The sequence below is a fragment of the Drosophila willistoni genome, chromosome 3R (genome assembly GCF_018902025.1).
Source record: "Drosophila willistoni isolate 14030-0811.24 chromosome 3R, UCI_dwil_1.1, whole genome shotgun sequence".
NCBI classification, from domain to species: Eukaryota; Metazoa; Arthropoda; class Insecta; order Diptera; family Drosophilidae; genus Drosophila; species Drosophila willistoni.
In genome coordinates this window covers 3,209,215-3,279,039 of record NC_061086.1, presented here as the reverse complement: position 1 = coordinate 3,279,039, position 69,825 = coordinate 3,209,215, and the positions used below count along the sequence as shown (strand labels likewise).

Below are 69,825 nucleotides of genomic sequence, written 5' to 3'. Positions count from 1 at the left end.
TTTTGCCACGCCCTTTTCCGCCCCCGTAATTTGAAAAACTTGATTATCTCCCGTATTTTTTTACCTTATGCAAATTTGGCACACTTAAATTTAATATCTAATATCTAGCAAAATACCAAATTTGATCAAAATCGGACAAAAAACAGTCGAGTTATGCATATAAACGTTTTTCCATAAGGCCGGAGTTGGCCGTTGGCTGGTGGGGGCGCTATTGTGCTCGTATGACTGAGTGAGCGAGATACTAAGATATGCTAGTAAAAAGCATGTGAAAATGCATTTGTTTAATAAAGTTGAAATATTTGCTTTACTGGTGTATGGTATACCTAAGTCGGCGAGACGACTTACTTACTTCATTTTTTTTTTGGTTTCGTTTGGTTTTGTTTGGTTTCTTTTCATTTGTTTTTGTCACTATGTCCGAGTTGCATCCTCCAGCGGCGAGCTGCAACTGCGGCACGCATAACATAAATTCTGCAATGCGTATTTCAAAAATTGCCAGCGCCCGACGACAAGAAGACAGCGGCTTCTCCTTCTTCTTCTTATTTCAATTGCAGTTGCAGTTGCAGTTGTTCGTCTGTTCGGCGGCGTGTCGCGCAATCTTATAAGGAACTAAAGAGATGCCGTGGCCATTCAGTTGTCCGCTGGGCAAATGTTTATGTCAAACGCGCAGCAAATAAAGTGCTCGGCTTGACAATGTCCGCAGCAATGTCAACGCTGCATCTAAGCGGCTGCCGTTTGACGACACTGCATCTGAGCGGCTGCCCTTGGGGACCAATCTGGGTGGCTATTTTTTCATAATTTCTATGAATTGTTCCAACATTCGATTCCGTTTACCACAACATGACAAGAAAAAGTGGCAGCCCGAAAAACTCAAGCCTCGATCTCATCTTCAAGGGTACACATGCGTTCGCTAATCATTGTCGAAGCATAATGGATATGAATTAAAAAATAACACCATTCGGTTAAGGCACGCACGGAAAAGCAATCGCTGAAAAGCGGCTAACCATTCAAAAGAGATGGGAAATCTAAAACTGATTGGAGCCATGATCATCAACACAATGTGATCGATACGAAGGCAATAGTTCGACGTCTGATCAGTTGGTCGGTCGGTCGGTAGTTGGATCGTTAGTGGCTTTGCGGTTCTTTTTCTTCTGCGGCATGGAAAATGCATTATGTGTAATATGCGTTAAATCACAGAGAACTCATTCTCTCCCTCTCTAGCGCTGTCTCTATTTCTAGAGCTTTCCCCATGTGCATCAGATTGATTTCCGCACTAATCGAATTGGAATTGGACAGTTGGGTCCCTGCTCGGGTGCCAATTTGGTCAGCTGAGTATGCGCTCATATTCAACGATTATGCAATTGCCCGCCAGCAAATCGATTTCTATGCATTGCCATAGCCATGGTCAATGACATGGCCTCATCGCATCAGTTGGAGCCAGAGATGCATGCAACCGGGAATGAAAAGCGTGCCTCAGCTAGCTAGCTGGTAATACCGTTTTTTGTTTCTTTTTTTTCGCTTATGCAAATATGCCGCTGTGGGGCGCGAAAAGTCAGTCCTAATTACTCCAATGTTCGAATGTTCTTTAAGTCCGCTAACTGGTAGACACTTATAAAGAAATTGGACAAGATTTTCGACTTCAAAAATGTTTGCTCCACTCAAATTACAATTTAATGTTGTGGGTCAGTTGCTTTAGTGGACCAATAAACTAACTCCCCATCGAAATAGCTAAAACAGAAATATCCAAGTTGTAGCCGCACAGCCACATACATACATAAATTGGCGGGAGCAGAGAAAATGTTCAATGTTCATTTGATTTTCAATTGCTGCGGCGGAAGCATTTGGGGGCCAACATTTTCAATAGAAAATTCGAATTCAAATTCAAGTTCGATGGCAATGGCAATGCCAATGGATGTGGAGATGGAGAAGGCGATTTATTTAGGCAAATAAACAAATGGCATGTGCAGAGTGTTAATTTATCAAGTCGTCGGCTGGGCCATTGAAATTAAGTGCGAGAAAATCACTTTGAAACGGCGCATTTTGTGGTTGTCTGCTGGAATATTTATGGGCTGGCTGCTCTTTTTGTCAGCCCCAAAGAGTTCGCCATATATCAGGCACACATATCTCATTACTTTGTATGATGTTGCCCATGTATTTTGTGTCTGACCCTGTAGACACCTACAACCTATAGGAGAGTCCAATAATCCCAAATCCTTTACAGATATTTCTGATATATATATGAACTATGAATGATCCTCCAATGTCAGCCTATTTAGACCTACATAGTTTCCTGAAAGCCATAAACTTAAAGAATAATTCACTCCAACACCTTTTAAACAATGAAGTATATGTGTGAGTATTGCACTTTTTATTGCTGCTTCTAAAAAAGAAAGGAAAGGTGAAAAATAAATATTAAGGCAATGTAGATGGCTCAAGTCGATCTTTTGTGAAAATGCCAAAGAGGAGGATCTATGTAAATTTCAATGGCAACCATAGGGCGCGAGAAAATGGCAATGAATATGGCCTTTGTTTGTTTTTGCGAAGGCGAATGCCACGAGCCGCCTTATGGCACATCAATTGTTCAATCTTTATTGGTTGTTTCTTGAATTTGAAGGCATTTTTATGAGCAACCGCCGACTGCAGCAGAGGCATCTTAGCGAAAGTTTTCCCCCTGTTACAGCCGCCTGCTGGGTGGCATAAATTACAAAATCAGTTAGACAAATTGTGATAATGCTGGCGACAACGACTATGACTATGGCTACGACAACAACTAAGACAATGATGATGGCATTTTTGTTGGCGACAACGACAACAGAGTCTTGTTGATAATCTGCACAACTTGGAGTTAATTGTTTGCAATTGTTTCATAACCGTTGCCTGACCCAGCCAAGACAAGCCAAGTGACCCAAATCTCTGACCAGCTAAGCTAAATGCTTGGGCATCCCAATTTCAACTTCCATCTCCAATGCTGAATCTCGGACCATGTCTATGACACCATAGATGTAGTCGTCGCCATTGTCATTCCCTGCAATGTGAGTTTGAGTTTTGTTTGAAGATGAAAAATATTTCGTCATTCTGTCAGCTGCAGTGCTCTGCGTGTGCGGCCTAGGCAAAAGTTAATTGCCTTAGAATTTTGCGCATTTGGGAAATGTGTCTGCGAGATGACAAAAGTTTTCCGGGAGTGAGAACTTTTTAGCTGGCTATCAAGAGTTTTGTCGCACGAATTGGCCAACGGTTCATGAGCCATGGCCGTTGTCGAACTGAAAGATGACATGCGCATTGTCTGTCCGCACTTGGTGGAGACATTCACCCATCGCCATTCCAGTCCAAAATGGAAGATGAGGCTAAGACTACATCGGCTTTCTCTAGATCTGAGGCGGTCACAGAGCTACAGAGCGAGAGCGCAGGAGAGTGGTAGAGCGATAGAGATGGACATGAGGATCCAGGCGGCATTGACTAAGCTGCTGATCTTCCACGAATCTTGTCAGATCCTACTCATCTGCTAGTTGGGGCACGTATGCTTCATGTCAGTCTAATTTGTTGACATGATTATGATTTTGTGGCCAAACCAGCACAGCGGAGATCCGATCAACAACCGAGTGAATGGCCATTCCTATTCCAGGGGAAGTTCCATTAGTTGACTGACTATTTGGACCTAGGACTTACAAACGATGAAAGTTTTCAATCTCCCCTCGGGGGTGCTAGTTGTGCTAGCCTGGTCTTCTGTGGCCTCCTGCTGTTTTGTTTGTATGACATTGCGCGGATTGATGTCGGCCCATGTTGCCACTGCTGCTGTTGTCTGAAAACATTTGAACCATTTTCGGGATGAAAATTGTATTTGCAACGAGTCAAGCGGAAGTCACTGACACTGAGCCGCTGTCTTGGGCATGACATAGTTGCATTTATTAATGCAAATATTCCGTTTAGTTTCGCATTCTTCGGATATGAAAATGTGTAACCGTTCTTGGCCGAAGTCATTGTCGTTAAAAAACAGAAAGAGAAACCGTAGAGAACGGAAACAACATCATTAGACTCTTAACTTACTACTGACTCTGCAGACTCTCTCTCTACAAAGCTTGGATTCTCTTAGCCAACCTTCTTGAGTGGCAGAAGCTTTTCTTGCCACATTATTTAGTGGCAATCACGGTGGTTCGAAGCTTTGGGTTCTGTGTTCTCTTGTTCTTCTACAACTTCTGCCCGCCTGTCGGAAGTAATAAAATGCAATTACTCATACGAGAGTCGAGGCAAATGATATTCTAATGCGCTTGCCCGGCAAATTGCCAAATTGCCGACCACCAGGTGCATTGATTCAACCAAAGAGAGATCATCAAAAGAGGCCCAACTAAGACTCTTCTCCCTGATCTTTCAGTTCGTTTTAGAAAGAACTATGCAGCTTTCTAATGACCAAAGTGGGAAAAGAGAAACAGGTACAACTACAATTCAAGTACTTCTAACCGTACGAGCAGAGCATTACCTCAACGCACGCCTAATTAAATCCGAGATAACAATCGAAGAAGCCTCCAAATAGGGTCACTGATTATGGAATTGAGGGGTCGGGGACGGAGAATACCGAAATATAGTAACTCACACCATTTATGCAACTCCCTTACGTCACATGATAAAATTATTATTACAGAGGTCATCAAATTTGTTCGTCTCACAATACAATTACCCATGAGTACAGGTATTGGCGCGCAATCATCGAAAGCGCATCGAACTGCACTCGTCTCACTTTTCCCATTCACAAGCATTTTCATGCATTTCAGTCGCACTTGCATCTTTTCACCTGCACTCATCAATTTCGACACCAAATCCGAATCGAATCCCCATTCCGATTCTCCGGCGATAAATCGACAAGGAGGCTTTTGTCGCTTTGTGTTCATAATTGACGCCTCGGTGCGTTCAATCAACGACTCTGACTGACTCTGAGTGGATTATACAATTTTTCCAACAATGAGCAATGGCAATGGGTAGTGAATCTGATAAAAAAAATTATATAAATTTTTTGATCTTGGAAAAGCTTCAAATTAAGGCTGGACAGTAGGAAGTCTGCAATCGCCATCCGCTTTGGCGTGTGAATGAGAAGTCTTTCAATTCATTTACGGTCCCGATGGCCAGCAATTGATTAAGCCATAGAATCCCAGTCAGCCCCTTAGCCCCTCAGCACACTTGCCCCTACCCACATTACTCGCAATGCTTATTGAGTAATTGGAGCTGGCAAGAATTTTGCTCTAATTGTAATCACTTGTTTTGATCACTGCCAAAAAATAGTTGGACAACAACTCCAATTCCCAGAAATTATTTCATTCTCTGGGCAAATGCTTGCCAAAAGTTGTTGAACAAAGTTTACAGTTCACTTGGGGTTAAGTGGGGAGTTTGTTGCTCTCGCTTATCAGTATCGGAGAACATGGCGGATGGCGATATCTCAAGTACCTCGCCGTTAGGAGGAAGTTAGTGAGCGGTTTTAATAGGCCATCGTTCGGCATGTGTGTCATTTCAATATTCAAATATTTGTTTGCATTCTAAAACCTCGCAAACTGTGTCAAGCCAACAGCGACTAATGCAGAGACAACTGCGGAGGTCTCTGGGTTCGTTTGCAGAGCAAACGAGCGAAGCACAGTCTCCAATTTGTATTTGTGTCGCTCTGTTCTTGGTGATTTTTTGTCAATTGAGTGACATGCAAATTTCCTTTCGATTTTTCACACATTCTCTGTCGTTCTCTTTGGCATTTGCTGCTGATTGCCGTGTGGTCTGTTGGCTGTTGGCTGTGGGTCGAGGTCGCGCAGAGTCGGTGCATCGGTGGATAGGTGGATCGGAGTCGATTGCTTCGGGAATGAGGAATAGGAGAGTGATCGCTATTTATGTTTCCGGCAATCAATCGACTGAAATTCACTTTTGCACTTTTTCTCTTTATTTATATTCGCCTCGTTTCTAATGCGGTTCATTCTTGTTGGTTGGTCATTAGAAATGGAGCTTTGCCCCTCCCACTCCCACCACTCTCACCTAGGCACCACACCTTCTGCTCTGGTTAAATTGCAGTGAAATTTTACTTTCTCGCGAATGCATCTTAAATTCTGAAGGTTCGGGGAAAGGAATTGATGGCACGCAAAGATATAAATGTGCGTCATCAATCTACTGCAACATTCGAATCGGGGCAAGAAGAAGAAGTCCCGAAATATCTCCAGTTGCACATTCATCTGCAATTAGGAACTGAAATCGAATTTAAGGAGAATTTTCTTAGCACCTTTACAGACCTAATTGCTGATTAGCATCGAATGAAAGTGGCGATCATGCCACCAGGTGGCTATCCCTCATGAAAGCGGCGGCCAGTATTGACCCAAATCTGAATGAAACGAAAGACTGAAGCAACGAACTTTATGAGTGGCTAAAGAGCGGTAAGGGCCTTTGGTCAAAGCCATCGTCAGTTGATTTATTTCGTTTTTATTTACGCCATCTAGACCACTCTTTCTTATTCTTTTTTCCCTAACCTTTTATAATTGCAGTTGTAATACCCTTTCTATACAGCTTTCCATGCAAAAACTTTAAAAAATGTCCATTCTTGAGGAATTTTCACTCTTAATAAGTTTCTTGTTTGGTTTGTGCCACTGACTGACTGTCGACGCCTTCAACATTAACTACAGCGTGGTCTGGTCTCTGGCATAAAACTGTCAACGAGCGTTTAACCCAGTTAACGCCCTTAAGCAGCGTCGGACTTCCACTTGCTCTATGACAACAACTCCCAGCTCTAACACCAACCCAACTTTCGATCCATTCGACACGCGGCCCAGGCAAAAACGAGCAAGGTGTAAGAAAAACAAAGACTTGTGCAAGAGAGGTGAAGGGAGTACGAGTTGAGAGTTAAGAAAAGCCACCAACTGAAATGCCAGTAAGGCATCCGAGGTTGAGGTTGAGTGATGCCTCCACCTCGGAACGAGATCTCAATGCAGATCGGGGGCGGTGTGGAGGTGTTGATTGTGGCCAGCGGATATGACGTTTCTAGAGGGTGGAAGAATCCAAAGAGAAGAAGAAGGAGAATGGCAGATTGGATGGTGTCTACGGCTGCTCATGGACACAAAGGAATTCTGAGCGCGGTGAAAGTAGTTGTATCCATCTACAGCTTTGGCTTCAGCTCCATCAAAAGACGTCGAGTCTTTGGCTGCATCAGAAACTTGTTGAAATTCTGGTCCCAATAATGACACTTAAGCGATGCACTTTTTTCGTAATATGAATTTTCCTGTTTGTTGCCGATGGTGGTTGGCCATTGGTCTCTAGTCGTCTCATCATCAATTATGGCCTCGCAATGCGTGGTGGAAGGAAAAGGGGAGCTGAGTACACCTGAGCTGCAACTCAATCGGCGACCAACATACAACAGCCATCGGCAACTTATGCTTCTAATTGCAGCACTTTTTTCATTTTTTGCTCCTGCTTTCCTTGGCTCTGTCAGTGTTGAGTTTATCACCTTGTTCGGATGGGACCAGTACCGCTAGTAGTAGCAAGAACCTTTTGAGACACCACTAAAATATGGATGCAAGTAAGAGGTACGCTTTGAAGCCATTGAAAAGCAATTCTCTTTGTTTGTATCGATATTCGACTATCGAGTAAAAACTTCCTTCCATTCTTAACAGTAAGCTAGGGAAATTGTCACTTTCGTAGTCGCATCGATAATTGCACCCTTCCTCGATGCTGGACGCATTCGCATATTAATCGCTTCTCAATATCTAGAGCAGCGATGATGCAATCTTCTAGCCATTGAATTTTTCATTCTTAATTTATTTTGTATAGTCCGCCGCGTTGCTACGATTTATGCTACTACATGCACAGAGACTGAGGAATATTCTCCAAGAGGCTAAGTTGACCAATATTTGCTCTGGGCGGGGGCTCAACAAATCGCCAACTTGATACTTCCTTTCCCAGAGTCCACATAGCAGTTATCTTCATTGGTTATTCGCTCCTCACGGGTACTGTAAATGAAGGGGTGTGTCTGGAACTTTTCCAGCTTCATTCGGGAAGCTGGCACGAGACGTGCGACATGCAACACAAACCAATCAAGGCGACTGTCAATGGTGGTAACACCTTTTTCTATGCCGCATCTTTACCTAGCCTCTGCGGGTGTGACCTTGGATCGGCATATTGAAGCTGCACTGAAGCTGTACTTAGCGAGTTGATAAACTAGCTTACAATTAGTGAGATTTAAATCTTGCGGGTGTGTGAACCGGTTAATCTGAACAATTTTCAGCAATTTGTCGAACATTGCACATGACAAAGCAAACTGAATTTTTTGACCTCTTTTTAAATGGTAAGATAAACAACAAACGATAAGTTTAATGGCTAGTAGGCCGCCATCATAATAATACTTTCAGTGGAATATCGTTCTTTGCTTTAGAATATAAAAACACCATCAATTATTTTCGTTTTTAATCTTAAGATAAATTTAAATTGCTAAAACCCGCAACCAGATATCAAATAAGTATGGCGTATGGAACTGATCTTAGAAACGTAACAGTGTATAGCGACTTGGATCGAGTTTGGATCGATTAGTTGGGTCCGTTGTTTGATCAATTTGCACCAATTTCTACAGCCCAGAAGTGCCTCTCCCATCTCTCATTTGCAGTAACATGAAATGGGCATCGCTGTTTAAATTTATGACTGCCTCGACTGGTGCATGCAACAGAGCACTGAGTGCAGTGGGCATGATATGGCGAAACTGTTACACTTGGCTAATTGATTTATGGGAATGAGTTTTTGAAAACTTTGAAAAACAAACGCGGTCGAAATAAAATTCTAATAACCGAAACCAGTATAAGGGAGAGGTGGGTGCAGCCATCGCTACGAGTAGTCATAAAATAGTCAAAGAACATGACGGGGAACATGTCGGTGACAAAGACAAAAACAGAGTTCAAGAACGAAAAGAAAGAAGTAGCTTTAACTTGGTATGAAACAAGTTCTCGACTGTTTCCCACAGGAAGTGTTCTCTGCCGAACGCATGCCAAAAATGGTCCCCCGAGGACAAGACAACCTTGGACAGGCGACCAAAGCCAGTTTAGCCCGAAAACGATCACGATTATGATGATCATTGCGGCGATTATGGTACTAAAACAGAGGAGCGGCATAAGAGGAACCTACCATGCAGAAGAAGGCGACCAGGCGACGATTGTCCCCACTCTGGCCACTCGAAACTGTGCATTCGTAGTCGCTATGTATTGTTTTTTGCAATGTAAGTGTCACCTTGTGACAGTTGCCCGTGCTGGAAAAAAATAATAGAAATTATATTAAATGGGCATTTTGGGAGTGCACTCTCCGTCTTCCGGGTTGACTGTATGTGGACAATGGGCCATTTATGATGCAATGGTAAAATGGTGGGAGTGATACGAGAAGGCATGCTTGGATCTACTCTTGCTTGGCTACGGCAAACCTAATTTGGGTAGTTATTACAACGTGTGGCAAAATTCTTGGCACATTAACACCTCCCTTCTTTACAGACGACTCCTTTCAGGATGAAAGGGAGCTGTCACTGGCAATGATGGACACGTGCCAGTCAAATTCCTCAATGGTAAACATCTTTTATGCATGGGCTATGATGGATCACCAAAGATGACACGACACTTGGCATTGTTGCTGTTTGCTGTTGTAGCTATTGCTCTGACTCTGCCATCCGTTCGTGCCCAGCAATTTAAGAGTTGAGTATTTAATGCTTTTACGTCTTGTGGCAACTTGAGGCCAGCGACTGATTTATGACAGTGCGAAAGAGTCAGGTGAAGAAGGGAGATGGTAACATGAGAGAGGTGGTGATAAACGCCCCATGCATTCGAGGGCAATTTGGAGGCGGGCGTGGCGCCCAGTCCGATATGGAAGCTGTGGCCTCAGCCTTGTTTGAGGCCTATTACGTGATGATGTAATAATTCTTCAAGTCGTTGGCATTTTTATTGCGGAAAATGTTGCATAAATCAAGGCAATAAAACGGATTCCTGTGGATAGCCACAATCACTGATCGAAGATCGAAACAGGATGCCGGGAATCGTCTACAACGGCTGTAATTTGCACCCAGCAAACAGTAAACACTTTGATTTTGACTTTGGCACTCGATGGCTTTTCTAAGGGTTTTCAATTTGGCATCTTTTCTATCGTATTTTGGCGTCGTCATTCGGGACAATTGGAATAGCGGAACTACGTCTCGTAATTTAGAGTAATTATCTATACAGATGAAGTGATTTCCGCAGGTTTTTAATCATTCCAAGCCCGGGTACGGACGGGGCCTAGGCCTAGGCCTGGTGTGATAATCAGCAACTGCCACTTGTTGCTGCAACTTTGTTGCTACTGCAACTCGCAGCTGGCAGCCCACGCGATCTTCTAGTTTTGGTTAGCAGATTGGCAACAAAAGCTTTAACTAGATGCCAGCTCTCAGCGGCAGATCTCTTGATGACGGTATAAAAGATGATTCGGTAGGAGAGACGTGTTTGTCGTGGCAATTAGAAGTAGCAAACCCACGTAAAGGAACGCAGATCAAAGGAAGACGTCTTCTAAGAATATAAACAATGCAGGAAGTCATTTGCATACACACGCTGTAGATCAATTGTTAATGGTTAGTCCTCAGATTGATTAAATGCCATATCGATGTTCCCCGATCTTCTATTGGTGTATTTGTATGAAAAATGGACATTGCTTAGCGACAGAACGTAGAACGGTCTTCTGTCAGTCGTCTAGTTCTAATGTCATAGTCATGCTTCAGGAAAAACTACATTTTCTCCCCCTCCACCCTCTCGCACCAACTTCTGAGGTGTAAGTAGGCCGACTGTGGCTGACGTGTTTAAAATGTCAAATTGGCCCTGAGAGCAGTGTGTTACAGTGGATAACTTACTTTGTTTATAATTCCCAATATAATTAATTTAATTTCAGCTCACATTGTAGCGAGGGCGTGGCACTCTCCCACTCCAATAGCGTTTCAAAGCGTGAGGCTTAGAAGATCTTTTAGAACATTTGCCCATTGCCATTTGCATTTGGACTTCCTCTATAACAGACATTGCGTGATTTGGCAACGGATTCTTAGCGTTTCGAACACCTTTTTGGGTGTATAGCGGAAGGGGGACCCGAATCAATGCAGGGAATAAGGAGGAAAAGGGTCATGGTCTAGTACAAACCGAAGTACAAACAAAGCCACACAGAGTCAGAGAGCAAATTATTAGGCAGACAGGCCAGGCGGAGCAGATGGGGGAAACTGCTTTTTGATGTTCGGTAATTGGCGGTTTGGCAGCACGCGAAGCGAAGCAGTCGGCGACCACTGGGCTGGAGTTGAGAATGGAAGTGGGAATGCCACTAAGACTAAGACTGCGAAGCTGCTCTTCCAACTGCAAGCGCTCTAAAACCAATCCCAGTCCCAGACTCCAAATGGTAACGAGCCATCGGATTTCAGCGTGACGCGCTTTTCGTTTTCGGTTCCAGTGGATTTTCCCCTTCTCACTCGCCTCATCCACATCTGTGAGTATCCCCCAAACTCTCAGTAGCTAACTAGAGTCTAGTTCCAGCTGTATTTTAAATGTCTCCATGGTCTTTGTTCTTTCTTTCGCAGTTGTGTTGCTGTCTGGCCATTTCATAATAATTGGCAGTTTACAAATGTTCTTTCGGTTTTGATTTTGTTTCCATTTATATTTTTATTTCTATGATTCCGAGACGATTCGCGGTTTTCCGGAATGGGGAGCGAAACACATTGGGCTAGCGGTAGTCTGTTCCGTTGAACTTACGATCCCCGTTTCCGACATTCTTGTGGCAAATCTCGTGGTGAATCTGGGGCAGACCTACCTATCCGCAAATAAAGTGTGCAGTTTATAGGCGTGAAAGCTAATTAGACAGCCAGAGTCAGTTGGAGTTGGAATTGGACAGGAGGCGACGAGTTCTTTAGATTGCGCCATAAATTAAAGACTGGCAAAGAGAAGAAGGTTTGGTAAATGCATTTTTATGTTCTTTTTTGGAACGACTAATGAGCGAATGCAAATCCCGGGCCTAGCCGCAAGTGTGACTTTGCTGTAAGCCCTCGACCTTTATATTTTCAATTCCACCTTTCTGTCCCTACTTACCCCGCGTATATAGCTTCGTACTTATTGTTGTGTTGGTGTGGGGGCGCGGCTGTTTGCGCATGCGCCGTAGCATTGTCCGCCAACCGCCAACAGATGCCAGATTAGCATTTAAATTGTAGTTACATTTTCCCCAAACGCAGAAGTAAAAACCAAACTCTAACTCTAAATTATTTTTCTTTCTTGTTTCCCACTGCACCCCTCTGTTAGCAATTCTGGGCAAACGTTTACCAAATGGAATTGTTGTCTTTTGTTTCTACTTTTTGTTGTTGTGGGATCGTGAAACTTTGGCCCCCTCTCCACCCCATGCCTTCCCACACCCAGTCCAACTGATGTTATCAAACCATGGCCTCAGGCAAAAGTTGGAAGTTTTCCACTGTGTTCGGTGTGTTTGGTGTGCCAAGGTAGCAATTTCAATATTAAAATTATTCTGGCCTTTGGTCTGCAACAAAGACTTCTCGCAAAAACCACAGAAACGGACTTATCAACAGTTGCCATAACACCAGCCCCAGCCAAAGCGACTCAAGTGAGTCTAGTGTCCGACCAACGGTACACCATTAACGCAACTCCTTTTTGAGGCTATCAGTTTGATACCAAGTCCGAGCCTGTGCGCCTCCCTTTCCGTTTCTCTGACATATGTCAGTGATCCGTTTTACGCGTTTCCAACATTTTAATTCAAATTACATAATTAAAATTTCGCAGCCCGCTGGCTACTCGATCAGACTGACCTGGTTCTTTGCCAAGCCATTGACATTTTTCTACCTGCTGTTCCAATTTGACGAGCAGAAATATCGCCCAAATCCAACGCGATGATAAATTGTCAAACATTTACGAAAGACTTCAGAAGTGTGGCAGCCCCAAGGCGGGACTTCCAATTGGCCCATTCCCAAAAGCTTCTCCTCTCCATCTGGTCATTATTCCGAAACGCTGCACAGAGCGATTAATTTGCAGCCAAAGAAGTACCGTAAGCGTAGGTGGCTTGATGAGCTCCGCTGCCAACGGCTCAGCTGCTGTTTTCGCAGTGACTTGGCCTCGCTTCAGCAGCCCTAAGAGCCCCTTGGCCATAGCCGCTAATTAATTGTGTACTCTGACATGCTCGAAGTCCACCGTGGAGGCGGCTCGTTGTCGTGATCACAGACGTCGCACTGATTGACAGGAAATTATTATGACAGCGTCCGATCGACTTGTAACTGTTTGCTCTGTGCTATTGCTATTTTTAGCTATTTAGATATTTCGCTTGCGAATTAGGTTGGGTTGCTGGAATGGGTTCATTGGCATCCTGCGGTCAGTTTCCCGTTTAGTATGCTGTTGACCCGAAACTTTGTCCGAACTAACTACAGTGCAATCGAAAGTTTCCCTGTCTCGATCTAGATGGAAGGCTGAGTCACTCCACCAGGTTTTCCCGTCCACGCCAATCTTTTCTGCTCATTCATCTGACACTCGAGACTCGCGCAGCTCCAGACATTCGAGAGTGCGAACTGAATGGAAAAGCAAATCAACATAAAAGAAGAGTTGGGCTGCAGATGCCAGCGATAGCTCTGGTGCCCATTTCGACTAATTGCGGTTATGATATTAAAGTCGACATAACGCCTCAACAATCCAGCTCCTTCCTTCTGACCGCTCCTCTCCAGTGGAGGCCGTTAGCCACCTCAGCACGAAATAAAAATATGAGCAACACGCAAGCGGACCATGGTCAAGTGCCTCTTGTGAGGTGTCGGATCGAAACTGCAGTCACAGACGGATATATCCATAGATTGAGATGGCGATGGAGATGGAGCCGGGTGTCAGGATAATTTGTTGGACGGGGCTGTGGCCTAGGCCGCCGACGCCACGCAAATGAAAATGATCTGCGGACATAATGAACTTTCTCTCTTTTGGGGAGAATTTGCAGTGGTTAGTGGAATATGTTTGGGAAAAGAGCAAACTGGAGGAGATGAAGATTGAGATGGAAAAGGAGAAGCGTAACAATTACGCAGAATTTGGGTCACCTCTCGATCTTGGCGGGGGCAATTCGCGCGCTGATGAGATTTCTTACAAAGACGAAGAAGAACTCAACAAATAATTGCGGATTAAATTTTCATTCTGTTTTTAAAAGAAAATCCAAATTCGGTTTCTGTGTCGACTTCTACTGCTGGGAAATTGGCATAAAATCACTTCATTTTAACGGCATTTAAGCAAACTAACCACTAAGATTAAGAAGGGGGTAAGGAGAATAGCAGCTCCCAAACTGAACTCGAAAGCAAACTGGGTAACAAGTGATGAACGTGCGCCTCATCACGATCGATGGACTTCGATAGGCTGGAGTGCTTGGTCCTCAATCCTAGCGACCAATATGGTACCTGCATGATCATCACGAACAAGCATCACAGACAGCCGATCACGACGCATGTCGCCTTGTCCTTGTCCCTCTACACCAACTATTAAATCTGGCCAACTAATTACCCACCCTTGTGATTATGAAGTTCGGCAACCTTGTGATTTCATGTTTTGCGCAACGGTTCTATTAAGAGAGCGGACTAGACTACCAGTGGTTCATGTTGACCGACGAATCAGGTTCCGTTTTGATCTTCCATCTCATCTCTAATGACACAAATTCCCATGGATCAGATTTATTGCGCCAAAAGGGACGTTAGACGTTAAGACGGCGACCATTAGACGAACATGTGACAAATGGTCCACCATTCAGCTACCCAGGAGAGCTGATCAAGCCAGCGGATTCAGTCCAGAGGTTCATCAGTTTCGACTCACTTAATTGCACGCACGTCTGAGTGAAATGATGAAGTCGGTTGGTCCTTATGTGTTGGTTGTCTTAAGCATCAATTCAGGGAGTGACTGGTTCGTGTTGAAGACGCATTTACTCAGATGTTGGTGTTGGACCACCTAGGGAGATTACGAGAGAGATTCCACATTCCACAAGTTGCCATAAATTTGCTTAAACCAAATGGCAAACAAATCGGACCACATTGTCATGCCTTATATGTAAAGAATCGTAGGCTGGCACCGTTTCAATCCCTTCTCTTCCCTTGTGGCGTGAACCGTGATCGAAAGCCTCCCACTCTCTTCCTAGTCTCGTTTCACTAGGTTTGTTTGTTTTAGTTTCTGTTGGCTGCCAATGCGTTGCTCATGTCCGATTGTCTCCCATTGATACGGACAGCGTCCTCCACTTCGTTAGCGACTCACCTACTTGTGTCATAGTATGTAGCTATTTCCTACTTCGCCTGCCCCTGTGCGTAGCTGGGGTGTCCAATTTCCCGACACTGTCATCGCCTACATTCTCGATGTCTTTCGGTTGTGGCTGCCGATCTGCAGATATCTAACCAACGCCCATTAGAGTCGAAAAGAAAGGTAGCAACCCACCTCTGCTCCCCTTGATATTGTCAATAATGCGTTTCAATTACAACTGGCAACGCGTTCCAAATTTCATTGGTTTGATCTTTACTAGATTGGATGTTGGAAGTGTAAACGCGTTTCTATGTCTATGTCTGAGTGCCAGAGCTCTAGGGAAACTGTTGCTAATAGAGGGCAAGTAAGTACAGTGGCAGTCCCTACACTTCTCGAAGCCTCGTGCCGATCCTTCTCTGGCTGGCCTACATTTTAACGGCTACATAGGAGATTCTCAATTTAAAGACCATGGACAACCACAAAACTTGCTTGCCATGTTTCACTTGACTTTAATTGGATTCTGTTGTTTTCTTTATGCACATTTTAACGGTGAGGAAAAGGGAAGGAGACGTGTTTTGCAACACGACACACGATGACAAATGTTGATATTCAAATGGTTCCTTCGGACAATAGCAGGATTCCTTGGAAGAAACTTGGTGCACTCACCAGTTACAGCTTGTGTTCTGTATAGTGAAATTCAATGTTGCGTTTATGTAATTTGTTCAATTGCTTAGACCATTTACGTGTATAGTGGAATTAAGAAACAAATTAAGATTTTGATTTTGATTTTAACTTGTTTACAGTTGGTATCTAAATTTTCCTCCCTCCATGCCATATCAGTTTTTACAATTCTATTAGTATTTGAATTCTTTTTAAATTTAGGAAGCTTCTGACTTGTAAGTTCATTTTATTGAAGCACAAAATATTTTTCATTCATACACCAGTAAAAAATCAGAATTTTTGAGAAATTTTTGGCACCAAATCTATAATTATAATAATTAATATGAATCCGTAGTCACAATCAATTTAGTGAGCGTTCGGCGTCGTTCGGAGTAATATTATAGGGTAACACAGCAGCGACTTTAATATCTTTTCAAAGCTAAACCAGTTGTTCGATTTCAAGCGAAGAGGTAGATCCTTAAGTGACATTCCTATCGCTATGTGGACATGGGATAAGTAAGAAAAGCTAAAAGTTTCTGAGCCTTTTTTGCTTTATAGAACTAGTATGCAAATGTTTAAAATGTTTTCGCGACTTTGTCAACGCTTCTTGTCTATGTCTTTCCGTAACCTGCCCAATTGAATGCTTTGTGAAATGTCTGCAGCACCTGTCAGCAGATGTTTTTGTGGTCCAGTACCAACACTTGCAGAGACATCCCGAATTGTTTCTGGATTGGCAACACCAATTAAAGAAAATCCCAGTGGGTGAAAAATCTTATAGAAATTGGCTTACATTTTCCCCTTGGATAAAATTACCCATGTTTAGCATGCATGTCGTCCAATGGGAGGTGGTGGCCATAGAAAGTGCATATCGAAATCCCAAATTTGTTTTGCTTCGTAGTCAACTCACGACTTAGCCGAATTCCAGATTCCAGCTCAAGGCTGAGGCAGACGCAGAAGCAAAATGTGTCAATAATTAATTGTATTCAATTAAAACACCGCCCGGTCCTAGCCTAGGCTGAGGATCAACCACTGAGAAGTCGGGCATCGATTCTGATCTTAATTCTGGCTAGCTCCGTCAACGTGTCATGTAATATTCATGGCCAAATCTGGTTACTTGGATGCCACATCGCATCTCCATTGTTGTTATTGCTGTTGTACATGCTTTTGGGTAAAAGTGCAGCTAAACATCAATTAGCCCAATTCCCAGGCCGCTGCCGCTGCCGCTTTGCCTGGCTTCTTTTTTCACCACTTCTGCTCTTTCTACTTCCATTTCAATTTCTATTTCTGTTTCTATTTCTCCTGCTGCGGCTTTTATGTTGCATGTTGCTCACGTTGCATTTTGGCAACGCTTCTAGCTGCTAGTTGCCAGTTACCAGCTGCCTATGGAAACCCACGCTGCCCTTGCCTGTGATTACATGCCGCTCTTCTTCACACAAGAGTGAAATTTATTGCAATTTTCATTTCATTTCATTTATTTGCGTTGTTTTCACCAAGTACTGGACCCGCTGGCCCAGAGCCTTTCCCATATTATTTCATTGTTAAGCAACGAATTGTTTCACATTCACGTTCACATCACTACATCCAACATCCCAGTGATTCTCTCATGGTCAGTAATCAGTAGTCAGTGGGCAGTTCTACATGCACTTTGCTTGTCTCACGTGCCATCGAAAGTGCGTTTTGACCAGGTTTCACTCTACAGCAAACTGGAAAGTGATTCTAATCTCAGATGAATTTAATGAAATAATAGCAAAGAGGAGAATGCAAAATCTTCCAGTGAGATTCGCGAACTAACATTTCACTCGCACCAAATGTCAAATGGACAAGGCTTTCAGTTAAATCAAAACTCCTTGATCGACGATCCACTGGCGACGATATGATGATGAATTCAGGCCTGACATCCTTTGAATCTTTCCAGTTTTGTCACGATTTTGACCATAGAGTGCATCTGGCAATGGGAGATGAGCGATGAGTCTCGTCAGCTTGGGCCATGCATCACTTAAGTTCGGATGATATTGGTCGAATGTTGGTGACATTCGCTTTCGTATTCGCATTCCAAATGAGCATGTTAAATAAGAATTGCAAATGTTCAACATAGGAAATGAAAGTTCATTAAATCGTCGAAGAATTTGACCAAGTCAAAGAGATTTGCAACTGTAGAGTTTGGCAGAAAGTGAAACTCTAACAGCACATAATTGTCTGGCTATTAGACTTGAATGAAGACAAAAATTGATAAGCGAAAACTCATTAGTTCCCGAAGAATCTCGTTTATTATCGTCCTCAGCAGGTTTTACATTAAATTTTGACTCACGCACAAAGTTGACGCTCTTCACCTGGTGCGACCTGCCTGTCCAGATCTATGCAAATAATCATAAATCTGAGCCAATGACAACGACGACTGGAGAATTGCTTTGACCCACAATCGGGTGATGGCGATGTGAGGAGAACTTTTGCTTTTCTTTTCACGCAAATGATTTATGATTGCAGATCGGATAGAAGGGTCAAGACAAGCATGTGGCACAGATATAAATTCGCACTAATCGTTCACCTTTTCACTAATAATTAAGCAAACGAAAGGTAAACTGGAAGATTAATGGATGTGTGTGCGTTCCAAGAATATGCTCAATCTGCTAACACGAGTTGTTTTCTAATCGGGAATCTTCTGCAAATAAAAGAAGATTCATACAAGCATCATACAAGTCTTGTAGCAAAATACAGGAGAATGAGGAGGAGAACACGACGAGATAGTCACGGGATGGGGAAAATGTCATGAACTTTGAGCCTACAATGGCAACGCAATCCCAATGCCAACAAGCGGTGCCTATCAGCGCTGACATCGTCCAAAGAAAGCAACATGTAACCAACAATGGCGACAAGGTTTGATCCTGCTGCTCCTGTTAAATGTGGTCATGGTTACACTACTGGCACAATTTCCAGCTGTCTTCCCGTTGTTTTTTATTTTGTTTCTGTTGCTGTTGTTGTCTTCATTGCTAAGCATTTTGTCAGCGGCATGTAAAGATTTAAATAGACATGCAACCCATGCCACGAGAAGCAGCATCAGCAGCGGCCGTGGATGAAGACTCCCATTTCCTCTTCAATTCCTGCCGAACTAACCATTTGCAGCGGGACCAAGATGCACACTTTCGATAAAATTTGTCGAAAACTGAGTCGTTTTTTTCACTGGGATGGTGAGGGGAGTTCGTTAGGGCAACATCATTCAAAGCGCAGACAAATGTTAATCCCATTTGCAAAGGGTTTCATGGGATGATTTAGCACATTTCTCGATACAACAACATTTATGCGACTTGCTCTCTTCCCCTTTTGTATATAATTTTGCTAAGCGGCTTTCTGTAATTGCCAAGTTCTGGACAGATCTGAGGCGGGGCTGTTCGCGGAATGGCGGTGCGGCCTGTTCCGGCAGCAACAGCGGCAGTGGTAGACCACCCGAGTTGTCTAATGACAAAATAAATGCTTGGGCTGGGCCAAAAGGGTCATCTATTAACAGTAAGCCTCACAACATAACGGAGCTCTTAACAAAATGCAAATGGTCCGAACCAGGTTCTGCAATTTATTTCTTGCTGTTGGCTATCTGCCAACTATCGGGTCGAACAATTAAAGCCGCCGACGCGACGGCTCTTGTTCTGGTCCGCGGAATTGGTCCAAATTTTTATGTCGTTGTCGTTGCCATTGCCGCTTCTCTGACCCAGACAGACAGCTACCGAAATGTCCAATTTGTGGGGCTTATCAATAGCCAGTTGCTGCACCGAGTTTAATTGAATTTCCACTCATTGTCTTTGCTTAAGTGGCACTTTGGAAGTAAAAGGCAAACAACCCATTTTGGGAAAATGCTCGCGATACGAGCTGCATTTACTTAACTTCCACTATAAAGAGCAGTCTTAGTTAATTGATTTTATTGTGTCATTTGCAGCATATTCAAATTGAACATTGGCACTCAATTAATCTGAAGGCGAAAGGTTTTCATTTTATTGGCCTCAAGTAAAACGCGACACCAGAAAATTTCACCAAAACCATATCTTGGACATCAAACAATCCACTTTAAAACCATTTTTCTTTCAGTTTTAGGTGTCAGAAAATGTCTTTACGTTCGAAATCGTATTAAATAAGTAAGGTCAAATTTGCTCACCCTAAACTTGAGTTTCGCATAGCTCATAATCGGCTTAAGTGCCAAAAAAAAGAAAAAAGCTTATGAACAAACATCTGTGAACAAAAAGTTCTAAAACAAGCCGCCCGTCATTGATTTCAATGCGGGTTTCGGAATTAACTCTGGGGTGGTCGCCAATCTTCAAATTAGCAGCACACGAAAACCCAAGCAATTGTAATTGTATTTGCCATGGATACAAGATATTAGACAAAAATGTGCGAACACCGTCGAAGAGTTGGAGAACTACAGAGTGGAATGAGTGATAGTTTCAATCCACGATATTGGCCAACCTGATGTAACCAAGTATCCAAGAACAAAAGCAGGGGCTTATTACAAAGAAGTATTCTAGCCAATTAAAAGACAGGCAGATGTGTGGTATAGTTATTTGAACTGACATTTGTATAGACATAGGACATAGACACAACTAGTTATTATTTAATATTATTATTATTAATATTAAAGTATAGGATATAGTTATAAACTATCAACCTAACTATATTTTACAAGCACTGGCAACTAAGGCCTTCGGCTTAGACGAAAACTACATCCATACACTAGCCTGGGATTCGAACCCGGATCCTCGTTGTTCAGTTGACTAAATGACTGGGCCACTTAGACAACTCATCTACCGAGGACTGCTATTATTTAATAATTTAAATATACATAATATAAATACATCTTAATATACATCTGCGAGAAAAGGAGGGAAGGGGTTCAAAGGAGTCAGTCAGACTGTGAAGTGTGGCAGTGAATATAACAGTGAACATACAAAAATATATACATATGTACAATATGTATGTACTGTTTTTATACCCTTGCAAAAAGGGTATATTCATTTTGGTCAAAAGTGTGCAACGCATAGAAGGAAGCATTTTTTATCAGCACGACGAGACGAGTTCAAATAGCCATGTCCGTCTGGATCAAAGCCAACTTCTCCTAGACGGTAAGAGCTACAGAGCTTTGCATGTAGGCTTGTATATACTGCACAGGTTGTATATCTCGGATTCAGCCGGTTCGGACCACTATATCATATAGCTCCCATACAAACGGCAAGTCACGAACAGTGACTTTTCTCAATAACTTCGTTATTTTCTTAGCTATTGTCGTGAAATTTAATATTGGTGAGTTTATTACACCAATAAACGACTAGCTCACGTAGGACCGATCGGTCGAAAATAGTGACTTTTGTCAATAACTTGGTTACTTTTAACGCGATTGATTCCAAATTAAACAAATTAAAAATTTGATAAATATCGGGTAACTATATCATTTAGCTCCCATAGGAACGATCGGTGGAAAACAGTGACTTTGATCAATATCTTCGTTATTTCCTATACTAAGGTTGTAGGCCGTTCTTTCGCAAACATTAGCCTTTTTGGAGATTTTTCCACTTTGATAGCTATAGGTAAGGAAAGAGTTACCAAAAAAGTTGCCTCTGGTTTTTTAGTAAATTAGACATTTTCATAACTGAATACAAAAATACAATGACAAGTTTTAGGAACAATTGGAATAACTAAGTTGCAACTAATTGGAATATTTTATTTGGAAATATCTAACCTCTCAGTACTTCCATGTGTTATCTAGACCCATGTCAGAAGCAAGATGTCAACACAAGCACAGCTCACATACTCTTAATATGGCCTTTGAGAAGGAATCGTACGATACCAATAAACGACAATGGTATGATCTTTACTGACAATAATGGCCATGAAGATGCCGTTGCCGCCAATACAAACGATCTGGAGACCTGTAACTGAGATATGTATTTGATGAGGTTGACAATCCATCAATGGATCTTTAGACTGAAGAACATAAAAAAAGTCAGCTTGCACGTGGCCAAGCCATCAATTCGGAAGGTGATCGTTGTCCGATGAGTATCAATAACAATTTGTTCATGGGTTTGGATGAAACAGCAACAGCAATAGAAGAGAAAGAGCGATAGAGAGAGGAGCGATGTCGGCGGGGCAAAGATTGGTAGACCGATATTTTTTTAGGGCAACGGAAGTTAAACCCATTAAATATCCAAATTAGAGACAACCCGTTATGCGATATAGAATGCAAATTTCCACTACTGGCCTAACATATGTATGTATGAGAGTTTTGGCTTTCATTTTCAAGAAAATAAATAAAATATGACATTTGCTAAGTTGGTGTTGTATTCTTAACGATGTTGTTGGCAAAAGTAAAGCAAGTATGTTCACTTTCCAACTTTCGTTTTTAACACGCACACTAGAACCTGTACGCATAAAATGAGAATATTGGAGTAGGTTGGCGACAATAGCAGGAAAACCAGAATTGGATGTCAAAGACCTTTGGTGTCTGCTGCGAGACAACACATGCAAAGGAAAAACAAAAACTGAAAGTTTTTATTTAGATTTTTTTGAAAGTTCTTTAGATTATGCAATGGCAAAGTTAGGTGAGAATCAATCTATTGTGTTCATTTTATTTGGTTATATATTGGATCGATGATGGGAAAGTTATTTACGCCAGCTGAAAGTATCGCCTGTCAAAACTCTCTAGCCAATTGCATTCATATTCAAATCGATACGCATATTTCATAGTTTGCATAGTTCGTTAGTCGGATGCCTTTGTTCCCAAATTGAAACTCTCACTTTTACATATACGTATACCTAACTATATACATACATATATATACATATACATTATTGACGTATAGAGATCGCGATCTCTATGCCTGCATTGAACTGGCATTAAACATGATTAAAGCTGCATGCGCATTGGAGAGCAACAAAATGTTAACGGCATCGAGTTATACCCACCAACACGCACACACAGACTAGATATGAATTGTTGTTAAATAGAAAATAGCCGGGACTGGGACCTGGACTGAGACCTGGGCTGAGACTGGGGCTGAAGCCCTCATAGTTTGTGTAAAAGCATGTCAATATTATACTAAACATTTCGATGATTTATGAGTCATCAATAATGGCAAAACAAATTGCCATCGTTTGCTGGCTGATGCATTCATCGAAAATTTCAACGAGTTAATTAAAGTACTCACACATGCGACAGGCAGCTGTCAATAGCAGCACTCAAATCTAGCCTTTTGTTGACTTTCGTAGTATTTGGCATTGCCTAACGACACCACGACGACATGGCGAGGACAAGGATGAAGCGAGGAGTTGGTATCCACAAATGAATTATGCATACCCTTACATTGGCAATTAGAATTCCCAGAAGAGAAGCAAAAGAAAGAAAGAAGCTTTAAAGTATCCAGCATTAGTTGGCCTAGTTAGTTGATCAGATAGTTCCACTTGTATACGCATTGTAACCTTAATTTAAATACCCCGTAGTAATATAAATAATCTACGAAAGAATGTAGTTACTTTTTATTGAATTTTATTTGTTCATCCATATATAGTCAGTAGGTCTTAAATTTCAATGTCAAGTAAAAGTTATTATACCCACAATTACTAAATGGCATAACACACAAACACATAATATGCCAAATCATGATGCTGTGCACAGCATCCGCGCCAAAGTGTGAAGATGAGTTGCACTTGGAGAGCCATTCTGGCTGGTTGGGACCTTTGCTAGCTGGCAGCTACCGTCTGTGATGCTAACGAATCGTGGGCTAAAAAGTTATGCAAATGAATTGTTTATTGAAAGAAGTGCTTGTTGCTAGCTGCATAAACATTGCACAATAATTTTGACTAATTGCATGGCAAATTGGGATAGGAAAAATACAAAGCAACAAAAAAATTGCAAGAGTTAATCTAGAAAACGACATTCAGATACTCTCCAGAGAGTAGGCGATTAACAAAAGCTATATCTACATATGTATCCGTTATTTCTTCCTGTCCAATACCGATCTGAGCCTAGTTTTCGTTTGCTAAAGGGGTACAAGGAAGACTTTTCTATTACCATTTGCAATTAAGACAATGAAATCGGGCCAGATGTTCAATTTCATAATCCCAAAAGTATAGCAACTCAAAATACAGAATAATACTTAATCCAAAATAAATTAGTTATTAAATATATTTCTGAGAGTGCAGTGTATTCAAATGTTTGCCGTTTCTAGTGTACACTGCTGGACTTGGTCCTGGTCAAGCGGACAACCCAGTTTAAAGCATTTTTCACAATGCCCCCAGCCAGTTTCGGTGGGCGTTGGTGGACTACAAAATTTGTTGGCTACTTTTTGGTTTGTTGTATTTGAATTATTAAACGTATCAAAGCCCGCGGATAGAGCTAACTGTGCGCCGAGTTTGGAGAGTCTACAAAAATATTATAATCTTTATGCATAAATTCACACACCAACTGGAAGAAATCGCAGAAATCGCAGCGAGCTCCTCAGTTGCTTGAGTCTTTTGTTTGCGTTTTCTTGACTATAAATAGCCATGGACCATTGAATTTGTGCACTAGAAACCCAATTTTGCTTACGGATAATGTATACCAACCCATGTAATTAGCCATAGACATACGATTCTGCATCATTAGCAAAGTTGAATTCAGTTGAATGCCCCCCGCCCCCAGGCCCCAACATGTGGTGAGTGTGTTTCATATCATGCTGGGAATTTGTTGTACGTTTCATTAAACGGCCACATAATTGTTGAAGACCGAAATAGCTTGCCAAAGCCGAATGCTGAGACTCTCCAATACTGCACACGCAGCTGTGACCCATAAAAGCAAATGTTAAAGAAATGCAGAAAACAGCTTTCCATGCCGTTTTTCCCCATCCATAAGAAATTAACAATTAAAATTAGGCGACACGGACCATCAGGCAAACCCAAAACACTAAATTCATCCCATCATTACATCAGTGCAAAAAAAAAAACGACAGTAAGGTGAAAGAGATGTGTTATTAAATTAAAGAAACCTGAACTCCCCATATGGAATCATATACGATATAGAAATTGATTAAAATCAAGGTCACTAATGTGAGTTCAACATCGACTTTGGCGTCTTGTTGACCCATTTGAGAAGTCAACCTGTGGGCGGGCCAAAAGCTGAATTTTAATATGACAAAAGTTTGCGAAAACGGTTTGAATCTTGAACCATATAAGTGCAATGGAAATAGTATGGAAATTTTTGAGTTTCCCCCTTTTCAAATTGAAAGACCAAAAGCAGAAGATTTCGCCAAGAAGGCTGAAGTCGACACGAATTTCAAATGCCAGGCCAAAAAGGACGGGTACTGAGTTTCAGATTGGGCAGGGACTAGGCGGGGCGGTAACTGTGCCATCTCACCCAAATACGCGACAGCTCAATCAGTTGGCCATGACTGCATTTGGCCCATGAATTTGATTTATAGCCAATGTCTTCCTTGTTGCATTTTCATGTTGGAATTCATGAATAAACATTAAAGCTGCCGAAAATCCAAGGCCCGTGTAGAACAATAGAACCAGGACTTGTGATGCTCCATTGTGTTTTATGGACCCTCGAAAGGCACACACGAACGTGAGGTTCAACCGAGAACGAAGAACGATTTTCTCACAGGGCAGGCAAATAAATGTATCTTTCTTATGGTATTCCTCAGGTTGTCACTTGCCCATCGAATTCATTTGGCCAAGTAACTACAAGTATCTCATCTTACCAGCAATTCTTTGGCTTTCATTTCGACCGCAAATGTTCTTGGCTCTTTCCTCTTTGCCCGTTTCCGAATGCGTGCAACATTTGTGAATTATTTGCTGTGACTCTTTTTTGTGAAAGCTGACAGAAACGCGAGAGACGAAGGGAAATTATTGACTATGAGAGTGCCGCGTGCCTCACTCACTGCCGCTTTGATTAGTTCAGGTGGTCGCATTGACCCAGAGAACTACATTTGTCAGAGACAGACATCTTTAGAGACTGTGAGACTTTTAATAACACTTTCAGTGTGAGAGCAGCAGCATTTCGGCAGCAATAAATGAGCAATTAAAACGAGTCCATTGAGGGAGAGGTAATGAACTCGGGAGGATAGGGAGTGAAACTTCCAGTTGCAGTCTGTCTGCCGTTAGTCAGTCACTCAGTCAGACACGAGTTCGCGAGCCCGAGTTGATAAATGGCCCTTCATCAGTATTCTCTGGAACACTTCCTCGTCTGACTTTGCGACTGCGACTAATCGCCGGGACTTGGCCTTAGCCAAAGTGAGTTGGCTAAATAGTCTCACACCTCGAAGTCAACATTGGCTGCTAATATTTTGGCCTGCCAACAACTCCGCCAACTCAATTAGGATGCTTGGAAATGATTCATTCTAATCTCAAGTCGAGTATCAGCAGTCATGAGCTAGAGTCTTTGGCTAAGACTATGGTCAGATTTACCGTTGTTCAGTCAGCGGCGGCATTCCCTGAGGGTTTCTTTTTACATTTATTGTGGCTAGAATTTTGCATGGGCCATTTCAATATTGATTCGCATCTGGCCGGGACTTTAGTGTCTTAATTTAGTTGTAGTCGATCGAGACATAAGTCTGTAGTTGGGTGTCGATGGGTCGTCTCTAGTGGTTAATGGAGCCCATGGAAAGTGAGAGTTTGCATTCATAATGCAGCCCGCACATCTTATTTCAAAGGCATCCGTCGACTTAACGGTTATTTTCTATTTGCTTTGATAGACTCGATCAGGTGAATGAGTTTAATCGATTAACAACCTGCATGCCTGCGGTGCCATCATTAGATTTAGGTTCGGACCAAGGGTTACTGCCAATGAAAGTGAAATGAAATTAAATGCACTTTAATTGCATTTACGAAATCTTTTGGAATTCGACTAATGAGGCCCACAGAGATGTATACAAATATATGGTTTTTGTTGGGTCGCTAGCCAATTTACTGATCGATTGAAGTTTTGTTTCAGCCCCTTTTGACTGATCATTGAATGTAGCTTGTGGGTGTGGCAGATGGTCTGTTAATTGAGTTTTTATTGCGAATTAGTCGAGACCATTCAGATGGCAGATGGAACCTGTTATAGATCACTGCCTGGTAATTAATTTACTCATTAGACCATTTCTGGAAACGCGGCTGACTGTCTTGATGTACATATATAGAAGGCAGTTCTTGGAATGGCATGGCCCAGAATTCGCCAGCTGCTAGATGGCCATTAGTGACATGGCAGTTGTGGCAGCCAAAACCTATTTATAATTACATAAAGCGATATCACTCAACGATGTTATAATTAGGCAAAAGGTGGATCAACTGTCAATACCAGTAGCTTGACTGGTTACAATGCTATTTATTGACATTGACTGGTCGCTCTGGTTCGAAAATGTAGTTGGACAGCGTGATAATGAAGAAGCCACTCCACTCTGAACCAGTTGGGAGTTGCAAGATGTAAGGTGGAGCATTTCGCACTACATCTCCGATTTGGTTCTGCCCCATCTTTTCCTCTCCCTCCCTCCCCCTCTTTCTGACGCTCCATCTACGCAATCGAGTGTGTGTGTGACAACATGTGTTAATTATGCTGTTAAATGTCGCACCAATGATGTCAATGATGTTGGACGTGGCAGGTGATGGTGGTTGTGTAGTGCTTTAGCAAAACTTTTGCGAACCGATTTAGAATGCAACTAATGTCACCCAAATTAAAGTGTACCATTATCAGAGTCTTCTATTCTAACCTTGAGCCGGAACATTAAATCGCTTTAGGTAGCTACTTTTTGGCACTCGAGAAAGAGAAACTCGAAACTGGCTCGACGAAACACATAGAATACGAGTAGAAAGCTTACTGAAAATTAAACACAATTTCATGGATGGGGTTTTTGCTTTAGTTCTACGCTACTTTAATTTTTGCATCGTGTAACGAAAATGTGAAAATAATTGTCTATTTATTGAGTGGCTGATTCACACGTGTTTCAGTCTCATCTGAAAAAAAGACCAAAGGTAGATACCATACCTTGTGATGGTAACTCAAAGCAAAATTGCTGACTCACCCGATTCAGATTCGGATTCGGTTTCAGTAGCGACTCAACTCAATGAAATGTTTGGATTTTGTGTTAAACAAATCATTTGCATGTCGCAGAGAGCATCTGAAGCGGCAAGTCAAGATATCAACAATCCAACATCGATCCGAAAGTAAAAGGTCCATTAATATAAACAAAAAGCCAATTTAATTGCAGACGAGCGAGATTCTAAAAGGTTTTGCCTTTTGTTTAGCTGCTTCGCTGATGGACAACCCGATAACTTTCATTCGTTCATTCACTTTCATTCACACCTTGAGTTATGGGTATTTCGAATTAGCAAAAAAAAAAAGAGAAGAAAAACATCAACACATTGTTTTCGACGTTAAAGAGGAGATTAACGGGGGCTTGCCAAGTGACAATTGGCCACGTTATTAGCATAGAAACGGGTACCACCGAGTTTTTGTATTGTTTCATCGCCATTCGCAATTTGATGCGGTCATGCTGTTGTCTGAGACCCTGGCATGACGAATGCTTTCTGACCTGGCCAAAGAAAATTTGAAATAAAAAACATTTTCATTTACTCAGCTGACACATTTGGGCCTCCCCTTCTGGTTTGTTTCTTCTTGAGGACTGTAGGTACAATTCAATTGTGTTCTCAACATTCCCCTTTCAAAACGAATTTCCGGTGCTATCTCTGTTAGCATGTGTTAAATATTTTCACTTTACTCCCTCTCATGGCCAGGTTGAAAGTTGAGAAGGTGTTCTTAACTGTTTCGGGCACAATTCCAACCATTTAAAATGAAATATTGGATAATGATGCTTCGGAATGATGCACTTGCCCGCATGTAAATGTCAGAGTGAGTATTGAAGAATAGTGTGAGGGTTCAGCTATGACAGCTGTCGGGATTGTTAGATTGTAATATAATTTACATATGTCTGTACCAAAAAGTAAATATACAAGTACCCTTTTGGCCCTTCAGTGCGTGAGACCGTTTCTCGAAACGATTTTGGCTTGCCGTTTCTAAAGAAGCATTACAAATACACTGCCACAATTAACATTCGATTTCTGAATGTTGAAAATGAATTTGTTTCATTGACATCAGAAAGTTTCTGGTATAGAGGTGTATGAATCCACATGCTGGAATTAATTATATAAATTTAAATTGTAGAGAATTTAATGTAGAAAACCTTTTTTCTGTAACAACGGAGAGGGGAAGTGGTCTAGGTGTTCATTCTGACGGACGGACGGATAGACGAACATGGCTAGATCGACGAAAAACTTAATCCTTGATATTGTCTAGTCTGGTGTACCTTACACAAAATATAGACAAGGGTATGCAAAGAGTGTGCAACAATTTCGAAACGACATTATGTCAGGAACACTCATAACCAACGAAATGAATATAAATATATTATTTTATCAAAACTGGGTTTTAGCCCAATTATAATTATATATCAGAGACATTATTATAATTATTTATCAACGACAGCACAACTTAAGGACCACCGAGTTGTATCATCAGCAGAAAAGTCTGCTAAATAATCCAGATTTTTAATGGCCATAACAACTCTTCAACGCTTAAAGTAAATAGTTGGGAATTCAAACTACATGAAGCCAAAATATCAAAGAAGCTAACTTCTATTATGCCGAAGTTTATATACCCTTGCAGTCTTTGGCAATAATTTTTTTACATTTTGAAATTTCTTTCCCTGCAACTCAATTTATCAATACACAAACAAAACATTACTTCTGTTTTTACTACAATGTTTTCTCCTTCTTCCATTATTCATGTAGCGTTGCGTCTGTGTGTGTATGCGTGAGCTCTGTTGATTTGAGCCTATTTATATTGACTGTAATTTGTGTTCTATTTATCCGATCAGATTCAATTTTTGGGATCTGAGGTTTTATATCCAATACTATAATATTGGTAAATTTCATGGGGATACTCCGATTTATGCAAATAAAAAGCCGCCCCCGATAGCTCTTAAGATGGCTGAGTAAAACGCATACGCACCGAAGGACGGACGGACGGACGGACGGACGGACAGACAGACGGACATGGCTAGATCGACTCGGTTGTTGATCCTGATCAAGAATATATATACTTTGTGGGGTCGGAGATGCTTCCTTCTGCCTGTTACATATGTACATTTTGGCGACTTTAATAATTGTTTAAAAATGAAGTAAGTAATTCGTCTCGCCGACTTAGGTATACCATACACCAGTAAAGCAAATATTTCAACTGTATTAAACAAATGCATTTTCACATGCTTCTTACAATCATATCTTAGTATCTCGCTCACTCAATCATACGAGCACCCTAGGACTTATGGAAAAATGTTTATATGCATAACTCGACTGTTTTTTGTCCGATTTTGATGAAATTTGGTATTTTGCTAGATATTAAATTTAAGTGTGCCAAATTTGATTGCATAAGGTAACAAATTCCGGGAGATAATCAAGTTTTTCATATTACGGGGGCGGAAAAGGGCGTGGCAAAATTTTTATACATACAAAATGTGTGCATTTACTAAGCGAATATACATACCAAATATGGTGTCTCTAGCTGGAATAGTTTTTGAGATAAACGCTTTTTTTTTAAATTGCGGGGGCGGAAAGGGGCGTGGCAAAATTTTGAAATAAACTTGATCACTCTACATACTACACGAGTCTACATACCAAATTTGGTGGCTCTAGCTCCTACAGTCTCCGAGTTCTAGGTGTTCATACGGACAGACGGACGGACGGACGGACGGACGGACAGACGGACGGACATGGCTAGATCGACTCGGTTGTTGATCCTGATCAAGAATATATATACTTTGTGGGGTCGGATATGCTTCCTTCTGCCTGTTACATACATTTTGGCGACTTTAATATACCATTTCACCCTATGGGTGTATGGTATAACAACATTTATTTATTATTTAATGTTTTTGCTTGATTCTGTTTATATGTAAACAACATCAACCTTTTGTAATAATCAGACATGACCTGGCGATTCTCATGCCATCTGAAGGGATCTTAATCTGAACATATTTAACAAAATTAAATTAAAATTTATTTGCTTGCAAATTAAATGTTTATGAACCAAAATAAAAGACAAACAACAATTGTTACAATTAAAGTGATAAAAACATTTTTCAAAGTTGCACAACGAAGAGAGTTTAGAGCTCTGTGCCTTATGTAACACTGGCACAGACACACACACAAACGCCTATAATAAGTATTAAAAGTAATGCCCAGCAATAATTTGCTCTTTGAACATCTTGAACTTAAGCCAAGTTTCATTTAAGCCAAATTCAACGGTGTGTCTTTAATCTTTTATGGTCACAGCGGAGAGAAAGAGAAAGATATGTAGAAGGGGTAGGGAATGGGGCAAGTCGGAAACGTACATTTTTGTTGGTTTTTTTTTTACAAAGAAAGTTTACGAATTAAGCCAAAATGTCAACCAAGTATATACCAACTACTATTACAATCTTACCTATATATGATGGACATATGTACCTACGTATGTATGTATATGATTATATACATATGTATGTACATACATATGAACGTATGTATAGTACTTGAAGTACTTACCTATGCCATCCCAGCAGAGCGTTTAGCATCGAAATGATGTCGCCGCGTGCCATGACGCGCCGACGCTTCATAAATACATTTTATTTAGTTTACTTTCTTTTGTATTTGTTATGGCTTTTTAATAATTTCACATGCCCAGCTCTCTTAGAGGCAAAGGCAAAAAGCACGTTTCGGCCAGGTCTTTTTCCTGCTGCAACGAGATAGCGTGAAATTTCTTATACAATCATCATCATCGCAGCTTCATCATTATGGCCAGAGCAGGCAATTTGGCAGGCCTGGCCAAACATCTTTCACAATTTTGATATAGTCTTGATTTGATGCCGATGAAATATATAGATTTCGGTGTGAAAGTTTTATGACAGGCCTAGAAAGAATCCCTCCATCCACACACTTTAAATATTTGCATGGACATGGCTGTGTGGGGGAAGTCCTTGGCGAATACCTGTATGTACATGCATGTATATGCCCGATTCCATGGTGAGATTATGATTATTCCGTTTGATGTCTGGCCAAGGCCGTTCTAATCAAGATGCGGCTGCAACTTCCACATCTCTTAGCTGGTTATCCATTTTTATTACCCATTACTCTTTATCTTCAAAAGTCGTATCGGATGTGTGAAAAGACATATGACCAAAATATATGGACAGTTTTAAGATAACATATTCAACAGCTATTTATTTCTTGGGTATCCTCAATTCGTTCTGCGGAAATTGTGAAACAGTTGCTTTTTAATTGAAAAATGTTAGCGGCTCTTGACCACTTTGCACATAACTGACAAAACACCGCGGGTCCGATCCGATCTGGTCTGGTCTAGTAGTCTGGGTCTCTATTCCTTATGCTGCTTCTGCTTCTTCTCCTGCTGCTGCTCTAATCTTAATCGCTGCTAATCACAAGCGATCAATTCTTTCAAGCAATGCCAAAGAAGAAGTGCTGGCAATTTGAAAACTATAGAGAATGCTGAATTGGTAGGTGCTCCACTTGGAGGTGAGAAGAATTCAATACCCGGTTGCCTCAAATGTTGTGTTGCATGTTGCAGTGTGTTGTTCTCTGGCAACGAGCTGCTAACACGTCTGGGGCGAGGCAAGGCACCTTGCAGTTGTAGTTGGAAAAGTTAGGTGCTGCGTTAAGAGTTGATTGCCAGCAGTTGATTTGATACATGCGAGGCATAAACTGACCTTGACTATAACTGGGGGCTGCTTTTGGAGGCGGGAGCAAGAATGAGGGCTTAACCATGCCCACAAGCCACACACGACATGCCAAATTCTGACATTTGCATAACACGCAGCACAAAGAACATACATATATACATATATACAGAACATGAAGACAAATGTAAAGATCTACCGCATGGGATTTGATTTATGTGCCACAAGTGTGACTGCCGTTAGGCGGGGCGTTGCACCTCGTTGCCAAATCCGATTCCAAGCCAGAGTCAAAAGATGGAGCTTCTAGACTGCACTTTGCTGGTCCCAGTTGGTGGACGATTATGCAATATTGATTGCACAATAATTGGCGAAAGGGCGCAATATCCCTACAAGGTGTCGAAACGGACCACTAACGAGCCAGTGCTCCAGTGGCTCAGGTCTTAACTCCTGCTCCTGCTGCCATAAGAACCTCATAACTATGTATGCACTTCCGCGATTGTGGTCAAGTTTGGGTATCGGTATCGGTAGTACCGCGGAAAAGAACTGCGACTGGGTACGTTGCGACGTTTGTCCATGTTGCTGCTGTATGCACTTTAATATGATAACAAATTATGGCCAGAATGCTGAAGTCGCAGTGTGCGGCACTTTACATGCAAGTCTTGGCCACATACTCCACGTATATGGCCAACAACATGAGCTGCTTTGGCTTTTATGATTATCATGATATACGAGTACCCATTGTTTTCTGTACCGGAGCAGAATCAGCGGAGAACTAAGACTCACCAAAAATGGCCAAGTCAAACTGCCAAGTCGGGTTGTGTAAAATTTAAATGAGCCGCACAGTTTTCACAAATTCAAAAAAGAAAACAGAAAAAAGATGCAACAACAAAACGAAAGAAGAAGGAATAACTAAGTTGGCAGCCAACAAACAAATTTGCTAGCTCAAGTACTTGGCTTTTCTACTGTCTTGTCTTCTCTTAACAACATTCCACTTGGCTTGGCTTATCAGAGCACATTAGGTGAGAATTGTGTCACCTAATTAGCGTAAATGAATCAAAAAGCCAGAAGGCTCACAACAATGCCAGTTAGCCAAAGTTCCGCCTAATCCAGGCCCAATCTCTTTCATTGCCAACAAAAACGTGACATAGTCACAAGAGTCACAAAATGAGCATTGAACGCCTTTTGGGCTAATTTTAAACCAAACTACATACACATACTGCTAAGAGCACCACTGAAATTTAAATAGAACTTTTTGGTAGCAATCGAAATACCATTCAAATGAAACGTGACAAAATGCTGGAAACTCAATTTTTAATTGCATCAAACGTTGAACAAGAGAGAGGGGATTGAAAGGCATTTAACCACTGCCGCAGATAACCAATAATGCCAAAAATTGTAATAAAGTTATTCACAGTGAATTCTCGTAAATTCTCCATTTCGTAAACCTATAGCCATCAAAGTGGAAAAACGTTTTTTTAATAAGGCTAAAGTTTGCGAAAGAATGGCCTACAATCTTAACATAGGAAATAACGAAGTTATTGGACAAAGTCACAGTTTTCCACCGATCGTTCCCATGAGAGCTATATGATATATTTACCCGATCTTTATCAAATTCGGCAGAGACATTAACAGATATGTATATTAAACTAACAAATGTTTAATTTGAAAGCAATCGCGTTACAAATAACGAAGTTATTTACAAAAGTCACTGTTTTCGACCGATCGTTCCTATTGGAGCTATGAGCTATTGGAGATATGATACAGTGACCCGATCTTGATCGAATTTGGCTCAGTCGTTAATAGGCGTAATAAACTCTCTAATATTTAATTTCACGACAATAGCTCAGAAAATAACGAAGTTATTGAGAAAAGTCCCTGTTCGTGACTTTGGCGTTTGTATGGAAGTGGTCTGAATCCGAGATACACAACCTGTGCAGTATATACAAGTCTACAATTTCAACTTTGTAGCTCTAACAGTCTAGGAGGAGTTTGCGTTGATCCAGGCGGAAGGACAGACGGACGGACGAACATGGCTATATGAACTTGTCTTGTCATGCTGATCAAGAATATATATACTTTATAGGGTCGTAAATGCTTCCTTCTATGCGTTGCAGACTTCTGACCAAAATAATATACCCTTTTTGGAAGGCTATAAAAAAGCCTATGGTTGATTTTCAAGTTTAAGCCAAAATCTAAGTTTAATGTTGCCAAAACGATATTTAGTTGTGATAGGTTCGATTGGGTACATTTTTTCAGTCTCCACAAAGAAGAAAGTTTTCCGGTGGCCCATTTCTAAATGCCAGAGCAAAATTTAGACTCTACTCCATTTTTTATACCCTTGTAAAAAGGGTATATTAATTATGGTCAGAAGTGTGCAACGCATAGAAGGACGCATCTCCGACCATATAAAGTATACAACTCGAGCTCAAATAGCCATGTCCGTCCGTCCGTCCGTCTGGATCGACGCGATCTCCTTCTACACCGTAAGAGCTAAAGAGCTGAAATTGCATGTAGGCTTGTATATGCTGCACAGTTTGTATATCTCGGATTCAACCGGATCGGGTGACTATATCATATATTACTCCCATGGGACCGATCGGTCAAATACAGCGAACTAAACTTTCTTGCTCACTCTACAACGGCCAATTCCGCCCTTATGGACCGCGTAGTCAAATACGTTCATATGCATATTTTGCATGTTTCTAGTCCAATTTCGATAATTTTGTAGTTTTGTAGAAATATACATATATGGTTAATTAATCAAATGCACCAAATTCTCCGTCTCTTTCTTTTTATGGGTATAGAAGGGTGGGAATAGAAGGGCAGTTTTGCATAAAATGTCTCATATTGATAGGCAAAAAAAACTATCTAATTTTTATTCGATTTTAATGAAAAATATGTCATTCGACGGGAAATTCAATTTACTTTCTTTCGTAGTTCAAAAAAAAAAGTACTTTAGTATGAATTAGTGTCGTAAAATGGACTCGCCCAAAGGACCAAAAATGTTCATACAAAATTCAGATTTTCAATTGGCCCCAAATTGAAAGTTGGGGCTAAATCCAAAATTAGTGGTATGCAGTTTATCTTAGTTTTGCTAGATCTTCAACTTCTTCGAAGATTTCAAACGTCTATCTTCAATATTTAAGATTTTGGAAAAAACGTCTTAAATAAATGCACCCCAAAAAAAGGACTTCTCTTTGTTCAAATGCACCTGTGAAAAAAACGGATTAAACTATGAAGACCATTTTTACGGTTCATAATCTGAACACAATAACCAACAAATTACAGAAAAAATTATTCGATTAAAATATTTAGGAGCCGAGAAAATTAGAACTAAAACAAAAAAAAAAAATTTTTGATATTGACTATTTAAATTTTGCCACGCCCATTTCCGCCCCCGAAAATTAAACAAAACTGATTTTCTCGAAAACTAACAAAGCTAATGTCACCAAATTTAGTATGTATATTGGCTTAGTATGCGCGCAGAATACATATATTTTAATATGTTGCCACGCCCCCTTCCGCCTCCATAATTTAGAAAAAACCGATTGGCTCTTGCAATTTTTTTACCATTGCGATTAAATTTGACAGACTAATAAATCTTATCTATTTCTATCAAACTACCAAATTTGATTCAAATCGGACTATAAACATACAAAATATACGTATGAACGTATTTTGCTACGCGATCCATAAGGGCAGAATTGGCCGTTGGCTAGTGGCGGCGCTAGAGTGCTCGTGTGTTTGTAGAGTGAGCGAGATAGCATATGAGGCATGTTAAAACAATGTAATAGACATACATTTGGTTTTCGAAATTTTAAATATTTGTTTCACCTGGTGTATGGTACACCCAAGTCGGCGAGACGACTTACTTACTTCATTAAATAAATAGATGCACTTGTTATTAAAAATTTAGTTGGCAAGACGACTTACATACATAGTTATTTTTTAAAATTTTTTATTTCAATAACTTTCCAAAAACAGGTTTTCAAACGGTTGGTTGGGAAAAGAACAAAGATATTTATATTGCTAATTACAAATTTGTATTTAGTGCTTTGATCTTTACTATATTTAACACAAAATTTTAGTTGTTTAATAATCATAAAACTGTTTTTATGATAAGCAATGAAGTCGTAGATCCAAAATAATATTTCATTCATTTGTATATAATATGTATAATCATATCATATTAAATTAAAAGATAACTATTAATATGGGTGGTAACTACTTTTTCTTACCCGATTCCATTAAGCATCGAATGTATGTAAAGAGCGGAGCGGAGCGGGTTTTCATTCTGTCAATCGAATAGCGTGTTGACGAAAGTTGTTTTCTAACCATTATTGTATTTTCTTTGTGTTTTATAATTGCCATTATGATTTCTATGCTAAGCTGATGGTAATGCAGAAGCCATTGCTCCGTGGCCATGCCCAGAACATGAGAGAACAAATGTAGAAGTTGGTTCAAAAGTTCTAGCCTATTGAGAAAACTGCTTTCACCAAGCTAAGAATTTGTTTGTGTGCAATGTGACATCTTTTATTGTCTTTGCGGAATTTGAGAAATGAGGCCCAAAAGATTCAAGCCATTTGATAGACGATCTTTAACTCATTGAAGATCTCTTCGCAAGATGCCGTGGGACAAAAATTAGGGTAAATACTTTGGATTAATGCCTCGCTTAATTAGTCAATTAAGAGACCCAACGAATTGCATCATTTATCTGTATGGAATTTGGATTCGAAAGTTTTCTGGGTTACACGGGCTTTTAGCCAAAAATCCAAGGCGCACACTTCATCATCCATTAGATTGCTGGTCAGATATGCTGCGTATTCAATTTCATTTTTGACATATATGTATGAGGGAAAATATTTGCAGCGCTACCCACGGCAGTTTGTGCAGCATTTCTTCAGAAGGGCCGTCCCCAGTGACCCAACCCCCGAGGAGTCAAACAAATTACGGTAATCAGCTTTAATTAACGCCACATTTTAACTCCCAGACCCTTAAGGGCTTATGGGATTTTGGGTTTCGGCTTTAGCCTTAGTTACACCACTGGCCCCTAAGGGGGGCGTTGAACTTATTTGGCAAAAGGCGTAGCCATTCAAATGATTAGATCTCCCAACGAAGCCAATTTATGACTGGGGCCCCAAAATAGATTTTGATCTTCAATCATAAATTCGATAGTGAGTTGTAGCGTTTATTGCGGCCCTTTTTGTATGTGCTAAACGCTTACACATTCACGACTGGGTCCACACTAATCAGCGCACAACAATCGACCCGACCCATTCAACGAGTGTGAGTGTATCTGTGGAAATTTGGAGTAAAGCAAATAATTCTTGTATGTATGGCAAAACAATTTCATGCTTTAAATATTTCTCAAATAACAATTGTTAATCAAGAAATCATAAGTCGAGCATTGTGTGCCCAAACATTGGACTTAAGCTTTGAACGAAGCCGCCGAAAGAATTCTTTTTTTTGTTAAAGTGTTTTTCATCTTCAATTTTGATTTTTTTCGGCATTGTACGAATTTTGGTTAAAACTTGCCTCTTCTCCACACAAGAAGAACAAATATTTTTGATTTCTTCTTTGTAAAATTGCAGGAAACAAACAATTTAGATATATCTTTTGTAAGCACATAATAATGAAGACATTTGAAGACATGTCAAGTTGCCCAAAAATTGCCAGACAATTTCAATCATAAAATATTTACAAATAAGAACCCACTCAATTTATAAAGTTGTAAATGTAAGCCACTGTATACAATGCTTGCTATTTGGGTTATAGAGAGACTTTTCACCAAACAGCTGCGTCTCAAATTTGTTACAGCATTTAACAAAAGCTATTAGATTTAATGCCAAATATTAACTAAATCATAAAAACAAAATAGCAGCAACAACATAAGCGAATGAACCACGCTAGTCAGGGCGCCAACATATTACACAGATGCATTTTTATTTAATGTTTTTTATAATGAATGTACATAAAGACTCATGACCTATTAGAATAGATAAGATATTTTCTAAATTGAAAACTGTTCATATTCAATTGGCATTAAGCAAATAAATATAAATACCATTGCTGGAATAGAATATAAAGTGGGTTATTTTCTATGACCCATCAAGCCCGAAATGTAGTTTCCTATGGTGTTAACATCAAGTATCTAGATCGCGAGATGCATCGATAAGCCTACTCAGCTCTTACCCTACCACAAGCAAATTAAATTTCTAACCGAACCCGTTCAATGTTTAATATACACCCCCAATTACGGTGATACACATTCAAAAAGGGGCAAGCTTAAGATAATTTTTAGTTTTTTATTTTGGCCATTTGTGTTTGAGTATCATGTTTTACGATTGCTCGTGGATATTCCATTGCCAGCTAACGAATGTTTGTATATTAATTTAAATATCCATATCTGAACAGTTTGTTTAAATACTTCAATATTGCCGGCAGTCTTGCGCCATAATCATAATCAATGTTAGGTTATAGCCAGGCGATGCAGAAATCTAGCTTTCTCAGCTAATATTTCAAGTTGGTAACCAATTCGGCTTTATGTACTCGCTGGCTTCTTCAAGGCTGGCTCTGGATCTGTTTTTGTTTTTGTTCGTTTTTTTAGGGCTGTGGTCCCTTGTTAACAAACCAACAGTTGAGCAGTTACAATGGAATAACGTTAGCTCTTGTTAATGCCCTGTTTGCTTGTGGTAGTACACTTAATAACATTGGGTTAGGTCAACTATGGTATCAGCTATGGGCCTGCCGAGATGAGACTATCATCAAGGGTAACCAAGAAACGACTTTGGTCTTTCAGTTCATCCTGCTTTCTGGCTGTGTTGCATTTTCTTTCTTTTTTGGCACATTTTCCTCGTTGTCTTGTGGGATGGAGCAGCGAGCTAGCAACTTAATCAGCAGATGGGGAAACCAAACGCTAGCGGATGCTGTTAAAATTTGCACAAAGAACCCAACTAAGCACACGATCTGGCTGAGTTGTGATGATCTGAGCTGAGCTGGCGGAGTTGGCGGTTCACATGTCTGGCGACTCGAAAGAATTATTGGTTTTGGCTGCTTAGATTTCCGTTGAATGCTAATCGCGAGACAACAGAAATAAAAACAGACACTCAGATACACACAAACACATACACACACACACAAACACAAACACCTGTAAATCAAAATGATAATACTGTAAATTAAAAGTGTTTGCTTTTTGCGGCTTTTAATAATTATTGTTTTGTTTTTGTTTTAAACAAATGACTTAACCAACAAACTTGATACTTTTGCAGCTGCTTTTTGGAATTGGTCAATTTTGCAGTTTCGCTACATCCAAAATGAAAGTGATCTCATATAAAAAACCAACAAAAAACCAAAAAAAAAAAAAACAAGATACAATTCTCACAAATAATAATAATGCACCTGTTCACCCCGATCGCCATTGTCACTGTTACTGTTGTCGTTGTTTCGATGCCAAATCATTCTTTGAAATCTCAGCTTGAGCATAAGTCGGGGCAAATCAACCTGAATCATCGGCTTTAAGCAGCTGCCCCATTGTCAACACAAAAATGAAAAAAAAACAACGACTCGAGTGCTTTGAGGGGTAAAGAAAAGAGATTGAAATTTCTTGCTGAAATGCAAATTGCCTTTCCCAAAAATCAAAACATAGCTGAGCTTACAAAATAACCAAACATTTTCGGTAATATCTCTCGCATTGAATATTTCCGGTTATTTTGTTGGTGTTGTTGTTGCTGCTACTGATTGCCAGCAGTTACAACAATTTGCACTTCCTTACGCGACATTTCATTTAGCAATTGTTGTCGCCTTGTCGCTGTGGTTGTTGCTCTGACTCTTGCTCTGATGTTTTGTAGTGTTTTTGGCTTTCTCCCGATCGTGATGGTCGTCAATTTAACTCATCTGTGTAACTCATCAGTATGCACAATCACCGAGTCGTGCTCTCTGTCGCTTCTATGCTTTGATTGAAAGCGAAAGGAAAGGTATTAAATTCGACTACAGTAACAACAACAAATCGCATTAAATTTGAATTCAAATTCATTTGATTTTTTGTGCCCTTTTTCTATTCACATTGTTGCCGAGAGAATTTATGAGCCAAACATGCAAATGTCTTAATTGAAATGTTTGAGTTTGATCTCGGAAAATCTGAATTATACGGTCGATATAGAGTAAGCGGGCCCTTAGCTTTCGTTTTCAAATTGCAAAGATGATTTATTTACCCAATTCATTGTGTTCTGTTTGCCTTTCTCCTAGAGCAACACGTTGACTTCGTTTTGGCTTCCTAATTCGTTTAAACTGTTCTTAATTTTGCTTTTCTTTTTTTTCGTTACTTGTTTTGTTTGTTTGGACAGAATTTAGTTAATTTGTGGAGCATAAAACGCACGACACAATGCGCCGACTGACCACAAGAATATCAGGGAAACAAAAAATAAAGCACAAGCAAAAGAAAAAGAGGGAAAAATTCTCAAATCATAATTTTCATGTACCAATAATTCAGATAAGTGCAATCTCATGGGCAAAATTGATTTTTCTTCTCATACTTTATTTTTATTTTTTTGCCTTTTTGTTGCGCTGATTTCAATTTAATTAATGATATTGAACGTCGTCCGCAGCCATCCGCAGTCATCGTCGTCATCGTCGTCGTCGTCGACGTTGAACTCATTGCAAGTGGATTTTGTAATCAAAGTTATGAATGAACATATCTGAAAGCCCACATGCATCTTTATGCATGCAAAGAGAGTGGCAAAGAGTAGGATTTACTGAAGAGAGAATTCTTCGAAGAGACATGGGCTACCTCCAACTGGGCCTTCTCACTCTCAGATTGCGTTTTCTTTTCTTTTTTCCTTTGCAAAGACAATGCGCCGCTTCTTTCTTCATTTTCCTCCCCGATTCATTCATCGAGGCAACTCACTCATCCACTGTGGCTCAAATTTCCAACTCGTATCTGGCACTTTGAGCTGTTTGCGTTTGCACTCATTTCTTTGGCTTTCTTTGTTTGTCTTGCTTTGTGGCTTTCTTTCGCGGTTGACTCTTCGCTGGCAGCTCACAACGATTGCCATTGTCAAGGCGATCGCACGCGAAGTCGGAGCCGTAGACAGAAACCAGCTGCTGCAGCAACAGAATAAGAAAACTCCTCAAGAAAAACTTATATAACGTCTGATTAGCCCGACATTTACTTTAGTTACTCGGTCAACACTCGACGGTCAAGTTCGCACTTCAACTCTTCTGGATCAATTAAAGAAAAAGCAACCACAAACAAAAAATAAAATCAAATAAACAAAAACTGTTCAGAAATACCTTCAAGGAAGTGTTGACAAGGAATTTAGAAACGAATTGCAAAAGCAACACCAATCAAATCCCAACTAATGTGCAATGTGTGAATCAACAAACAGTGCAAACTCACATAAATAAATAACTTATCATTTGCTCAAGTGAAAAGGCATGACTCAGCATTGACAATTCTGAGAGCAGCAACCAACTCTAGAATCACAGCCCGGAAAAAGGAAAGGATATTTTCGGCCATTCGCGTGACATTGACAAGTTACAGCAATCGCTAAAAGTTCTTGCAACATCAAGTGAGTGTTTAAATATTATAAACTTTTACAACAAATACTGAAAACAAAAAATAAACAAATGACGTATTAAACTGACAAGGCTTCAAAAAGAATGACAAGGTGTGAAAGCCAAAACAGTGATCAGCAAGAATCTGACTGCCAATTTTCAGCTGATCATGGTCATACCAGGTTCGTTGTCTTTAGAATCCTTTAATTCTCATTGAAGGAGAAGAAAACCTAAAAAGGAATTCGCAATCAATAAACAAGTCAGTTCATTAGAAAGAAGCTCTAAAAGTTACCCAGATAATAAATTAAGTCCATGTTAGTATCATTTTTATTTTTTTTACTCAATTTTATAGATTACACTTAAAATTTGAATTAGTCGAATCGAATCCAGCTGCTATGCAACCTGATCCCTTTGAATTTGATCTAGGAGAACGAATAAAAAATACGCGTTTGCGTAAATTGCTATTCACTTTCTGTCTGTGTTCCCTATAATTAAAACACAAACAACACAAACCTGAGCAATTAAAACAATTAAGCCCTAGTCCCTGGTGAAGTAAGTTGATTTTGATGTGGTGTGAAATCCACTGAGGTAACGTGTCAAAATGCGAATCCAGAGCAGGACTGATGACTGGTTTTGTGAATGTACAATCTGCAAATTGCAGTCACTGAGAACCTAAAACTAAACACTGAGAAGTGCCAAGGTGTGTGGGGAGGGAGGACTAAGGTCTCAGTGCGATTACCGACGACCACCAGCTGAAATGATGCATTGAATGTCAGCGGGAAACAGCTACTTGTCTTGGCCAGGGTTCCATGTTTTCTTTGGCTTAGGTATTTAAATTTGCTCACATAATTGCCCCGGCAATGGACTCTGGTCTGGGCGTCTGGGCAATTCAAGAGCTGCCTGAGAGTTGGCATCATCGTCATGATGACATGACAGTTACAGCACAGTCGGACTGTTCTCGTAATCTTATCTGGTTGCCTTGCCTAGCCAGGCCTAGCCTGGCCTTAGCTGGGCTCGGCTTGGTTTGCCTGCCTGGCAGCTATTAATTTACGCAACCTGCCAGTCGCCTTTGATTAGACGAAGCGTGCGCTTTAATTGCCGCCAAATGGGCAAAAAATATCTACTCGAGCAGCACGCTCGGGCTTGAGCCTCTCACCAGTTGATTCCATGGCAAGCTGGAAAAGCCTTTGGGTTTTGCAATTTGTCATGGGCATTTAATATTTCGCCCCGGAGTAGCCGGAGGGGTAAAACAATTTGCGTTTTGTTTATCCAACTTGTTTGTTGCACTTAGCGTTGATTAGTCCGTAGAAACACGGTTGAGACTGGCGCAAAGCATCTTCAAATGAGCTGCAGCTGGTCTTTGCCACGCCCTTGTTTGGGCGGCTCGTGTCAGCAAAGTAATTTCAAATGTCTGCAAAAAACGTAACCAACGAGAAAAACTAACGAAATGGACCCCCCAAACGTGTACATAAATATTTTGAATGTTCATTCTGCTGTGAAATTGAAAGATTTTATTCGAATGGCACTTGTCGCAAGCCATCGACGGGCTTTTTGTCCAACTAACTTGCTGTTCTTAATGTAATTTTGCGGCTTTCAATGACAATCATCATTACTATGATCATTTTTATGATTACCTGACAAGTTGTCATTCGGAAAGAAATCGTTATTGGATTTATCTGAACAGTTCTAATGGCGCATAAATAAAACCGCTTCCGTTTCAGTTTCATCAAAGTTGAAAATTTATCGAGTCGTTCTCCCTCTCGCTGTCCCCCTCTCCCTCAGTTTGCAGTGTGCTTCATTTCGTTTATTTGAGATTGTCAACTTATGGGTCAGTCTGTGGTGCGAGTTTTCGACTGTTTGGCTTGGCAATTAGCAAAAGATTGTCCCACAGTGGGAAGACATATAACTGTTTGGGATTGTGATTAAGACAAGTGGGTTAATGTGCCTTAAATCTGAATTTTTGGTCTTTTTTTTTTGGTGTTTATGAACCAAATTGGTTAAATACAAAAAAAAACTTTCTATCGTCTCGATTTGACTCGATTATGCATACCCCCTGTGGCAGTTGGCCAATTTTTGTTTTGTTTTAGTGGGGCGGTGGAGGTCATTGGAGTTCATTGCTGCAGCCGCCTCCATTCCATCCTCCCGTTTTGTGAGAAACCCGAGACTCATTTCAACTGTCATTCACTATGCAATGCTGCAGGAGTTTGCAGTCTGCTCGTTTACTCGTTTGCTTTGCCACTTGATTGGCTCTTGGCTGCTTCGCTTTCATTGCCAAATGTCTGGATGATGGGAACGCAAGAGGCGGGTCCAACTGTGGCCTGACAAGTAGTTTGGCTAATTCATTCAGAAGTGCCTGCCCGAAATAATTTGCGATTGTGTGAAAGTATTTTTGTTTTAGTTTTCGTGTTTCTTGCTTTGCTTTGGTAATACATTTTAATTGCCATTTAATTGAAAAATAAAAGTTTTAGCCCCCAAAACAAAATGCATCTGCAACGATGAAAAGCATCAATATGTAAGCCAAGTTCAAGTAAGTTTCACTTTTCACACACACACACACACTCACAGATTGGAGACTCAAATCAAATATCAATGAACTTTTGCCACCCCAAAACAAAAAAAAGCAACACATGGAAACCAGACAATGGCAGGAGTTGGCCATGGACATGAACGCCTCAAGGCGCTCAAGTCAAATGACACAAAATCTTTGTGGGATTCCGACAGAGCTGCCGAAAATTACCTAGAAATAATCGTTGAAGAATTTGACTTTCGCTTGTTTGTCGTCGATGCCAACGACGACGACGACGGGCCATAAATAAAAATGAATCCCCTAAAAAAAGATTTGTGATTGCCGCCGATTATAAGCGCGAAAAACAATGAAAGACCAAACGAAACGATCCGTAGCGAACCGGAAAAATTGGCCATAAAGGAGCTGAAAATGCTTTGGGTGCAACTCTCAACCGTTTGCACGATCAAGGCGTTTTGTATTTGCTTAAACTTTGACATTTGGCAGATGGTTGTAAGCATGTGCACACACTCACACTCACACTCACACTCACACACATACATATGCATCTGTATTTATGTATTTATGTATATTCAACGTATATGTCAATTGATAATGGCAAAAGAAAAAGCTGCATCTGATGTGAGTAAAAGTAAAAGCCTACCCAAGGATGCCTATCAAATTGTGCAAAACTCTAAGCATAAATTTAATGTTAGCCGAAAGGATAAATCCCCTTCAAATTTAATGAAAACTTTTGACAATGAATCAAAGAGATATCGAGGCAAGAATAATTTACTACACCATATTCAGTTATTATTATTTAATAATTAATTTTAATTGTCCAATTTTGGGAGTACAGACTCAGTTGTGGTTACCTATCCCATGGAAAAAGGCAACGAAATAATCGTTCTTTAAGGTAGAATAAATCTATTAGTCTATTGATTAACAACATAATCGAGTATAAGCCAAACTACTCGGTCTAAGTACTACTCATTGTGTACTATAATGAGGTTTCTATATTCCTTGAAGAAATTGAAAATATTCAGAATAAAAGGAAAATTTACTTCTGATCAGAGCATGGAATAAAACCCTAACAGTTTGTCGTCAGAAAGTTATCTGTGGATTTCTAGTCTGGTATAATTTGCAGTTTCAACCAAGTTACTCGGCAATTCTTGACAATATTTCGTTGCTCGTTTAGCAGTCTCTCAATGGACACTCAATTTCGCTTTCAGCAACCAAAAAAAAAACGTCGCAACGTTTCACGCCGCACAAAATTTAATGACAATAATCCAATAAACGTTAAACGTGCCTGAATCGTGACAAAAATTGGCTGAGACCGCATAAAAGAAAGCGCCATACCCACCGAACCGAGCCCCTGGACCGACCCCTGGCAGACCCCTTGGTCGAAGTCTCACTCCTGGCTCTTAACATCTTGACATTGGCTGCGTTCCATGAAAGCAACGAAAATAGTACACATTAATAGGCTCGATTTTAGTTTAGATGCTCTCAACATTTGACGTATTTTTGTTGTCGTTTTTTCTCTGTGGTCTCGGTGTATTCTTCTTTCGCCCTTTTGGTCTTTTGGCCACGTTATGCCGGCCTATCTGTGGTCTGGGCTGGGCGACGTGCCTGGCATTTTTTGGTGAGTGCCTATTGTGCACATGTGTTTAGCACTTGGCCGCATTTTACGAGCCAAAAAGCATTGTGGACTTGGGCTTTTTTTCTCCCCACACATTCTACACCCATACAATGGGAGCTCTTTACTCCTTACTCTTTTCATAGTTCTTCTTACGTTTTTCGTTGACCCCAATTGAAAGTGTTACAGTTCAATGTTTGAGCGTTTCCGTTTGCTATAGACAATGTGAAATCTTGTTTAAGAACATTTTTCATAGTCGTAGAGTTACTCGCACATAAAAGTAAAAGTGAACAATGATTAGAATGCTTCCGGTACTCCAGACTGCCCCAGCAATACTCTCCTCTTCCTATGATCACTTAAATTTGCATTGAAATGGCAAAAGAAAGTTGCAAAACACAACACAAAAAAAAAAGAAAAAAATGCCAAAAAACCTCAACGAAATGAAAAACCAAAAAAGTGCGCGGTGCGCGGCGCGTGCATTGCATAGTTAATTGTATACATTTTGTGTTGTTTAGCTCGTTAAACTCGGGACAAGAATAAACTGTGGGGAGAAAACTAACTAAGCCAAGTTAAATGAAAGAGATCTGATGATCTGGGGCTGCAAATGTGTTAAAATTGGTAGACTTTTTAAGGCAATGCAACTGCATTGCTTTTGTTGTTTAGTCGGCCGATGGTTAGTTGGCTGCTGGCCATATTTAATTTCGCTATTTATAAGCAAATTTAGCCAAGACTGAGTTATGCCCCCGACTAACAGCAGCAACATCAGGAGAGGGGGTCGACCGAAACCAAGATCGTCGACTAGGTCAACTTTCGCTAGCATGGAATGCGAAATGCAACAACAGCAACAACTGAAAACTGCAACTGCAACACAGCGACACTGTCAGCCAATAATAAAGCAAGAAGAAAGAAGTGCTCTGGCTGACTGACATTGGCTCTGACTTCGACTGCAACTCCGACTCCAACTGCAACTTTGCTAATAATACGTAAACTCAGGCTCAACTCCTCTTTCTCTCCCCCTCCCCCACCCCTCCCCGTCCACCTCTACCATCACCCCACCAATCTCTTACTGCCTTACTACAGCCGGCACGAACTTAAAAGTTGTTTTTTAGTTGTTTTTTTTCTTGTTGTTTTTAGTTTTTATACCATACACCCATAGGGTGAAATGGTATATTAAAGTCGCCAAAATGTATGTAACAGGCAGAAGGAAGCATCTCCGACCCCACAAAGTATATATATTCTTGATCAGGATCAAAAACTGAGTCGATCTAGCCATGTCCGTCTGTCCGTCCGTCCGTCCGTCCGTCCGTATGAACACCTAGATCTCGGAGACTATAAGAGCTAGAGCCACCAAATTTGGTATGCAGTCTCGTGTAGTATGTACGCTTATCGAGTTTGTTTCAAATTTTTGCCACGCCCCCTTCCGCCCACAGAATTTACATAAAACTGTTTTTCTTAAAAAGTATAGCAGATAGAAACATCAAATTTGGTTTATATACTCGTTTAGTTAGCGCGCAGAAAATAATTCTTCCAACTTTTTGCCACGCCCCCTTCCGCCCCCGGAATTTACATAACTCTGATTTTCTTAAAAACTATGAAAGCTACCGACATTAAATTTGGTATGTAATTTAGCTTAATAGACGCGCAGATATTGACTATTTAAAAATTATGCCACGCCCATTTCCGCCCCCGAAAATTAAACAAAACTGATTTTCTCGAAAACTAACAAAGCTAAAGACACCAAATTTAGCATGTATATTGGCTTAGTATGCGCGCAGAATACATATATTTTAATATATTGCCACGCCCACTTCCGCCTCCATAATTTAGAAAAAACCGATTGGCTCTTGCAATTTTTTGACCATCGCGATCAAATTTGGCAGACTAATAAATCTTATCTATTTCTATCAAACTACCAAATTTGATTAAAATCGGACTAGAAACATACAAAATATACGTACGAACGTATTTTGCTACGCGATCCATAAGGGCAGAATTGGCCGTTGGCTAGTGGCGGCGCTAGAGTGCTTGTGTGTTTGTAGAGTGAGCGAGATAGCAAATGGTATGAGGCATGTTAAAACAATTTAGTAGACATACATTTGGTTTTCGAAATTTTAAATATTTGTTTCACCTGGTGTATGGTATACCCAAGTCGGCGAGACGACTTACTTACTTCATTTGTTTTCAGTTTTTCATCTGCTATTTCTTCTTCGCTTAAATAGTTGCAAATAAATTGTGTGGGTAGCAATGAGAAAAAACTTGCCCCAGCAAGTAAATTACTTCAATGTCACCTGCTGACGATTCAAAGTCGAGATAAGCGCTCCAAAAGCAGGAGACGGATACCCATTTGGATACCCATGGCCTCTCTTCGTTTTCTGTATTTATTTAGTTTGTTTTTTTTTTTTTTTGTAAGTTTTCTCCTATAATGATATTATCGCTGCATCTTATTGTTTGCCGTTGAGATTTTTTCCTTTGGCATGGAGACAGAAAAATTATTTATTTAGTTCTTGTTTTCACGTTAAACGTTGTCACACTAAACTCAATTGCTGCTGCTGCTGCTGCAGATGCCTCATCTGATAAGAATCACTGGAATTGTGGATGTACATTGTATTTCTAGCGAAGTTCTCTCAAGTGGGTTTCTGGCTCAAATTGAAATGATCTTTCTTCCCCCCATTGTTGTTGCAACTGCTACAAGGAGGCAAATATTTATCTAATTTGCATTTCGTTTGCCTTACAGATTACAAACACACACACACACACACTCACGCTGAGCATCCATTGTCTCCACTGAGGGAAGGTGTACAAACAGTCAACAGGTAGGTGGATAATCAATTGGAATTTTTGAAACACACAAAATATATTATTCCACACAAAAGCTTGGTCAATGACTCCTCTTAAAGTTAAATAACAACATCAATGAAGATATATAAGACTTTTCCATCATATACAATATTTAGAATTAATAGAAAAGTAAGCTCCAACAATTTACTTAAATAAAATATTTAGATCAGATTTTCTACAGTTTATTTAATTATTTAATAAAAGCCCACTGACAAAAGGAAATCGAAATGGAAGCTTAATAACTCTGCAAATGTTCAATAGAATTTATGTTTATGTATTTTTGAAAGCACAAATGACTGCAATACGAAGTGTCCGAAGTGTTTGTATGTGTGTCTGTGTGTGTGTGTGTGTGAGCGCGGAAAAATGAAAGGATTTGGCAAAGTCATAAACAATATTGAATGCTTTTTGTCCGGTTCGCAGAAAACGATGGCCATAATGACCATTAAGCCTACACAACAAATGCTACTCTAACCACAAGGCCTAAGAAATTTTTTATAACTTTTTTTCTGCAGAAAGAGCCATGAAAAAACTAAATAATAAAATTGTAAACATTTTTTCACAATTAACCAACACAACTTGGAGCGAGAGCCAGAATGAAATGGATAAGCAGGAAGAGAGGGTGCAGGAAAAAATATATAAAAGAAAAAAAAGTTGTTTAATCTCCGGTTAGTTCATCTGCAGGCTCTCGATAATGTTTATTAAAATGCAAACAAAGTGAAATTCGCTTGGCAGGAAATCAGCTTAAGCCATTTCGGCTGCCGTTCGACCCAGTTTCCGATCAGCTAACTGGGCCCCAGTGTTGTTTTTGTTGTTGGCTGGCTAAATAGCAAATAATTTGGCGTGGGCCGCCATCTGCTAGTATATATAGATATCTTTCACCTGACTGACGTGCAGACACTGCATAAATTAACTAAAAAGGCAAGGCATAATTGTGCAATGAATATTATCAGCCCACAACAAAAGAAGAGAGAGAGGGAGTGGGAGACAGCAGGAGAGACTTTGTCTTGCATGCCGTTCGTTGACTGTTCCACATTTTCCATGTGATATTGTACTACATCCACCATCGAGCTATCCAGCTTCTGGTTGGTAGCTCTTTCATCGTACCTCGTATTTCGCCAAAATAAACGGCACGCAGAGCCAATGACTTTAATATTTATTGCGTTTTAAAGACGCATCCAGAAATGGGCATCAAATGCATTTGGCCATAAATCTCTGCACCCAGACATAGTTAGATTCAGATACAGACACAGACAGTTGTTACCTATTGGAATTGCATGGATTTTTGTTAGTGCAAATTATATAATGAGGCTTGTCTGTACATGGGCCAAAATGGCCAATTGGTCTACTGACTCTATTTTTGGCTGTTATTTATGTACGGCCAAGTCGCAGAATTGTTTGGCCCGTTCCAGTTATTTTTTTAAAGCGGAAAATGTTTGTTTTTCGGCTGCCGGACATTTTCCTCTTCCGTCGACAAACACCTGAGCCGGAAGTACTAAAGAAAATGCTCAACTGATACATACATATCTCTATGTATCTGTATCTGTATAAATGGACGATGGAGTAAAGATGTATTGATTTTGATTGCAGATAGCATATTGAATGTGTGTAATGATGGCTAATAAATCAAACAGAAATTGCCAAGAATCTGCGACTCTACCCAGACATCGTCGTCGGCAGCTTTTGCGCCTGCATTTCCTGCCCAGACCCCAGTCTCTCCTTCTATGTTGGCCAATGCCAACAAATTAGCGCAGCGTCGGCACAGCAAAATCATAGAGCAGACGGCATTTCAGACAGTTGTAGAATCTGAAAGCTGCATAGATTCAGTCTATCAATCAGTCAGTTTATCAAGCAAACAACAAACAATACCAATCTCAATGCCCAACTCAACGCAAACACAAAGCCAATAGCAATATGGCTATTGTATGGCCATTTTTATGGAATTTTTAAAATCTCTTGTCTTTGGCTAAGCATATTTGTTGTTGGCAGTCGCTGATCGTCTTGACTTGCCCAAAGTTATATCTAAAAGAGTAAAAAAAAAGGTAAAAGAGTTACCCAAAAAAATATAGGTTAAATTTCGATCTAAATTGCTTCATTTCGTTTTTGATGACAGATAATTCACTGATAAATCAATTCTTCGTACGTTATTTTGCTGTGGGCCAACAGATTGGGAAGCACGTTCGGAGTAATAAAACAAATTCTCTCATATCTTGAGGGCTTACAAATTCTGAGTGTCCCTTCAGCATGCCCATAAAAATGGCATATAGTTTAGTGTATAGTGTCTTGCAACTATTTGTGGCAAATGGCAATGGAAAATGGGTTTATGGCACATTCCGATGGTCTCAGTCTCGAGTCAGAACCATCTAGTTAGATCGAGAGAGATAGAAGAAGACCCGCCCGATTCCGGTCAGGCCATCATTCGGGCATACAAATTTATTAGGCAGCGGTGTAACAATGTGACCGCAAATTGGCTCGACAATTAGCTGCGCAGTTGGTGGTGCTGATGGTGTGTGGTCGGGGTGGTATGTGGGTGTGGGTGGGTGGTTGCTACCTGCTGCCTTTTGCAGTTTACAGTTAGTTTGCACCATGTTGACAGTTACGTGCACCGACAGCTTCCACCTGCCAACCAAAGACTGAGCTTGTCGTTGCATAAATTAGCCAACAAAACTGGAGCGGCATTCACATTGTTGTTACAGCCGCTGCTGTAGTTGCCACCATTCACAGCCTTTTGTACTTGCGTAATGCATTTTCACGCAATTTATAACCGTTTGCCCGAAATGGGTCACGTTGTCGCAGGCGGCATGCGGCAAAAAAAAAAAAAAATCTGTATCAAAAATGTTCCTGAAACATTTGCATTTGATTGAGTCGTAAATTTGCAATGCACACACGTACTGAGGCTGCTCACTGAAACGCAGAAGGAGGAGGAGGAGTTGAAATAGTTGAAACAGTTAGGCATAAATCTTTTTCGTATACTGTGGGAGGCGGTGGCCTAATTTTCAAAGTCCAGTTTTCCACTACTACTCTCATACCCTACCCCTTCTCCTCCTGCGGATGTTGATGATGATGCGACTTTGGCGTGCGCTTTTCAATTTGTTAGCAGCCATTTCCTTGGTTTTGGTTTTTCCATTTTTCCTTCTCGTTTTTTGTATTTCGTTTTTCGTTTTCGGGGGGGATTTATGTTTAGCTGTCAGCTTTTCGGGTTTTTCATCTTTATGAATTTTTACTTTTAGGCCAAGAATTTAAAGAGAGAGAGAGAAACCAGACACGTGCCGCAACAATTTCCAACAATTAAGTGTGTGCCTGAACACAAACACACACACACACACAGACAATCTTTTGCACAACAACAACAATAAGCAAAACAGTTTCCATTTAATTTGCTTGCTTTCTACCACAAAAACGCTTCGATTTCTATGCTTGAGCCAGTTTTCTAGAATTTAAACGTTTTTTTATTGACTCAAATTAACACTGAAGTAGAATTTTATGCCATCGACTGACTCCACACAATACAAAAGAAAGTGTCAACTCATTTTCAAGTACAACACACACCGACTAAACTGGGCTAAAAAGCGAAATGTGCGTGGCACTTGACTCACGCCCATTAAACTAGAACTGGATCCCTACACCAGGCTTTAAGATACGTCATAAACCATATACACAAACACAACAACGAATATACTACAAAAGTTCTTTGTCACGTAGCTCAAATAAAATGTGTTTTTATGAGGCGATTAGTGCTGGATTTTATATTGTGCCTAAAGCATATCACCACAAGCAACAACAACAACAAATGCAAACAAAGGCCAACGAAAAAGAGAAAAAAGTGAAAAGAATGTCAAGTGTTAATTGCCCAGTCATATGTCCATAGGTAGTCTCTTGTCTCCGATTCCTCTTGCCAGCAAAGTTCTTTTCTCTTCTTCTCCGTCATGTTCTTTTCTGCTCTACACTTGGGGCCGATGATGAAGATTAAGTTGTAGCTGACGACGTTTTTTTTTTATGACCATTAAAGTGTTAAGTTTATGGACATCCAAGTACCTTTATAATGGTTATACCGCAGTTTCTATGTCACAATGATTATAAATGGTCATAAATGATTATAAATGACCAAATACAAACAAGAAAGCTGCATCAATTAGCTCATAGCTTTGCCAATATAATATCCAATAATAATGGTGATGATGATTATGATGATGATGCTAAAGAAGCGCCAATTCACGGCAGTTAGGGCCAAAAACAGCAGTTTTTCATGCAAAAGTAAAAGTCAAACATAGAAATCATTTCTAGATATTTAATATGCGAAAACAAAAGACTGGGAACACAAACTTGCCAATGTGGCAGATAAGAGAATTGTTAAAGTCTGCTCATTCGAATGTTTGATGTTACTTATAAGTATTTATTATTACAAGCCAGTAGGAGTTGGACTCCATTTGGCGCAGTATTGCATAGTAGATTGCTTTTCTTTTTATGCCAACTGTCGTTCTTTATTCTTATCAAATGCATTTATCGAAATTGACTTTGGCAGCGAACTAGTTTATTTTCTTTTGGTGTTTTGTTTCATTTTTTCCATGACCATTTCTGAATGACATTATCTATAAACTAAACAACGCAATTTGCATTGCTAAATGGTCAAATCCTCTCTCAACGATCTCCCCGTTTCACAGCCTTGCATCTTCGTTTCCACTGTTTTCTGCATAATCGCTCAACATAACTGAAATTCTTTTGCATGTCATGAGCATTTGTGCGGGACTCCGTTAGTCTAGAATGTTAGATGTTAGTGTAGATGGTTGTTGGATGCAGTTGCTCCGTGTGCTGGCCATGTATTTATGCGCTCTAAACATTGTTAGTTATGCAACCAGTTGAGGCTTAAGTTGGAGCTGAAGTTGCTGTTGGACACGACGCGTCGTCGACAACGACGACAACAACGACAACAATCATTGGCGGGCATCGATTGTGGCATCGGGTGCCAGGTGGCCAGGCCCACATTTCAATGTCAGCCAAGTGCCCAGCGCTACCAATCAAGTTGTTAACTGTGCGACAGCATCACAATTGTTATGAACTGAACTTTAAATAACAATCAGCCAAGTGCCGTTAAATGAATGTGACATTGTACACTAGTCTGTCGCTCTCTCTCTCTCTCTCTCCCTTGGACGTCTGTTGTGTGTGCATATTAATTTGCCAGCCGCAATTTAAGGCTAAAATATTTGCATAATAAACGCCAACGCCTTGGCCCAGGTTACTCACTTTGGGGCAGGCTCCAAACTTAAAGCGCAATCTCATTCTCATTCTTATTCTTATTGCTGGCCATAAGTTAGAGCCGGCAACTCCTAACTCGCTCGCCTCGTACATTTCCGAAAAAAGAGAGCAAACTAATGGACTGAGCCAGCAGTGATAATTTATCACTGGCCAGCTCTGGCCGGACTTCAACGGTACTTGCAAACAATGAGCCAGCCACCGCTCTCCTTCTGCACTCAATTTGTGGTCTGTTATGCTCCGGGGCCGGGGTACAATCAAATTGATATTTGCTGCTATATTTAGTTTATGATAATGCCGCCATTCCGTTGCTACACCGACTGCAACTCTGCTCCCGCCTTGCCCCTGCTGTTAATACGATGCTTCCTCCTTTTTGCGGGTCGCTGGTCATTTCTCAGCCTCAGTCGCTCTACAAAGACTTATTTATTATGCATGCTCAGGCTCAGTCGAGCTTCATTCTTCTTTCTTTCAGTTTTTTTTTTTGCAGTATTTAAAGACTTGTTTGCCTGTTGGCATTTCCATTGAGAAAGTGTTTTTTTGTTTGGCCATAGGTTTGTGAAAATTTTTATACATCCATGTTCAAAAGTCAATTAGCATTTGGCATTTGGTTTTCTGGTGGCATAAATTCAAATTGAATGACCTGATATATAGGGAAAACTTTGTGAATAATATCAGGCATGTATAAATTGTGGTATTTATTATGGGAAACTTTTGCCATGCAAGTCGCAGAAGTGATCAAATGGATACATGGATGTTTTTAACTCTTTAAAGCTTAGGAGTGCCTCTAGGCACTATTTATATAATTAATTTTAGAAAACACTCTTACCATTTTCATCATTTGAATGTTTTTCAAATAAATAATTTGTGTAATTTATTATGCACAACTTTTATTTTATTTTATTTTCATGTAGTTTTTCCTGTGAGATTTTTTCGTTTGCTTACAAAATCAAAAGTATTAGACCGATCGAGCTTATTTATTTTCAAATAAAGTTACTTATATGCAAATCACTTACTTATAATCCAAACACGAATATCAGTCGTTGAACTTTTAAGAAATAAATCAATTTAAAACAATTATTAAAGCTTATAGAGCTTAAATTCAAACAAACATTTAAACTTTTCTGTTGCGTTGAACCAAATAAATGAATCTATAGTTAAAGATGCTCTGGCAGTCGTATGAAGGCACTTTTCAGTTAAATATTGGATTACTGAGAACTAGCGAATGTAAAGGTCATGCGCGCTTTTATTTATAAACTTTTATTACAATTTGAACCGTAGTTCGTTGCCTAAGTCTTTTGTTGTTTTGGTGGCAAATCGATTCGAAATCCACGTTAAATCAATTAAAAATCATGTAAGAAACGAGTTCAAAAATCCAATCGTATTACAGAAACCAATTTGCAAATTGATTCAAGTTCATTGCCCTTTTGGTTTAGATGTGTTTTTCTTCTTATTCTGCTTCCTTTTTGTCTTGAAATGCGGATGTGAAGAAAAGCTATTAGCGAATGTAATCAACCAGCAGGAGCAAAAGCAGCAGTCTAGCATTCCTCCTCCATATGATTAGAGAACTTTTGCTTATGCGCCAAACATTAACAAGGAAACACGAATGCCTTGCATATTTTCGCGCAAGCGAGATGAAAACGCTTTTCCATCTTCTCGCACTCAATAACTGTGAGTTGAAGGGGAGCTCACCCGTCATTGACTGATGATTGATGGGTAGGCGGGACGAACCAATGGCAGGCAACCCAACCCCACAACCCTGGGCTGTAAGTTGCTTGTTAACGTTCAATTAGTGAAATTGATAGACATATCTATGTGTTTTTTTTTTCTTCTTTTGTTTCTTTTTATTTTGTTTCTGCTCGATAGGCGAGCTACGCAAAACGTTTGCCTAACCACAAATTACATGTTAATTAAAATGTTTTCAGATTCAGATTTTTCCTCTTCGTCTTCTATTTTTTGTGTATTATGGGAAAACCAAATGCAATCGCTTCCAGCGAGGCAAAACCACAAAAAAATATATACATATATAGATGTACATACCTATATGTAACTAACCACATGCCACACACAAGCTAAACGCACACGTGTTCCCCTTCTTTTTCTTTTTAGTTTCATATTTTTATTCTTTTGCCTCTTGTCCACTTTGGTCAATGGTTCATTAAATTTGTGGGTTAGCAGGTGAAGCTGAACCGAAAAGAAGCATCAAACAACAAAGCAAAACAAAACCGAAAAAAGTAAAGACTTTTACAAAACTTTTTGCCCCCAAAATGCAACCGACGCCGGGTGAGTTTTGGGCTGCTTATTAAAAGCGCGTCGGTCATCAAGGCCTATAATTAGCATAAATTCATTCATACAAACTAATTGCTAGTGGAAGTGAGCGTACCGTAATGAGTTCTTTTCTCCATCTTCAATTCTCTGCCGTTCAATGGAGCAGAAGAATGGTGCAGCAGCAGCAGCAGCGACTGTGGCAGGGGCAACCCGCATATTGTTTTTAGTGCAAGCATGTTATTAACTTTAACGGTGCTTTCTTTCTTTCTTCTTGTTTGGCTTTCATAATTTATGTGCGAGTCTTTTGTGGGGGATGGGGATGGGGATGGAGATGGGGCAAAGGCGGAGTTGGGGTCAGTTCACCCCACCTCCTCACTTCACTTGCTTTGCACGACTCACACCCCGCAACACATTATAAATAGTTGGAGCATGTACACACATATCAGCAATTAATTATGTAACCAACAAGTGCCCTGACATCAAACTTCTTCATGGCTGATATATATTTTCTCACGTTACTGCTTATTAACAGCTCAGCTAAGCTCAGCTTACTATATTGCTACTGGCGTTTTTCTTCTTCTTTTCGCAAATAATGAGCAACATTTTAGATTATCTCACAGGTGGGTTTTGTCTCGTATGAAGCTCGGTCTCTCTTCCTCTTTTTATAGCCAGCTAGTGAAATTTTACTCATTCGCATGGTCATAAACTCAATGCTTTGGATTGTAAAAATGCTAAACATGAAAATGAGCTTTGTTTTTATGAATGACTGTCTTGCTGGCTATTACCAAAAATTTACTTTCACACAACTCATTGGCAAAAATGGAAAAAAAGCAAAAAAAAAACACAAAGGAAATGAAAACAAAAGAGAATTAACAAGTGCTGTAAATCGTAATCTGGAAACCATAAAGTGTTAATTGTTTAACACCTCTGAATAACCATTGCATAATTTAACCATTCAATTATTACAGCAGATGTAAAAATTTACGAGTCTTTTTAATATTAACTTTTCTGTTTTAATGCTTTCGTAACTGGAAAATTGTTTGCGGTGTGTATCTCAAATAAATCAACCAATAAATTAAAAATGGGCAGAGCTTTCAGCAAAAGGCTATAATTTTCCGGTTGTTATCCAATCCTTTTATTTTGAATAATATCCTCGTCTTGTAGTTGGTGATGAAAATTAGTTGCCTTTTACTTCGTTTGCTTTTCCATGCGCCATCTCTCTCTCTCTCTCTCTCTCTCTGTCTATCTGTCTCACTCTCTCCGCTTCTGTCTCTCTCTTTCTCGCTCTCAGTGTATTAAGAAAACAGTTCGATTTCCCAGGCGTCAGCACTTTTCACACATTAAACTTAACTTTAACAATTTTCTTGGCTTTGTTGTTGTTGCTGCTGCACAAATACAAAGCGGCCCAGCCGTAGCTTTAATTAAACGCCAAAAGACGGTACAAGTCAGGCAATTAAAGCTCGAACACCCAACTGTTGTGTCTGAAGCTGATGCCGCCCAGCCCAAGCAGAAAGTACACCAAGTTCCGTTGTTCGCCCAAGTGCAAAGCCCCCATGTTGAGGCCTCTTCTGCCCACCACCATCTCTGTTGTCCCTCCCCACGCCCCTTTGATGACTGCTGTTCTCACAAATAAACTAAATAAAACTGCATTTGCACAACAGGAATTACATAAATTACGCTTTAATTAACATTTTGCCAACTCCTGTTGATTTCCTCTGTGCTTCTGTTCTTCTTGCCAGGTCAACAAAATGTTTCTACGCCGCTGCACAATTCTGCTGCTGATCTGCTTAATTGCTAGTGACGCGGCCAATGCCGCACGCAAAACAAAACGTCCTGTCAAGCCGGTCAAGCAAACGATTCCACGCACCAATGTGACGCCCCCACCAGCGGCAGGTGCCCAAACGGCCACCACCAGCAGCAGCAACGCCGGCGGCAGCAGCTCCACAACAGCCGCCAGTGAGCAAGTCAAGGAAACAGCTCCCCTCAGCAGCAGTAGCCCTGCCGGAAGCAGTGAGCTACCCAAACCCCTGGTGACAACCAATGAGGCCCAACCCGAAGCCAAGACAGACAAATCTCCCGCCAGTCTGGAGGAAGAGTGCGATCCAGATATGATTGGCTTCGAAATAATCACCGGGTAAGTGTGAATTCATTATTGCCTAACTAAAGCTATAAGTCGAAATGTATCAATTCGTATGGTATTCATTTCTCTCACTAATTGCAAATTAAATCTCACCAAATATTTCCCACATCATTTTTTGTTTGTGTGGTCAATTTAAAACGACAAAAGGTCAACAAATTTCCCCCGACTTGGCTTACGCAACGATCTGGCTAGAAACTGTTATTACTGTTTTGATAATTTCACTTTTGCTTTTCTTCTGATTTCTTCAACAAATTTCCGAAATAATACAATGACTCGAAAGCAAAGTTCATAAATTTTTAATGAAATGCAAGAGCTACCAGTAACTAAAGACTGACATTTCTGGCCAAATAAGATTAGCATAAGAAGACCAGAGAAAAAAGCAAAAAAAAAACAAAACAAAGATGATAATGATGATGCCGCCGTAACGGTACTTTTCAGTGGGAACCGGCATGGCATCGCCTTGTATATGCAAATGTCTTGTGTATAGGAGGCGTGGCAGTGGTTTTCTTTCTTCTTCATCTCTTTTTTTTTGGCGAAGACATAAACGTGACCAATCTTATGACTTGTTTTGATGTCATCAACAACAACAGCAATAGCAACAGCAACAACAACAACAAGAGCAGTAAGAGCTAGATTTGATAAACGGGTTCGTTGCCTGAGTCTTTTGTTTTGAAGACCTGCCGACTCGGCACTTTCGTTTTTGTTCATTTTATTGGGCGGTCTGTTGTCGGGACCTTATCATTATCAAAATACGTAGTATTATTGCGGCTTTTCCACCCACACACTCACACTAACAACAAAGTGTGAACATTTTCAATTCAATACATTGAGATTCAAATGTCATCTGATAACTTTTGCTTTCGTATTGTATCTCCGCTCCCCCTTGTTATAGGTATGTGCTATCGGCTCCCGCCAAAATGCTGGACACCCTTCCCGGCACCCTGATGTTAACCGACTGTCTGGAGGCATGCCAAAGCAATGAATCCTGCAGTGCTGTCAACTATGAAACCGGCTTGTGTGTGCTTTTCAAGACAACTGCCGATAAATCGCCAGGTGAGTTAGAAAGTGTGAGAATATTGGAGAGATGGAGATGGTGACGATGCAGCACAGCTGCACTCCTCGGTTTAGCCCCGTTTTGTGTGTCAAAGAAAGTTCAATAATTCAACTTGCCACAACTCCTTGCAACTCGACGCGAGTCGACTCAGCTCAACTCATTCATTCAATTATTGAGTTCTAGTTCATGGAGAGCTGTGTGGAGTTGTAAGAAGTTTAGTAGCTGAAGGAGGCATAAATCACCGAGTCAGTGGCAAAACACGCCTTTTCAGTTTTACGCATGATTTGCCTGCCAGCCAATAACGACGACGGCGACGGCGACGGCGACGACTAGGTCCAAGTTGGCCTGGACCCAGGCTAAGTAAAACTAGATTTTGCCTATTCTGAAAACTGGCTTTTGGCAATGGCAACGTATTGCAGCAACGCATAATTTGTGCCTGCTGGTGCTGCTGTTGTCGTCGTCGCTTGCGTTGTCGTTGTCGTCGATGCAGTTGTCGCTGTTTCTCATCGCCTGTTACTTTGCAGTGAAGGGGCGTGTGCGTAAAAAGCACATCTACACGCACATGCACAACACCATTGCTGACCCAATGCGGTTTTGTTTTTATTGATTTTTGTTTTCGCAGGTTCACTTTCGCGATCACAGTTTCCTGTTTTCACCATTTATGCACAGAAATCATGTTTGGGAGTGCGTCCTTGCTCCAAGGCCTGGTGCGTTGATCGCGTTCAAGGTTACCGACTGCCCGAACACGTCAAATCTAGTCAGACTGTCTTGTCGCGTCGCGACTGCTTGGAGCTCTGCCTGGGCGAGTCGGAGTTTACCTGCCGGTAAGTAAAGAAAGAGAGAGACACACCCAGTCGGGGGATGGTCACACATGCGTCTTGATTATGTAACGCAATACCAGTTGATCTAGTTATGAAATGAAATGAACGTTTAGTCTAATCATCTCTGCGAGATTCACTTCAGTTCACTTCCTACTGTTTAAAAACAATTTGAGCGGTTTACTATGCCTTGAAACTCCTTCCTAATTCTATAATTTGTCTTTCTCTTCTACCCTACCTTCGCCCCTTCCTTTCACCATTTCACTATCCCCACTGTTTTCCCGCGGCTCTGCGATCGCTCTACTCAACAGCTCGGCCAACTACTATCGCCACTCGGGACTGTGTGAGTTGTCTGATATGGACCGGATTACCTTATCAGCTGGCTCCAGTGTGGAACCCTACGATGGTGCCGATTATCTGGAGAACAATTGCGCCGAAGAGCCCAGCAAGTTGTGTGAATTTAAGCGTATTTCGGGAAAGATCCTCAAAACCGTTGACTCTGTTTATCAAGACATCAATACCATTGACGAATGCCGTGATCTCTGCCTGAACTCACCCTACAGGTAATTGCTTTTTTTCGATCTTTCTTAGCGAGGATCTTTGAGTAGTATATGAATCTATGTGGATTATTTGATAGATGCCACTCGTATGATTACAATGACACTGGCGATATGGTGTGTCGTCTATCCCATCACAGCCGGGCCACTCTGACCGATGTGATGGATCCCTATTTGGAAGTGCCAGAAGCAGCCACCTACGAACTCTCCGCTTGCTATAATGTATCCATCGAGTGTCGGTCGGGTGAAATGATCACCAAGATACGCACTTCGAAGCTGTTCGATGGCAAGGTCTATGCCAAGGGAGCTCCCAAATCGTGCTCGGTGAATGTGAACAACTCGCTGGAATTCGACTTTCGCATGGGCTACAATGATCTCGAGTGCAATGTGCGTCAGAGTGCCTATGGACGGTACATGAATGACATTGTCATCCAGCACCATGACATGATTGTGACCTCCTCTGATTTGGGTCTGGCCGTTTCCTGTCAATACGATTTGACCAACAAGACGGTGCTGAACGACGTTGACTTGGGAGTAACAGGCGAGATTGAATCATCGTTAAGCGAAGAGATCACCATTGATTCCCCAAATGTCATTATGAAGATCACTTCACGGGATGGCAGCGATATGAAACGCATTGCTGAGGTCGGAGATCCACTGGCCCTGCGCTTTGAGATCGTTGAGCAGAATAGTCCGTATGAGATCTTTGTGCGGGAGTTGGTAGCCATGGACGGCTCAGACAGTGCTGAGATTACACTGATCGATGCTAATGGCTGCCCCACCGACCAATACATCATGGGCACCATACAGAAGCTGTCGCACAATCGCAAGGTGCTGCTCTCGCAATTCGATGCCTTCAAGTTCCCATCCAGTGAGGTGGTTCAGTTCCGCGCCCTCGTCACGCCCTGCATACCACGCTGCGAACCCGTCATTTGTGATAGCGAGGATGGCGCCAGTGGTGAGCTGAAGTCCCTAGTCTCCTACGGACGCAAGAAGCGCTCGATAGTTAATAGCACCGATGGAGGTAAGGCATAACCAACTCATCCCCACCTCCAAAACGATCCGATCCGTCTTAACCATTTGCATCCATCCACATCTATTCACAGGCGAGTTCTTGGTTAGCACACGCCAGCGACGGGATGTGAGCCCAGCCGATGATAACATACTGCTCGTGCAGTCCATACAAATCACAGACAAGTTTGGCTTCCAATCCGAGGACGGTGGCAATGCTAGTGACGTTGAAGCCCGACCCCATGAGAAGGCCTATGCGGGCGTGGCCCTGGACAAGCTCACTTGCCTTAATGGCTATGGTAAGTTCCCTCTTTCGCACTGTGTCCGGCCTCAGTCTGCCAGTCCTCTCTGTCTCGCTCGCTCTTTTAACTTGTTCCTTGCTCTATTGTGTTGTGTTTTTCTCTGTGAAAATGGCCAATCAAGCACAAATCAAAGTAGAAAATTTACATAGACAAGGAGCAGGACGTCGCATCGTCGTCATCGTTGTCGACGTCGTGCCTTTTCCCTGTTAGAACCAACGGGTGGCGTGCTGCATCGTGAGCCACTGCCTTGTTCTTGGTCATTGTTGGCTGCTCGCTAATTTTGATAATGAATCAATTTTTCATCCAACTCCTGCATGAGAATTAAATTAGATTCTGTTGCTACCCCCTTTCTGCCCACCTGCCCACCGCCCTCCTCCTTGGCCCCCTTTCTGCACCTCCTCGAAAACGTGTTTTGTGAGTGCACCATAAACAAGTTATGATGCTGCTGGTGTCTTTGCCTCACGACCAGGTCACTAGTTCAATGCAGCTGCAAACAGTAACAGCAGAAGTCGCAGTCGCAGTCATCGTTGGCGTAGTCTTCTCTGCCTCAGCAGGAGGATGCTGCACGCCTTATTTTCGTGCGGCGCGAAAAGTTTGCACAGTTAGCCAGGGACAGAAACAAGATACATACCAATAGCCACAGTTGCAACTTGAGACAGCAGCTGCAGCAGCTTCTACTTTGACTCCCATGTGTCATTTTTGTGGAGCGATTGCCATGGCACATTGGCCATGCTGCATGCCGCATGCCGCATACCGCATGCCGAACGCAGCGTTGAAGCGTTAAATTGACGGCTCGTTAGATGGCAGCACCGAGCACCGAGCCTCACCTGAACCTGGACCACCGTTGCTGAAACATAAATCTCTGTTGTAATTACGTGCTGTCCAGGGCAAAAAGCGCATCGGCTGCTCATTGGACATAATTAGAGCAACGGTTTCTGCTCTTTTCTCTCAACTCTTTCAAGCTCATTTGCCACACACATCGATGGAGGTAGAAGCGAAGATCGGAGGTCTTTAATGCGTGCCAGCTAAGACTCTGGCATGCAGAGCAGCAATTTAGCGTCATGTGGAGACTAGATGATACTCACTCTTTACTTTCCACGTGCACCTTAATTTGTCATACTACATGATCACATAACGCCATCCACTCCCATCCACGAACGAAATTATTGGATATCAAGTAAAAATCCGTACGAGGGACATAAGAAATGTTCTTATGTTCTTAATACTTTCACTAGAGAGCGTCTTTCCCTCTCTCTCTCTCTCTCTGGGTCTGTCTGGCAATTACCTTTATTGGTCATTTATGCAACCTAAATTCTTTTTCTTTATCTTCGTTGGCTTGTTTCGCTTTTCAGTGGTAAAAATCTTTTCCGCATTTAGGCTTTTCCGTTATTTGTTTTTCCCATAGCACGTTTTGTGCCCCAAAAAGGGTTTCCTTCCACAAACTGTTGCTCTGCAAACGCATTCACATTGTTCCCATCTCGGTCATTGTTTTGTTTATGTATGTATGTTTTATCCCCTCCTTCAATTGTGGCGCCCTCGCCAGCTCCAACAACCCGCTGGAGCCCCTCAATTCCTCTGCACTCCTATGAAGACCGCTATTTCTTTGGCTCAGTGACTTGGACCGTTTATTGTAATTGTAATAATTTCGTGTGTTTTTGTTATTGTTGTTGTCCAAGTGCAGACAGATAAAGCCAAGTCAAACACATAAATAAAAGTTTCAAGTGCGTGCGCTTTGTTATTGAAACTACTCACTCGCTCGTCGACGATGATGAAAATGACGATGACGACGACGATAATGTTGTTGTTGGTTGGTTTGTTGGCTGTATGTATATGTATATACATATATATTTCTTTTTTTGTTAAGCCTACTCTTTATGGCCATTTGATGTACGGGCAACAGCAAGCCAGAGTCTTAGACAAAAGGGGATTCCATTTGGGATCACATAAAACTGTTGCATCGCAAGTAATAGATGTTTACACTCTTGCAAAAATGGGAATATTAATTTTGGTCTGAAGTGTGCAACGCATAGAAGGAAGCATTTCCGACCATATAAAGGATATATATTCTTGATCAGCATGACGAGACGAGTTCATACAGCCATGCCCATCTGCCGTCCGTCTCCCATAGGAACGATCGGTGTAAAACAGTGACTTTGATCAATATCTTCGTTATTTCCTATGCTAAGATTGTAGGCCGTTCTTTCGCAAACTTTAGACTTTTTAAAAAAAACGTTTTTCCATTTTGATGGCTATAGGTAAGGAAAGAGTTACCAAAAAAGTTGCAAGGGTATACAAACTTTGACGCGGTCGAAGTTAGCCCCGGCACTCTGGTTTTTTTTTTTAATTTATAAGGAGTAATTTTCGTGCGAGAAAAGAAATCTAATGGCTCTGCCATTTAGCTGGAATCACTCTCTTGAATTCCTAAGATGTACCCTTTTTTCGGGTACTAATTCAGCGTTTCGGCGCTTCTGGATAACTGCAACATAGTATTGTAAGTAATCTGTGATAGTCATCAGGCATGTCGTCGTCGTCATTGCTGCTGCTCTTAAATTCTGATTTCGTGAACTGGACGATGTCGACGATGACAACAACAACAACAACAACAACAGTAACAACAGCAGCAACAACAACAACAACGCATGGTTTTTGGCCTTTAGTTTTGGCGGCTTGGGCACTTTCACCCGATTTCTACCCTGGCATCGGTATTTTCATGTTGCATGGCATTGCGGTCTCTCTGCTGGGCTTATTTATGTGGCATGTTGCACTCTTAAGAACGAGCAGCAGCAGCAGCAGCAGCTGACATGCAACATTCGACAGAGGTGTAGAAGACACAGAGGGGAAGAAAGTGAAACAGTTGAGAGCAGCAGAGCAGCAGCAGCAGCAGCAGCTTCCAATGCCAAAATATGCAACTCATGCATTAAATTGTCGCTGTTTTATTTCTCATTGTTTTTTGTTTATCTTCAACTTGTTGCTGTCAAACTTGGTCAGTTGGCCGGATGGTTGGCTGGTTGGTTGGTCGACGGTCCAAAGATTGTTTCGACGATGTTGCCTTGGAGCGATGAGCAAAAGTGGGTCAAGTGGCGCCCACTTTTGTTTTCTTTGATAACTATACCGATCTGAGGTCACTTACTTCCTTGTTTTGATTTGATTGAAACGATCTTATCTGTCTTCAAGTTAAAAGTTGACGTTGATGATTGGAAAACGAGTTTTCTACTCCAAGAACATGGCAACTAATCCACTTTGTCTTTTGTTATTCCTTCATTGTGTGTTCGCAGGTCTCGTATTTGCTGGTGCTCTCTTCCTGCTGGCCCAACTGAGCATTTTTGGCATTTGGAAAACCGTTCAGAGGCGCACACGTAAGGAGCGCTACTTGTACCACCACGATCCGACGCCCACTATCACCTACGGAGCACCCACCATGCTGTACGGCCCCCCACCGCCGCCACCCTCGTCGGCAGCATCCTCCCACATGGGCAGCGCCAAGGACACGCTGAGCAAACTCTATGACAGCGGCATCAATGGGCGCTATGGCCAACAGTACTAGGTGGAATGCACCCAGTGTGTTTTGGCTAACTGATGGGCTAGTGGCTCTCACATTTTGCTGGGAACAAACGCAATATGCCTCGAAAGCTTCAAAAGATTCGATGAGACTTGATAAATGAAAATATTCGCTCCAACAGCGAACGTTGGACCAACCATTTAATAACTTAGCTTACATTAAAGACATAGTCTAGGCTTAATCCATAGGTAATCATACATTTAATATAATTTGCTCATTTTTTTTGGTACTTGTAAAATTTGTTTACGAAATGCGCGCTTTTAAATGCTTGGACAGGGATCCATATATCCATCATTTTAAATCTGCGCATTGCTCCGACTCAATTGCTAAATTCGATGTAGCCTAAATTTATGCAACCCTAAAAACACACTACCCTTGCCCCTCCCACTTATAGCAAAAGATAGGCTAGTTAATTTTGTAGTGAAAATCTATATTTCTATACATATATCTAAGTCTAAACGAACTCTCGAGAAAAGTGAAATGCATTTATCGATTAACTTATTTTAACTTATTTATTTTATACGCATATAAGTATGTACTATCTAATATTTCTTGATCAATCGCTGCTGCATCTTCCAGCAAAGTTTGCCAAATGATTTTTGTATCAAAATGTTTTGCGCAAAACTTTGCGCAAAGCGCGGCCACGTTTCACTTTCGTTTCGAGCCAAAATGCTATTTATTATTGTACTTAACTATATCAACTAATTGCTAATTAACTCATTTATTTATTTATTTATTTATTTTCCAAAAACAAAACGAAACAAAATAAAACAAAGCCCAGAGCGGTGCTAAGTTTTTTATTAGCTTATATTAAAAACACAAGAAAATGAAAATTAATTCGAATTTTAAAATGAATTGTAACGTTTAAGTAAAGCAATTAAATCTATGCCTAAGGAATACAATCTAAATAAACGACTAAAGAAATATGATTTTGGTGTGTATTCTACTCTTACTATAGTTAATATTTGTGGTAAGTACCGTATATACCGAATAAAACATTTGTTATATTATCTTTTCCGATAAGAGCTATAATTCTTGAAAAAACACTCAAAGTCCAATCAAAGTATGCAGAAATTGTTGACGAACGTTCGAGAAATGACTACTTCATTAATTTTATTGCCAAACATTTTCAATACATATTAAGATTTATATGTAGGTATATACCGATTAGAAAGCAATTTGAGTTAACATTCAGCAGAAACAAATGACTGAATTGAATGCATATTCGCACCCGAGTGAACAAGTGACTGTCATAAAACTCAATCGCACAACATTCCAACGATTTTGGTTGTCATTCAATTCTTTCAATTCATCAATATACAAACAAAACAATTTTACTCTCTATTTTACAATTTCTTCTTCTTCCCTCATTCCCAAAGCAAATCAACGCACGCATACACATACAGTTTATGTAGCGTTCCGTCTGTGTGTGTATGCATGTACTCTGTTGATGACGAAAGACGTAGTAGACAGCAAGCAGCGCTGCCGGCAGAGCTGGGAGCAGAGCCGATTATTATATTGACTGTAACTTGTGTTATATTGTTATATTTATCCGATCACATTCAAATTTTGGGATCTGGGGTTATATATCCAATATTATCACATATGTAAATTTCATAGCATACTCCAATTTTTATGAAAATGTTTCTTCTAGTTCTTCTAGAGCTATATGATATAGTGGTCCGATCCTGATGGCTTTCATACTTTATTTTTCCCGGGTAATAAAAAACCCCGAAAAAAAATTTCAGCCCGATAGCTCTTAAGACGGCTGAGTAAAACGCATTCGCACAGACGGACATGGCTATATCAACTCAGCTTCTCATGCTGATCAAGAATATATATACTTTATGGGGTCGGAACCGTCTCCTTCTGTGCGTTACAAACATCTGATCAATTTTATAATACCCTCTGCAAGGGTATAAAAACACAATGACTAATGTCCAAGAAATGCAAACTTCATTTATATTAATGAATATTTACTTAATATTTCTTGGGCTTATTCCATTGTGAAAATCTACTAGAGATTTGTATTAATGACAGAAATTGCTAAAGTCTAACGAATCCGTTCGAATTAAATTCAAATGAATGAGTGACAACAATGAAATGAATGAATGCGGATACAAGTATTTGTTGAATTTCATAAAATACGCAGCTTGGTTAAATGAAAGGCAAAGAATTGATTGCAAAAGCATTGCAATGTACCAAGGCACTCGAATCAATTGGAATAATTTGAATTGTCTCATTTTATTTGGGAGAAACAAGCAGGAAAATTGATAAAAACGCATGAAAAAGTAATGGCCAAGTGAAACAGGAAACTATTACAAAGTGAAAAAGAATTGCCTAGTCGCCACAAACCCACAAAAGATATATAACACTATGATATTCAACACCAATGTACAAAAACATATCATTCGATAATCCACCTCTCATTTAATACTGCATCTCCAGTTGAAAAAACAACTTCACTTTACAATCAAACTCATTCATTTTACGGTAGCAAAATTGTTTTTAACATTCTTAACTCAAATTTATTTTTCTGCCATTAATGCAGTTCTCTAATATATATCGATCACTTAGCAAATATACCTATTAACCAAGCTTCGTATCCTTATCATATCGAACTAAATAAAAAAAAGCCCAACAGCATCTTGTAAATCGTGAAGAAATTCGTCATGGCGATATGAGCTGATTAAGAATAAATATTTGACCGTCTAATTTTAAAGAAGGGGGACAAAATATTATTTTCTGTAATTTGAAAGGTTGAATGAGACAAACCCGAACAAGCAGATAAGAGTTTCTTTATCATATCAGAAGTTAAGCTATTTGATTGGCTGATCATTTCATTCTGATCAATGCTTGACAAGTGCTCGACGCTTTACAATTGGTTTCAAGTATTGCTGGCTCACTTTCTAGTCGATGATCAAATTAAATTCACTTGAACCCAAGCCAAAAGGTTTTTGAACGTTGTCGAGACTTTAAATGCCATTTGTTTGCTATTTAAAATAATTATCGTAACTGTTAATTATTTGGGTTGTCTCATCTTGTTAATCTAACAAGCTACAGATTAACTTTTTTTTTTACCTTTGCTTTAAAAAGCCATTAATCTCACTTCACCCGAAATCAACACTCTATCATCCATGCTATACGCCTTGTTTTTCCCCCAAATTGATGATTGATTATCGAGTCGTCTCAGTAGTAGTTTTGGTGTTTGTGTCTGATCGAGTGACTGCCGTTTGTCAAAGCTCTTTTGGTTAAGAGTCTGTTCACATGTTAAAGACACCAACAAATTATAATAATTTCACGGCATTGTGAGCAGGCACACTTCAAACGTATGTACATACATAAATACGTGCCATATCACACAGGTGCCCGCAGCCACCAGCTGGTGTTGTTGAATGGATGGAGTAAAGTTGGGCAACAAAAAAGTGTTAATCAAATTATGAGGCAAGGCTCAACCAGGCGTTTTATAAACTCTTTAACGCTTCAGCTACGCACGCCATTAGCTTGGCTAAGTTATCGTCATACATAAATTCATAGACGAATCTCACCTGAAGAATCTTTCACCTAAGAACTAAAGGCGTCGATTAATCACTGTCGTAAATTGAATGTGCAAAATATCGAGCACTCCAAGAGCCACTGAAGCAACACCTTTTCTGAAATGAAGACGTCTCTCTTCGCAAAACTTACCCGCTGCTCTCTCTCCATCCTTCCAGGTCTCTACATGTAACTGTTAAGCTAAAGTGT

The 69,825-nt window shown here is 40.6% G+C and overlaps 1 protein-coding gene and 1 long non-coding RNA gene across 2 annotated transcripts; one reads left to right on the top strand and one right to left on the bottom strand.

Annotated features, from left to right (window-relative positions):
- The first annotated feature begins 49,031 nt into the window (after positions 1-49,031).
- On the top strand, positions 49,032-66,278 carry LOC6650692. Its single transcript, XM_002072703.3, has 8 exons — positions 49,032-49,103; positions 58,380-58,774; positions 59,673-59,833; positions 60,457-60,658; positions 60,964-61,215; positions 61,290-62,233; positions 62,316-62,519; positions 65,798-66,278. The coding sequence occupies exons 2-8, from the start codon at positions 58,389-58,391 to the stop codon at positions 66,064-66,066; spliced, it is 2,418 nt and encodes an 805-aa protein (XP_002072739.1). The 5' UTR covers positions 49,032-49,103; positions 58,380-58,388; the 3' UTR covers positions 66,067-66,278.
- On the bottom strand, positions 49,798-51,219 carry LOC124459783. The gene is made up of 3 exons (XR_006953799.1): positions 50,995-51,219; positions 50,479-50,938; positions 49,798-50,389 (listed from the first exon to the last, which is right to left on the bottom strand). It is a non-coding gene; the product is annotated as an uncharacterized LOC124459783 (long non-coding RNA).
- Positions 66,279-69,825: the final 3,547 nt, after the last annotated feature.

Bases quoted from the DNA above. Each gene is read 5' to 3' on its own strand.
- LOC6650692 (XM_002072703.3), top strand. From the start codon at position 58,389: ATGTTTCTACGCCGCTGCACAATTCTGCTGCTGATCTGCTTAATTGCT. The intron at 59,834-60,456 runs GTGAGTTAGAAA...TTGTTTTCGCAG, and splicing joins AACTGCCGATAAATCGCCAG to GTTCACTTTCGCGATCACAG. The intron at 60,659-60,963 runs GTAAGTAAAGAA...TCTACTCAACAG, and splicing joins GAGTCGGAGTTTACCTGCCG to CTCGGCCAACTACTATCGCC.